Source organism: Ambystoma mexicanum, chromosome 1q, assembly GCF_040938575.1.
Source record: "Ambystoma mexicanum isolate Mex_15411 chromosome 1q, UKY_AmexF1_1, whole genome shotgun sequence".
Taxonomy (NCBI): domain Eukaryota; kingdom Metazoa; phylum Chordata; class Amphibia; order Caudata; family Ambystomatidae; genus Ambystoma; species Ambystoma mexicanum.
The window spans coordinates 774852850-774924938 of NC_090922.1; positions in this window are offsets into that span (position 1 = coordinate 774852850).

Here is a 72089-nt window from a genome sequence, read left to right on the forward strand (position 1 = left end):
AAGAAGCCCTGTACATGGCAAACTCTGTATCAAATCACCTGCCCATGCATCCATCCATCATTCCCTCATCCCGGGATCAAAATGCCTGAATAATTACTCACATAACATTAGAAACATCCATTGAGTCCGTGCGTTATGCAGCCTGCTAAATCCACAGTGCCCCAGCCCGTAATTCCAGTGTTGTGAAGTAACATGTTTTTGGGAACGGACGGCCTCATCGCCCACGTAGCTATTGCGCATCCCAAACTATTCATATCAATCATTGCTCCCTCGCCATGGGCCCTGTCTCAAGGACATAGAACAATAGAACGTTACATTTGCAGTCAGACCTGTGGGCATCTCCTCGCCGCTAGCTGGAAACCGAAAGCGCCGCCCCTCGAATTCCTCATTTGCAACATCACGTCGAAAAGGCATCTGTGGCCGTTTGAAATCACTAATTATTCCATCGAGTGCGGCTGTGTGTGAAAATGCCAACTGCCTTCACCCACGAATGGGACGCCCCGCCCGTCGTTGAACCTCGGTGCAGTGATGCATGAGGGTCCACCGTTACTCGAGTACTACGTTCCACTGACCCCTCACAAGTCAGTTCGCGACTGCACAGATAGTATGTGAAACAATGGGACCACAGCAGAATGAACATATCAACCAATCTTACACGGCCATCGGGTACAAATACATGATTGCAATAGCAAGATACAATTCCCCGAATTGCAGCGTTGTGCGCGGGACGTGCTCGGCCAAAGGGGAGAGCAGTTTGCACAGGTGGAATCAATCACCACAGGTGGAGGCCATACAGCCTGAAAACACATAAATTGCACAGCCAGTCTCCTCCCACAACCACACCGAAATGCTACCGGCAGGACTCGCGATGTTGGCCCTGGGGGACCTGATAGCACTGCAAGCGCTCCGACTCCAAGAAGAAGACGAACACCAACTACAACCAGCCGCACGGAGGAGACGCAGGAGGAGGAGGAGGCCAAGGCAGGGCCAGCAAGGGCTGCCAGCACAGCCACTACCACCACGCAGGCAGCCCGCAATCCCACGCCTCCGAGCACATCCGTTCAACCTCACTGATGAGCAGATCCACACCCTCTACCGTCTGGACCGGGACACCATAACCGCCATTGTGGACATGACACAGGCTGACCTTGTCAGCATGATAGATAGCTCAACCGCCATCCCACCCCTACTGAAGGTGGTGTCTGTACTCCACTTCCTGGCCACAGGCACCTACCAGCACACAGTCGGACAGTTGCATGGCATTTCTCAGCCACTGTTCTCACGGACACTATTGCAAGTGCTCGATGCCCTCCTGAAGCACGCAGACGACTACATCTCTCTACCACGCTCGGAGCAGGAAATAACCAACACAAAAGTGGGATTCCATGCACTTGCCGGCATACCGGGTTGCATTGGTGCCATCGACTGCACCCATGTTGAATTGGTCGTCCCACATGCCATGGAGGCCCAGTACCGCAACCGAAAACAATTTCATTCCCTGAATGTACAGATGGTGTGTGACTCCAACAGGATCATTACACATTGTTGTGCCCGATTCCCTGGATCAACCCATGATTCGATGGTCTTGAGGAACTCTACAATACCACGCTACATGGAGCGACACGCAGGGAACAGATCCTGGCTACTCGGTGAGTCTCATTACATGCATGATGATGTGGGGTATGTGAATTGGCATTGACCTGCCAGGAAGGGGGGGGGGTGTGCGTACGTATCAATGGCATTCCACATCATACGTTTCTCGTCCACATACAGGTGATGCTGGATATCCACTGAAGAGATGGCTCCTCACACCAGTCCGGAACCCACGGGACCAGCATGAGGAGGACTACAACCATGCCCACTCACGTACCCGTGTAGTCATTGAACAGGCATTCGGCCTACTGAAGACCCGTTTCCGCTGCCTCAGCAGGTCTGGCGGGGCACTCCTGTACCGCCATGAGAAGGTTGCAAAGATGGTGATGGCATGTGTCATGCTCCACAACATGTGCGTACGTAGAAATGTGCCCATGCCCCCTGACGCAGAACTGCAAGCACCTGATGATGGTCATGATGAGGGTGGGGATGTGGCAGCACCTCATGGAGTCTGCGAGGCACCGGAGGCCCGTGACATTCGTCAGCATCTCATTGATGTATGCTTCTAGCACTCACGCCTGGTGGCTGATACATGGACACGGGACTCGTGGCACTGCGTGTGTCTGGGACATGCACAATATGGACTGTACGCCTATGATGGCCTAGTACACAAAGATCAATGTCCACACTTCTCATTGGTTGATGGTGCACTTTTTATGGCATATGTGATATCATGTTGAACACCCTATCGACCCGCCACCCAAGTGAGCCCAACACTCCCCCTCCACCCTCCTACCTCCCCCCCGAACACCAGTGTCCAAAGATGCTCATTGTAAGTGGGCTGTCGCTATTGCATGCCCCCTCTGCGGGTATCAGGGGCACCCCTGCCTGTGGAGCGCAGGTTCCTCCCAGATCTACGTTGGGGGCTGCCCTGGACGGAACTTGCAACGGATGATGTGTCTGCCTGCTCACGTCCATGCATGTCCCTAAGGGTTTGCGAGAGCTCAGTGAGCACACGGCGCACTGCGGCAAGTTCGGCACATACGTCTTTGGACGTCGCATGCAGTTCCCCCCTCAGGCTCTCGGTGCTTCTCTCAATTTGTGCCCTTAGCGTCTCTGTACCTCTCTCCATTTCTGCCCTAAGTGTCTCAGTTGATGTTTCTATGTCTGCCTTAGTGCCCCCACATTCATCGGCATGGTCCTTGAGGAGTGTGGCCAGTTGCTGCTGTTGTTCGATCAACTGGTCGAGGGACTGTTGCCTCTGCTGGGCCATGGCCATTTGCGGGGGTGTCACAGAGGGGCTGTTGTCCTCATGTTGCCTTGCCACAGGGCTTGTGGGGGATGGCCAGTCGTCGTCTGGTGGGTGCCCCTGCGTGGTATCCTCATGTTGTACGGGATGGAACAGACAGGGGGATTGGGACAGGTCATGGATGGATCTGACTTCGGCATCCCCGTTTTCTGTGTCCGAGCATGCTGCCATCAATGGGGTGTCACCTATGGTGCTGCTGCCACCAGAGGCAGTGCCTTCTGTGGCATCCATTGGGGGGACCTGTGGTGGTGGTGTTGTGGGCATGCTGGCTGCTGGGGTGCCTGTTGATGTTCCCTCCTCTGTGCTGCCACCTGATTTGTGCTGCTGCCGTGTCTTGATGCGTGCAGCTGAGGTGGAGGGTCTCTGGCCGTTGGTCTTGGCCCTCTTTGCAGGTGTGCTGGTAGGGGTGTCCTGTAGCTCGTCGTTTGGATCGGACCCTGTGGTGGAGTAAAGGAGGGCGAGGGTTATTGATGGGTCTGTGGGAATTGGAATGGCATTGTATCACATGCATTGTGGTGGTACCTGAGGGTGATTTGGGTCGGGGCCTTGGAGGTGCTTTGATTTGTGTGTGGAGTGAGGGTGCAGTTGTCTGGCAGCCTGCAGTTAGGGTGTGCCTGCTGCACGTGTAGTGCGTGTATTAGGGGTTTTTAATTATTTATGTATTTATTGTGGGTTTTAACGTGCGCTTGCAGGCCGATGTGTGTGGACGTTCTCCTGGACATGTGTTTCTGTTGCACTATGTGGACGCATGGTACTTCACATGGATGGACTGTGTGGATTTGGCATTGTTTTATCTGGCCCACCTACCTGAATCTTCGGATGTCTGCACTCCTTTCTCCATCCCTCCGACTCCCTCTATGCTCTCCATTCCGATGGTGGAGGCACAGATTTCTTCCCAGGGGGTCAACTTGATGGGTGATTCAGGACCTCCCCCGGTGGCTGTGGCAATGTTGCGGTTGGCAGAGAGTATGCTGCGGACGCGTATCCGCAGGTCGTCCCATCGCTTGCGGCATTGCTGTGGGGTGCGGGGTGCGGTCCCCACCGCACTTACCCGCTGTGCCACCAGAGCCCATATGGCCTTCTTGTTTGCAAGTGCCGTTCTGGTCATTTGCGTGGAGAAGACGACGGCAGCATTCTCCTGGAGGGTCTCTGTTAGCACGGTGAGTTCCTCACGGGAGAAGTGGACCTGCCGCTTGCGGTCGCACGCTTTCTTCGCTACTTTTCCCATTTTTCTTGGTTTCGCTAGGGTGGTTGACGGGTTGGGGTGTGTTTCAGGGTAGTGATTTTAGTGGTTGTGTGGTTTTAGTGTATTTATAGGTGTACGCCGGGATGTTTCCCGTTCCGGGCCCATGTTTTAACTTCCGTTTCCATATATTTCCGGCCACCGTACTTTCCGGTAGGCGCACACTGCGGTGACCGCTAAGAGGGGTGGCGGTATTGCACCTAGGGCGCCGTACGGCGGCGGTGTGGGCCGTTTTGGGGTCATTTCCGCCATCGCGGACTTTGCACTTCCGCCATGCCGTGGTGCTCGTGCCCGATGGGTCGGAATGGGCCGCACTTTGCTCCTTCGTGCAATGGCGGAAACGCTATTTACGCTGTGGCGCTCCGGTCAGTCGCTTTCCGCCAGGGTCGTAATGAGGGCCACTGTCTATCTGTACAGCTGTGGTTTGCACAGGTGTAACGGCATCTATCTGAATACACAGCTGCAAGGTATCTGCTTGTTCATAAGGCTACAGGCTGGGTATGCAGGTGATGTGGGAAAGGAGGAAAACGGTGTCTGAGCGCAAAGGGAGTGAGAGGGCATGGGGCAGCTGGCCTGCAGGCTGCACTGAGGGCATCAGAGGATGCTGCTGACAGGACCCAGGGAAGGAAAGGCTGCATAGTGAGTTCCCAGAATGAGATGAGAATGGAGACAATGGCTTCAATATGCCACAACTCCCTACAATTTCTAACCCTCCCTAGTGCCCATGTCCCACCCCCGGTTGTCCGTGTGCCCATGTGCTTTTCCTGTTTGCCCCTGTGACTGGTGTTTGTGTTCTCCTCGTGCTGTATGTTTGTGTGTGTCTGTTTGTTCCCCGTGCTTGTATGTGCTCCCTTGCTCTTTTGTGTTTTCCTCCCTATGCTGTGAGTGCCTTGGCAAAATCAAAACCGTTGGCTTTGCTAGTTTGTGTTCTTTCGGTGGCATTCCCGGCGCCTGAAAAATAGGAAGCTGAAGTGTATTGGAAGCAACAGAGGAAGAGATGGCATTGGACGAAAAACATAACGGCGGGGATCACTTACAATGATGTTAACAATGACATAAAAGGATTTGCAGGAGTTTCAGGCAGATTGCAACTAGGTGCAATATTAGCAATTAATGCCCAGGTTATGAGCCACCTGATTGGTTGCACCACACCTCACGGATTCGAATTAAAAATGGACTGCGATGGCCATTAAACGCCCCCTCTAGGAGGTTATTAAGTATAATAGTACACCCAAAAGCAAAAATGTGAAAGATCACTTTACACCAGTGATTACCATTTAAAAATAAAAAAATAAAAACTTGAACACATATGAGCAGTATCTTAGGTACAAAGAAAAGCTGAGTTGTACAGACGCCTCTTAACTAGTGTGTATGCTTGTAAATAATATCTTATGCGTAGCCAGGTGTCGAATTGCACACCAGAAGTTCTTCAACCGGTTATAAACAAAATGTTTATGCTACTAGGGAGTACCAACTCACATGAGAAGCAAGGATACTGCATAATACCTATAAAAGACATGCTGCGCCGAGTGGACTGAGCAATGGAGCCAGTGTCTCAGGTATACCCAGATAATTGTGTGGGGTCCCCTGGGATGAGTGTCCAATACTCATATCAAATGAAATATACACTATGATATGACGCCCCGATGCAGATATGCAGAGCAACACTTTAAATGCTCATGAATAGAGTGTTGAGATCAGCAATGGGATTCGTGCATCAAGATAGCTTACCTTAGGTGAGCAATCGACCAAGTGCATAGGAGGCAAATTGCCACGCTTAAGAGCAGAGGCTCAGTGTTGCCAAACCACCAATCATGGACACAAAACGCAGGAAGTATAGCTTCCAGTGCAGGCTCCCGGTACATAAATGGCAGCTATAAAATTGCGGTTTTGAGACACAGCTAGATTTCACAATTGACTTAAGCTTATTTTAGACACCCAAGAGATGGAAAGGTCCAGAAATAGCAGATCTTTAAAAAAGGGCCCTTGATGGTGTATTTTTTAAACAGTGATATGTTTAGCTAACAAATCATGCTTTTTTAATTGTCTATTTACTAATATATTATTCTATTCATATTTAAGAAGGTAACATACAAATGCTCACACCATTGGTTGAAGCTCCCAGCCATAGATGTTTTTTTTTCCTGTCGCCACCAGTCTCCCTCAACTTGAATTATTTTTACTTCTGCAAAATCAACAAAGAAGCGCTGCAAATACGATATAAAGTATGCTGCTGCACAGAAGGCAACACATGTAATTACAATTTAACATTTCACCATCAGGAAGAAAGCAGATGTTCATTCTGTGGAAGACCGCGCAGGAAAGCAAAACTCTTTGACAACTTGTCATCTGCAGCAACTTGCACCCAGCGCCGCACTGCTATTCCCTTCCCAGGCACAGATCTGAAATTTCATCTGCCGGAGAGCGTGGATTAACAGCCTGTTCTGGGTGACTGACAGGCCCACACACCCACCCACAACAGCACACCACAGGTCAAGAAATAAATATTTGAGACACGCTGTGCACAAACCCACAGAAAAAAAACGGAGTTTTGAAAGGCCAGTCTTTAAAGCCAGCATATAATCAACATATTTAATCAGATAATTACATTTTCTTTATTGCGGCCTATCTCGGTTTCCAACGTTATGAAAGGGTAGTACCAACATTTTAATGACTCGGTTTGTTCTTCTTAGTGATGTGAAATAATCATTGGGGTGGATTCATTTTAAATCTGGTTATCTCCGACACATTATGTAAATGAGGGCCTTGTTTACAGAATGTGGCGTATGACCCGCGAATGACAAATGCTCAACGTGGAGATTTCTCCTCAGACAGATTTGCGGTTTCGTGTACCATGCATCACCAGTCATGAACACAGGAAATTGGAAATATGCTTTAGGTACACAATGGTTTATCAGCTTTTACATGTTTATGCTGTAAACAACAACATTAATGAATTAAACCCGTTGGGTCATCCATAGACCAGCGATTTTGCCAGAAGGTTCTTTTCATGCTCTTCAAATATATGTCCCTCATTTTGCTGTTTCGCATACTTGCGCTTGCTGTTTCGCATCTTCTCCCTCATCCCGTGTTTTCTGTCTCCTGGAAACCGCCACAAAGAAACGTGGGGCAAGGTTTGCCAGCTGGGTCGGACAGGGGGATATATTTACCTAGGCACCAATAATAAAGTGGGCCAGTTTTTTTTTATTATTTAGCAAACTGTTTACAAGGGAATCCTTTCCAACAGTGGCATATAAAATTGCATAGTCAAAAGACTAATCAGTTAAAAATCAACAGTAAGAAAAACTTTCCATAATTCATTTCTCAAAAGAACTTCCAGTCTCCAAAAGAAGAGTTTACGTAACTCAGTCCTCGTCAGAGTTCCTTCGATCTATTTCCAGAAAGGTTACCTTACGTAACTCAGTCCTCGTCAGAGTTCCTTCTATCTATTTCCAGAAAGGTTACCTTCACAAATTCCAAAAAGGTGAAAGTAAAGGCAATCCTCTTGCCCTGCATGAAGATGGCGAACATCTCTCACAGGGATAAATTCAGATAATCACAGAAAAAATTCCCCATCAAATTTGATCTAATATCCCTTAAACGCGGACATTGCATAATTAGATGGTACAATGTCTCTAAAGAAAGTCTCATTGCATAAGCTGCAACCGAAGCCTCGATTTTTTGGCTCTTTCCTGACTTCCAATCTCTCTTTTGTGGGCAACAAGTTCAGAAGTATTCTCAAAAACTAGTTAGGCAAAACGTCTGAAGAAAAATGTTTCAAGTAGCCCAGGATTGCTCCACGCCTTCTCAGGTCCGTAAAGTTCTTGCCATAGATATTATACTTGTTTACTGCCTCCAGTGTATCAATCCAATCCTGAGGTAACATTCTCAGAAAACTGGAGAACCATCCCAGTACAGTTAGGCCTAACTTTCAGTGGAGCCAGGAAGTTTAGTAGCTGCCTTGGGACCCCTTGGAGGAAACAGGGAATCCTTGACTGATCCCATTGGCTGTCCGAGCAGTGTCCTGATGCTACCGGACGTCCAGTCCAGACCTCTCCTGTAAGTATATATCCCCCAAGCCATAGATTGCATAAGCCCTATATATTTTTCAGCATTGCCATAGAGATTCCCCCCATGGAAAAATCCCCCCTCTTATTTGCCTGTGTATTTCAGCCATTTTCCCATTGAAAAACCCCTTATTTGCATGTGCATATTAGCAATTCCCCATTGACGACTACCCATTTGCCTGTGTATATCCTTAGTATATTTTTCTAAGTAAATCAATTCATTTCCACATTCATTTCACAGGATTTGTATGGTTGGAATTCAAAACCAACAATCTCTTCCCAGTGTCTTGCGAATTGTTATAGTTATAAAGTTTGACCCAAAATAATTAATCCCATTGCGATCTGAGAAACAAATTTGTCCCTGTGTTTAAATTGTGCCCTGCTAAACAAATTTCCATCTGCAACTGTATTTTCCCTTTGCACCCATCAGCCTAACCCAGAACAGATTTTCCTTTTGTGAGCTACCCCTTTCCCAGAGCTTGCCTGTCAGTTTGAGGATCAGTAAAAACAAATTTCTATTTGCATTTCCTCTCCATTGAAATTGTGTTTAACATCTCCACAATCGATTTTCTCATTCTGTTCCTCTTTCCCCATTGTGAGAAAAAAATGAATTTCCATTTGCTTTGCTTTCCCATTGACCATGTGTTGAATACCCTAAAACTATTTTCCCCTTGTCTGCTGATATTCTCTAAAGCCCTGCCTGTCTTTCTATGCTTTCGCAGAGCAGCTTTAATAGCTAATTAAAAACCCAATGTTTCCATTGTGTGCTAAAAATGGATTTTTCCAATTCTTTGCTTGCTCCCCATATAGTTTCTATGAACTAGATCTCAAATCCGAAGTTTACCTTGTGTTCCCACTCCTTGCCACTGCCTTCCAACTAAAACTGACAAGCCTGTTGTATGTTTGGGGAGTTAAGGGGTACTGCGACTGAAGCCTCATTTTTGTGCGCCTGCATTTTCCTGTATCTTGCATTTATTTTCTGGGTCTGTTTTGAAAGTAAAAGTACATTCTTGTACTCTATTGTTTTGAGTTATCTCCACGTAGTGCTTCATCAAAAAGAATATTGCGTTTTGTGTCTCCACAACCTTAGTGCCTCTTGTGATTTGTTTATTCTCATTTGACATTCAATAATAAATTAATAAATATCTTATTGATACACACCGGACTGGTCACTAGTCCAGTGTGACAGACAGTATTTGTGGAGGTTGGGTGCGAGACGGGTTGGAGGCCTTCTCAAGAAAGAATCTGTGTTGTAGAAATAAAAAGCATTTTTATTGTGCGCCACATTCATTGTAGGGGAAGGAGATCCCTGACTTGCTTGTGCCATGTAATAAAACCGTGACAAAATGCAGGCACATAAGCCGGAACTGAGAAAAGTGTTTTCACCCGTGGCTGTGCAACACAACAGACTAGTCAATTGGATCTAGAGCAGACAACACAGACCAAAAGTGCAAAAAGTGAGGAGATTAGTCTCCTGCAAAAGAGGAGGTCTGAGTATACCCAGATTGTACAGGCTGCAGAAAGGGAAAATGAGGCACTTTGTTAGTAGAACAAGGGACTCCATGGCCAAGTAGAGGCACAAAGCAAGGTCATAGAAGCAACTCAAGCCCTCGTAGCCGAGCACATAGCTTAGGCCTTTATATTCCACCAAGAGATAGGGGCTGAGAAAGATGAAGCAGAGAGATTGGAGAAGGGAATGTCTAGATTCCATTAGGCCGTGAGGCACCCCGAACAGTTAGGGTATGGAAGGGCAACCCCTGACCACGGTGAGATGTCCTCTTTGCAAGGGGCCTCAAGCCATCTCACCCCATTCGCAGGGCACTGCTAACTTCATGTCTACCAGTTTACAAGAACAGGGAAACATGAGGCAGCTGGACACAATCAGGCCTTGTAGAACTGAGCCGGAAGGCCAGTCTCTGTCAAATATTGATGGACATTGATCTTTATTTAGGTTTAAAAATATCTCAGCAAATACATCTGACCAGGACGATACCTATGATGAGAAGATAAGGGAAGTAGACTGGCAGACACACAGGCTACAAAGTCACCATCTGGTCCACTTTGCAGATAGAGAAAAAACAGAGTCCAGGCCTCAAAAGAGCATCTTGAAAACCTCTACCCATTCAGGGAGGTGGGAGAGTTCTCCACCACACCCAGAAGAAGGGAGGAACAAGATAAGAACTCCCCTGTGCGAAAGGGGGAGCCCAATGGAAGAGACCCAGAGAGCCCACAGCGCCACAGGGAAGAAGAGACCAGACCCTGTCATTCTGGGAGGGATTCCCAGTCTCAAAGAATCACGGAGCACCTAGAGGCCAGGGAGTGAACCACAAATAGGAGCAGCTCTGAGTCTGAGGGAGAATGGACCCAGGTGCAGCGGAAAAAGAAGGCTGCTAAACAAGATAACTTTTGTAAAAGACCCAAATTGGCAGATCAAACCCATCAGAAACTTCATGACTCCAGACCAGAAAATGCAAAATACTCTGTATCGAGCACCTAGAGCAATATGAGCAGATGATGATGTCATTTGACTTTAAAAATGATCACAATTCCATGGAGTTTGTCAAGTGGACATTCTCCCAGTAATAATCTAGCTTCTTTGCCGGGCTGGAGGATCAAGATCATTCAAGATGTCTATCTACAAGACGGCCATCTTGAAACACTTCTCTGTGCACAGGAACTGTCAGGAAGCTCACAAGGCTGCCTGCAACCTGCAGCGCAGAGTTCATCAGGCACATAGAGAGTTTGTGCAAGAACTGAAGCAGGCATTTGCACAGACCTCTAGATGGGTGCGTACCAATAGCAGGGAGTTTATTAATACATATCTCCATGCCCTTCATAAGTATATCATGACCCAATTAGTAAGGACTTCCACAAGCAAAGGACCCTGGATTGGGTAACAGAACAGGCTACCTGGATCTATGTGGTCCAAAAGCCTATTGAAAAAAACAAACAATCCCAAAAATCCCCAAAATCCCCAAAATCCCAAAACCTCCAACAGCCCCACTGCTGCCAGGGTGGCGGAGGTGAACAATACCCCCATTCTGGATATAGAAATGGAGAGCCTAAAAGAACTCCCAAATGAGAGGCAGAGGAGACCCTCTGATCAATCCCAAGTGGGTGGTATCCAGGCTTGGCATCCAACAAATGCATCACCTGACTCTTCCGCCTACACTAGCCGGAGGTACAATGGTAACAGACCCATCTCGGGGTATGTATAGACTGCCCCGGCACAAGGGGGAGGGTCCAATAAGGTAATTACGGCCCCAGGAAACTTCCCTCCAAATGTCCAAACTTCCCTCAAAACTTCCCTCAGGAGGGAAGAAATGTTCCACCCTCCAACTTAAGTTTATTCCCCAGGTACCCTCCAAACCCCAGCTTTCAGAACAATCCTCCTCTCTCTCCCTGCTTTCAGGACTCTGGACCCCCACATCAGGGAGAAGGAGACCAAGGATTGAGGGTTACCAGGCAAACCCTCCATATCCGAGCTACTCTGGGAGAAGGGACAGCTACCCTTCGCGAGAGCAGCAAAGGTATGACTCAAGTCCCCTATACCACCAGAGAGGAGGTCACAACTGGAGCGCCAGGTCCAAAGTCTGACCCGAGTTGCATGTTGAGGGCTCAGCAGGGCCCTCAAATGAACATGGCTGCCCAGAAAGAGCTGAAACACATGGTCTGGTACACCGAAGCAATGACACAGAGAAAACTCGGACAATCAACAGGTTCCAGAGGAGAAGGCCCGGGGGTAAGGGAGGTGCAAAGCCCTAGAGGAAACTTCCATTCTCACCCGTGAAAAACCCAGCGAAACCTCTGAACCTGAACCCAAATCTCCTACCCCCGAAAAGCTGCAACCTAGGGAACAGAGGGTAAGTAGGTGGAATCAAGGGACAAGTAAAACTCAGTTTGTGGCAGATGTCCTCGTCATCCAGTTTGAAGGGAAAAAATCCATGGAGGATTCAGGGAAGACAATCTTCTCTTTAAGGGATGGGGGATTTCTCCCAAGGAAAAATGGGTCCCAAAAGACACTAACTTAAACTTGGTAAGTATGGGAACTGACCAAGAACCACCAATTCCTGAACCCCAAAAATGTCACCCAGAGGACTCTGAAATCAAGGAGGGATCCTCCCACCAAACCGCTTCAAGTGACTGTCTCCAGGAAGGGAACAGCAGAGAATCAGGGGAGAAAGGGGATTCCACAATCCTACAAATATCTGGGTAACAAATTTCCTTCACAGATTCCTGGACTCCAACACAGAAAACTGCCCAAGATCACACAGTGTCGGATTTCAAAATAAACACATTGGGCCTCATTCTGACCCTGGTGTTAACCAAGGCGCTATTAGCGCCTTGGTTGACGCCGTTATCTTTCCGACTCCGCCATGGTGAATGGCGGAATTACCGCCCCATTCCAAGGTTGGCGGGGTCGGTAATTCCCCATTCACCAAGAGCCCTTCCCCATTCCCATTTTTGCTCCATAGGGCTCAATGGGAATGGGGAAGGCGCTAATTACGGCACCGTAAATTACGGTGCCGTAAATAGCTCCTAGGTCCCTTTGCGGGTTGGTTTTTTAACGCCTGCAAAAAGCGGGCATTAAGTACCAACCCGCAAAGGGAACTCGGAGTAGGGCGGTAAGGGTTTAACGGCACCGGTCTCGTTAACGGTGACGGTTAACCCTTACCGCCCGACTCGGAATGACCCCCATTAACTGCTAATCTGGCCCAAAATACACATTTCCTTTGCCCCCTTGAGGGGAGAGACGGCAAATTGTATACATCGTCAAGGTAGAGGGACAAGGTGCATTTTCAGCGCCAGTGGATACAGGATCCCAAGCCACACTTCTGTCCAAAAAGGCATTTGACCAAATTAATTCAGGAAGGGGGAGAGCCACCAAATTCCCCTCACACCGCTTCCGGGACAACTTCTAAACTTCGACGGAAATGACATTTCCGTCGAGGGGACTGCGGATCTGGAGATCAAGATTGGGGAACATAGGGTGAAATACCTGGTGATAGTCGTCACTCCAGAGGGCACACCTTGTCTCCTGGGGAATTTCCTCCTGTGGACGTTGTCACCCCTGATAGACTGTGTGAACAAAGTCCTCTGGACACAGACTAACCAGCCAATAAAACTGAAAAAAGCACAAACTACATAAGTTTAAATGGCACATGCCACATGATTGAACAACGGTCTGACCAAATTGAATTCCACTTTAGGAACAATCAAGTCCGCGACATCACTGTCATATCTGTAGGAGAACAAACTGGTGATGGGAACCCTTCTCCATTTTTGAAAATCAAACTTCCTCACAGTTTCATGTGGCATTCCACACTGGAAGGATATGCCCTGAAATTTTATACTGATCCACATTTCGAAGAAAACCTAAATCCCATGATAAAAGATGATTAAAAACCAGCTGAAAGCTTGACTGATATTCAGAAAAAGGGTGAACAGCTGTTTCTCACCATTCCGGTAATTGAGGTGGGGGAGCCTGTTTCTCGCCAGAGTATGCCTGAATGATGGAACAAGCTTCATCAGCAAAGCGTTATTCAGGAAACTCCCAAAAGATCAGACCATTCCCACATTTAAGTTGATTGATAAGTGGGAAATGGGCCTGGAAAACTCTGAATTCAGGAAGGATGAGGTGGTATTTCAAATCAACAGTGGCTATCTTCCCTCCTTGAAACCTCCTGTCCAATCATAACAAGAGATCTCTCCACTAAACTGGAGGATACAATGGAAATTGCGAATCCCAATGTCTTTCCAGGCTTCAGGCAGATGGTTGAGGAATGAATTATCCTCAGTGGTGCCTGTGAGACCGAGGAGCAAAAGCAGAAGTTGAAACAGGTGTTTTGGATTTTCAAGAGATCTTTGCCATGGACTTGTATGACTGTGGTCGCACCGAGATACATTCCACCTCCATACAAACTGACTCTGGGATGGCTCCTGTATTCATGAAGCAATACCGGTTGCCCCTTGCGTCTATGGAGTCACTCACAGAGATTATAAAGAACGTAGAATCCCATGGGATAATTAGTCCAGTCCATAGTACCTTTAATAGCCCGGTACTGAGGATACTCAAAACCAATGGCCAATGCGCAGACCTTAGGAAGTTAAACAAATGGGTCCACATGTCCTGATGGTCTCTGCCCTGCATAGATCAGGGACTGGCCCAGATCCAAGGGTCAAAGGTGTATACCGCCTTTGACCTGACCAACGGTTACTGGACAGTACCCGTGAGTAGGAAAGACCAGTACAAGCTAGCCTTTACCTTAAAGGCCTTTAACTTAAAAGACCCTATGACTCTGAGGGAACTAAGAAGCCTTCTTGGACTTAAGAATGACAGTTGAAAGTTCATAGAGGACTACGTAGAGGTCACAAGACCCTTGGTCCATTTACTAAAGGCCGGGGTCCAGAACAATCCGAGCCAGTGAAACAAACTAAAGAGAAGCCTTTCACAAGTGCCTTGTTTGGCTAAGGAGTTCTTCTTGGAGACAGCGTTTTTAAATACTTGCTTGATGGCAGTATTATACCAAAAGCATGACAAGTCTAACAACGTCATCTCGCATGTGGGTAAGACTTTGTCCTCTGTGGAGGAAAAATTCAACGACTGTGAAAAAGCACTCCTGGCAACTGTGTGGGCATTAAAGAATTACTACCCGTTCATCCAGGGGGAGCACATCATTGTCGAGACTCCTTACCAGCCCTTGTAATATCTCCAAAGTGACCGAATCCAAGCAGGGAACGTGAGTAATTCTAGAAATACTTATTGGATTCTGTCCATGCTATGCTTTCCTGTGGAGGTCAGAAATGGCCAAAACAAGAAGAGTCCCCTTGTGCAAGGTTTTGTTGACTTGCATGACTGTGAAATTGACAAGGGGGGTCCTGGGAGTCTCTCTGCCAGACATTAGTCCTGGTTATGAGAGACTTACCCAGAGTCTTTAGCTCACTATCTTTCACAGAGAAGAAATATCCCAAACATATCAGTCTTTGTCCTGCCGTGGGGCAGTCCAGCACCGAAATGCTAGGCAGTTATACTCTGAACAAGAGTACCAACAGCATCCCCAGATACGTGTTTCGGTCTGGTTGGACCTCATCAGTAGGGAGGAGCTGTGCTTCTCTAAGAGTAGTGAGCAAGGGGTCCACGTCTGGATTCCCCTAGTAACTTAGGGTGAGACCCAAAGTTACTTAAATATGCAAATTGACAAGGGAGGTCCTGGGAGTCTCTCTGCCAGACATTAGTCCTGGTTACGAGAGACTTACCCAGAGTCTTTAGCTCACTATCTTTCACAGAGAAGAAATATCCCAAACATATCAGTCTTTGTCCTGCCGTGGGGCAGTCCAGCACCGAAATGCTAGGCAGTTATACTCTGAACAAGAGTACCAACAGCATCCCCAGACACGTGTTTCGGTCTGGTTGGACCTCATCAGTAGGCAGGAGCTGTGCCTCTCTAAGAATAGTGATCAAGGGGTCCACGTCTGGATTCCCCTAGTAACTTAGGGTGAGACCCAAAGTTACTTAAATATGCAAATTGACAAGGGAGGTCCTGGGAGTCTCTCTGCCCCTGGTTACGAGAGACTTACCCAGAGTCTTTAGCTCACTATCTTTCACAGAGAAGAAATATCCCAAACATATCAGTCTTCGTCTTGCCATGGGGCAGTCCAGCACCGAAATGCTAGGCAGTTATACTCTGAACAAGAGTACCAACAGCATCCCCAGATACGTGTTTCGGTCTGGTTGGACCTCATCAGTAGGGAGGAGCTGTGCTTCTCTAAGAGTAGTGAGCAAGGGGTCCACGTCTGGATTCCCCTAGTAATTTAGGGTGAGACCCAGGCATGCTGTATGCAAACAACAAACCACTCAAGCATGGGAAATTAATACAAGCCATTGATTATCTGGTCACCTCTAATGAGATGACCATCTACTGGAAAAAGATCAAAGGTCACTCCACAATAGAGGGACCAGAGAAAATCAGAAATGATTTGGCTGACCAGTTGACCAAAACCAGAGCCTTCCACGGGGATCTCATAGAGATTGAGTCCCTGTTAGCGGAAATCCAGGTCGTTGCTGAGACCAGGTCCCACACACTTTCTCTAAACGAACATTCAGCAGACCAGTGGAGTAAGGAAACCCCAAATGCTGATTTGATTATGGCACAAAAAGAGGACCCGAATATTGGGAAATGTTATCAACACTTTGAAGGCCTCATGGATCTTCCTCTGACTGAATCCGATTACATCGGGAAACAGGATCTCTGGGTATTGATGAAGTTTTCCAAAATGTTCTGAATCCAAGACGGTTTGTTGGTATGGAGATCCATCTCTGGATGTGACCAGTGGGTGGCAACTTCCTCATTCTGAATCCTGATGTTAAGTCATGCCCATGACGCGGCCACAGCCGGTCATAGGGGGTTTCATAAAACTTCAGAAATCTTGCGAGAGGTTGCATACTGGCCACACATGGGTCAGGACCATGACCAATACTTGAAGGGGTGTCTTGTGTGTATGCAATCTCAGCCAAGTTCCCTCACACACAGAGCTCCCCTACAGAAAAGGGGATGGCACTGCCTTGGTCAGATTTGCAGGTAGATTTCATCGGGCCTGTGATTCGCTTCTATAGATGAAACAAGTACATGTTAACCGTAACATACTTGTTTACCAAGTGGGTGGAATGTGTCCTGGTCCCAAATTGCAAGGCAGAAACAACAGCTGTCCTAATGTTCAATCACATCTTCTTGCATTTCAGCCTTCCCCCAAAGGATTGAGTCAGACTGAGGAAGTCACTTTACCAGTGAGGTGATGACAAAGAAGTTGCAGATACTTGGGGTAAAGAGAAAACTCCACATTGCCTACCGGACAGCCTCAAGTGGGGGAGTGGATAGGTACAATAAAACGATTGTGAGCATCCTAAAGAAGTTTGTGGTGGACTCTGGGCCTAGTTGGGACATCCGATTACCACTTGTCCTGATGGCCATCAGGTCTACACCATCAGCTGTGACAAAAATGTCTCAGTTCAAGCTCATGACTGGATAATAAATGGTGTTACCTCAGCATCTGCTCTACAGAACTCAAGAGCAGACCCTGATCAATACGTCCATGACACATTAATATATTGAGAATTTGCGAAAACACGTTCAGCATGCTTTTGCGTACCTTCAGCGAAACCTGTGAAACTCGGCAGAGGGGATGAAAACCAACTATGATTTAAAGACCAACAACAAAGAGTATAAAGTAGGAGACAGGGTTTGCTTGTACAATTTCCAAAGGAACCAGACCAATGAGCAGAAGTTCCCTCCCTCCTGGAGCGACACCTTTGAAATTGTGGATAAAATATCACCTATCACCTATAAGATCTGCATCCCTAAAGGAGAACAAATGGAAGAGAAATGGGTTCAGATCAATCAGTTGAAGTGTTGTCATTCCAGGCAGAACTTGCGACTGATTGAAGAACCCAGTGAAGGTAGAACGCAGGAATCCTCCGAAGAGTAAAGGTAAATAATTGGAACCTAGATGAAGAGAATCATACATTTACAGAGAGTAGAACAATTATTCTTATTTTGAAGTAATTATGAAGGATTGCAATGTAATAGAAAACTGTTGGTAATGTGTCTATGGCATGTGTCTCTTGCTATTTTGATGTCAATTATCATGTCCCTACCTAGGAAAATTGTATTGTATGAAATACTCAATCTCTCCATTCTTCTTGGCAGATAAAATAACTCCTTGCCTCTAGAGGCCAGAGGTGGAACCGCCAGAATGGGAGAGATCCAGGATAAAAACATAACAGAAAATACAAATGGGAAAAGAGCGGAGGACCAACCAGTGCGCCACTCCATCAGGACAAGGAAAAGAGCAGATGCACTCTAAATGAGAGTCTTGGAACGAACCCAGTAGCAGTTGTGCTCCCAAAGATATCCCTGGGATGAAGACAGGCAATGTGACATGGACACCCCACACTCTCCTAGCTCTTCTCTCTGCATAAATCCATGAAAGATCCAGGAAGGAGGACTTGTGGGGTGAAATGGCCCCTGGATGCATTAAAAAGGCCAGAGTCAGTTATGAGGACTCCCCAAATTCCCAGGCCTGTACAGAAATAATGTGGAAATGAGGCCCTGCACTTTCAAAGCAAAAAGGAGTGAAATTGAGTCTCAAAACATTGAGATGCATACAAATGGAAATTGCCTGACATATGGGAAAGACACATTGAAAATATTGCCCAACATGATTGGAGCGCTGAAGTAACATTCTCAGAAACTACAGTCCACAGAACCCCCAATGGGATGTCAGCATTGTGAGCAGCAGTGGCAGTGAAGCAGATTGCCTTCTATCATGAACATTAAGTAAAATTAGTAATTCCATTTTTCCCTTTAAACTAAAGATATGCTCGTCAAAATGTGTGCAAGATTTTTACAATATTAATTTGGTTTCTGTCATGTGGAAGGCTGAACTGAGTTAACTGCTACATTCAATTGAAGGCCTTTTTCACAGCTGAACTAATACAATATCATTTTGATTTTGCTTCCAGGTGACAGTTTGCAAAGCCAGAATTACAGCAAAGACTTTAAAAATGTAATTATGATGCCCCATGCCCTCATTTAACCCCCGTATGCAGGGAACAATTTTGCAATGACATTTATCCATGTGTCTTTCAAGAGTCATTTTAAAGTGAAACTATGAGTTTAAAGGTTATGTTGGCTAAGTGGGTTTCTCTCTGTTTGTGACTTCCTCATATGTGAAACTAAATTCCAAAACCCATATTGTCATGGGAATTTAGGCCATCCTTTTAAAAATACAAACTGTAGAGATCAAATTTGCGGTGGGGACGAGATAAAGGCAGTTCTGTTCCCCAGCTTTTATGACCCACGTCATTGAGGCGCAATAAAACTTGCCTTAGCTGGCAATTAGCTCTTGGAATGTGCAAGCTAATCTCAACACAGGACCCGTCTTGACTTCACAGCCAGGAACAGGCACATGGCAAGGGTTGGGGCCAGAAGTCAAGGAGGGAGTTAACTGCCCATTGTTTAAAATGGGATAAATGTTTTTTATCATATACTATCAAGCATATTTATCCCACAAGAGTGGTTGTAGGATTTCTGAAAATGTGTCAAAAAGGCCTTTCTGGTCACCAAAAAGATTTTTGTGGGACCTACAAGTTATTCATTAAAACATCATGGGGCCCTCCTTGTGTAGTTGAGAGATGTGAAAATTGGATCAAATATGTAAAATATGATTCATATTCAGCCCACCAAGCGCCATATTTTTCACAGATATAGTGCTGAAGTAAATGAGGAAAAACTGTAGCTGGCATAGAAATGACATACACACTTAGTAGTGTCAATTGACTTGCAGTAAAACATTGTGTTAAAAAATGCCTTCATATATGTCAAAGTATGAAGATTAAGGGTACCTGTCATGTAGTGAGATATCTATGTCCCTGAACCAGACCAAGCCCCCTGTCAAAGAAAGGTGATGGAGGGGTCTCCTCCCCTAGGCAGTCCAAAGCACTCTCACATTTACTGAACCTATCAGCATGCAGGTGGGTGTGGAGGATTGGACATTAACCAATCCCTTCTGCCGGAACCATGACACATAAGTGATGTCATTTGCCCTATAACTAGATAACCCTGCTTCAAATCAGGAACTTTCCACTAAATCCTGAGGTGAGCGGCTGGCGAAATCTGGAGAACCATCCCAGTACAGTGAGGCCTAACTTGCAGTGGAGCCAGGAGGTTAGGTAGCTGCCTTGGGACCCCTTGGGACACCTCGGAGGAAAGAGGGAATCCTTGACTGACTGCATTGGCTGTCCCAACAGTGTCCTGACGCTAACTGACGTCCAGTCCAGACCTCTGCAGTAAGTATATATCCCCCAAGCCTTAGATTACATACGCCCTATATATTTTTCAGCATTGCTATAAAGATTCCTCCATGGAAAAAGCCCCTCTCTTATTTGCCTGTGTATTTCAGTCATGTTCTCATTGAATAACCCGTTATTTGCTTGTGTATATTAGCAATTCCCCATTGAAGAAAACCCATTTGCCTGTGTAAATCCTTAGCATATTTTTCTAAGTAAATCAATTAATTTCCCCATTTATTTCACAAGATTTGATGGTTCGAATTTGAAACCAACCATCTCTTCCCAGTGTCTTGTGAATTGTTATAGTTATAAAGTGTTGCCATAAATAATTAATCCAATTGTGATCTGAGAAACAAATATGTCCCTTTGTTTAAATTGTGCACTGCTAAACAAATTTCCATCCCTTGCATCTGTCATCCTAACCCAAAAACAATTTTCGGTTTGTGAGCTACCCCTTTCCCAGAGCTTGCCTGTCAGTTTAAGCATCAGTTAAAATGAATTCCCATTTACATTTTGTTCCCCATTGAAATTGTGTTTAACATCCCCAAAATCAATTTTCTTATTCTGCTCCTCTTTCCCCATTGGGCGAAAAAAAATAATAAAGAATTTCCATTTGCTTTGCTTTCCCGTTGCCCATGTGTTGAATATCCTAAAACCATTTTCCCCTTGTGTGCTGAATAGAATTCTCTAAAGCCCTGCCTATCTTTCTATGCTTTCCCAGAACAGCTGTGATAACTAATAAAAAACCCAATTTTTCCATTATGTGCTAAAAACAGATTTTTCCCATTATTTGCTTGCTCCCCATATAGTTTCTATGAACTAGATCCCAAATCAAATGCTTACCTTTTTTTCCCAACCCTTGCCACTGCCTTCCATCTAAAACTGACAGGCCTTATACATGTTTGGGGGGCTGAAGGGTGTTGGGACTCAAGCCTCATATTTGTGCTCCTGCATATTCCTGTTTGTTGCATTCATTTTCTGGGTGTGTTTTGAAAATAAAGTAAAATCTTGTACTGTATATTTTGAGTTATCTCAGCGTACAGCTTCATCAAAAAGGATATTTCAATTTGTGCTGTCACAACATTGGTGGCTGTTTTGATTTGTTGATTCTCATTTGACATTAAATAATAAATTAATAAATATCTTATTGATACACACCGGCCTGGTTCCTCTTCCAGTGTGACATGGGGTATTTGTGGACGTTGGGTGCAGACGGGTTGGAGGCCTTCTCAAGAAAGAATCTGTGTTGTAGAAATAAAAAGCGTTTTTATTGTGCGCCACATTCATTGTAGGGGAAGGAGATCTCTGACTTGCTTGTGCAGTGTAATAAAACTGTGACAGATAGATGATACCTTCGGTAACTTCACTCCTTCCATAAACCAACCCCTAGTTCTCGATCTTCTGGCCAACTTGCGGCCAAAGGTTAGAATTCTGGATTCTGCGGCATTTATCTGCAAGCTATTTGCTGTAACGTAGATAACCAAGGCATCCAGCTGGCATTGCAGACCGATCTGGGTCTGGTCTATAAGCACCAAGTCGTCTGCATACAAGATCCTTTTAACATGTGTTTCAGCTAAACGTGGCAGAAACATCTGACATTATTAAATGCAGTTCCTATGTCCGAAATATACAAGTTAAATATTAATGGTGCCAAGCAACATCCCTGTTTGAAACCATTTGCTGTTTTGATTTCTGCAGTTAGGTTTCCCGAGTTGTCCAATCTGACTCTAAAGCTTGTGTCAGTGTGGAGAGCCCTGATGGCTTCTCTTAAGTCCTGCGTACAACTCCATGCTTTTCATTTTGACCATAGTGTAGGTTGATCCACGAGTTGAAGGCCTGTGACAGATCTATTGAGGCGAGGTAGATGTTGGTATTTCACTTTAACTTCACCCTGTTCTTCAAGAGATTGATAAGAAAAAAGTTTAAGGTTGTGCCTTTACCCTTTACAAGTCAGCCTGCCAGTTATCGTAGTGTCTTGTTTTCATGCACCATTTATTCATGTGCTTTATAAGTAGTGATGCAAATGTCTTTCCAACAATGTCAAGAAGGGTGGTAGGTCTATAATTAATCGTAGTCAATCTGTCACCCTTCTTGAAGATGGGCACCACGATTGATCTTGTCCATGAGGCAGGAATTTATGGGGTAGTTTTGATAGCATCGAACAGGTCCTTCATGAAGGCTGCCCACTTTTCCAGGTTGCTCTATAAGATTGCATTTGTAAAGCCATTCGGCCCAGATGCTCTTGAATCGCTGGATGACTTTATCAATTCAAGAATATCCTCTTCTTCCATCTCAAATGACCATACACAAAGTTCCTCAGCCTCATCCCCCTCATCTTCTGGGCTTTCAGTTGCAAATAAGGAGCTGTAGTTGATTATCTTTTCACTAGTAGGTACTGGGTTTAACATCAATGACTGTTGAGGGGCTTCCATTGCGTTCACATGTGTTTTTGTTGCCACTATCTTTAACATGTGTTCAGCATCCTGCTGATTTAGATTAAATCTATGTGACTTTGTCCAGTTTTTGTAATATTGTTTCCCTGCGTTAAGGGCATCAAAGGTGGTTGCTGTTGCTAACTTCCTGTGTTCTCTTTTAAGACAGTTTAGCCATTTTTTTCCTATTTGATACTTCCGATTTGAGAAAGTTCTTTTTAGGCCGTTGCAACTTTTTTCATGCATTTGCTCAGGTACTTCGGATAATACAGGTAAGCTTGCATGGAAGAGTCTGCTAATGTTGCAGTAAATGCATAGATATTTTTAGGTGTTATTCTTAATGTATTTCTTCCTATATTACTGTCTAATGATTCTTTTAGAGAAATTAAGGGAATTTGAGTCCGACCCATAGTAGACAGCTTCAAAATGATGTGGTAGCTGGATATAGTTGGTATTACTTCCAAGGTCCTCAGTTCCTCTTGCACATTCTCAGAGAAATTTTTTTGGTCTACGGTCTGCTTCTCTTTGCCCCTTTGCCAAGTAGGGCTTGGTGGAATGTCCCCTTTTATAGATGCATTAGTTATTTTAATCTTTCTCAGGTCGAGTTCACTTCTCCAAAGTAGGCTTCTCAGTACTGCTTCTGTTGAATTAGGTACTGGATTTTTTATCAATTCCAAATTGTTATTGAAGCAGTGGATGTTGAGGTCCCCACAGATAATATTGTGCAGCTCTAGCCATGACACCATGGCATTTTCTATCGCGTCCATAACCATTCTGACAAAGTTCTTTGCCATCTTTGAGTTGAGATTCAAATACAGGTTGCATATAGCAGATGCCCACCCTGACCTCCTGCTTGTTGAGATTTTCAAGTAGAACAATCTGTATTAGAGGTGTGACATTTCTCACAAAGATAATCTCCAGGCCACTAGCGGCTAGAAGGAGTCCTGCCATCGGGCGTCCCAATAAACCTTTAACTGCCAGGTTTATGTATATATTGAACTCTTCAAGAATTGGGACTTTCCTTATCCAAGTCTCCTGGAGACATATCACATCAAAATGGATGGTCAAACATGATATCATCTTTTCCAAAGAGGTGCATGAACCCTCTGGTGTTCCAGCTTCCAAACACCATCCTTCGGGGCTCCTCATATTTGGGCATTATGAGCTGGACGCAAGGGCGCCTGCTAACCAGCCCCATCTTTCTTTGTCTTGTTCATTCAGCCTTTTTGCCATCCTGTCCTTCTTGCCTCAGGTTGAAAAAGTGTTTTTCACCACAATTCATAGATTTGCTGCCCTGTTTGCTCCTATGTTTTGAGGCAATTTTCTTGCTGGACCCTTCAGGTTCCTTCCATTTTCCTGGGAATTATTGGATCTACTCTTCTACTGATGTTGATTGACAGGTGTCCTTTTTATTTCCTTCTCTTTCGTAGTCAATTTTAGTGACTCCTCGTGTGGGTCCAATTCCTTTAATAAAAAACCCATTATAGAGAGTTTCGGCACAGCCCTTGACAAAAGGTGCTTCATCTCAACTAAGGAGAAATAGATCACCACTTTGTCTTGCCTCGACTCATACGGGAAATCTATGAGATGCAAATTATTGGATCAAATACTACTCAGCAGAGTTGGAAGACTATGGAGAAGTCGTAAGACATTGGTTCGGTTGAGGATGAGGTCGTCATTTATATGTAATATCCTCTCCAGACCCATTCTCGTTGCTTCTTCTTCTTTCTGGGTATTACGCTTGTTGAGTGATTCACTCCATGTTACCCCCTTAAAATCCCTGATGATTTCTCTTTCTTATGCGTAGGGTCGAGTCTCACTAAATCTTTTCATTTTTGATCGAAGGTACTAAACACAGCCCTTGATTTTTGGGAAGAAATCCCAGGTTGATCTTCAGGGTAGTGCCTCCTGAACGGGACAGGGGACGGTCTCTCACCCTTGCACCCCATCTCAGATCACTATACACTGATAGTTTGGACATGTCATTTTCTTACAACCTATTCTCTGATCCAGCCTCTTCCACCTTGACTTCAGATCCTTCGTACTGATAGTCATCCAACGTCATACCATCCTCAGTCAACTGTCCCTGCATGGTTTCACTTTGATGTGCCCTTTCCGTGTCTGGGGGGGCGTCTTCTTCTTTGTAAGAATAAGTAGAAGGTTTCATCAGGCTGTCGATTACATCGACCTCAGAGTCCTTCTGCTCGATTCTGTCAAACCCACCTGGGTCATTGGTACTAGGCCCTTGTGTTGGTAAATTATCTTCACCTATGGCTTTGTCAATGTCATTTGAGACACTCAAAGACTTTTTTGGAACCCCTAATATGATACTAATATGATACTCTGGGCAACATTTTTGGGTGAGGTCCCCTTATTGTGGGACTTCGTAGGTTTATTTGCCCTTAGGTTCCCAACCAAGAAGATAGTCCCCTGACTTCCATTACACATGATTGTTTTTTTCTTAAATTTCAGTTTGTTAGTTATGGCAGATTTTAAAGTGTTTCTTTTTCTCTGGGGATATGCCTCCCAGTTCCTTGTGTGCTTAGGCCCTTCAGGAATTTTTGAGAAAATCTCTAATGTCTTGTCCCATCTTATATGCAGAAGTCCTGCTTTCGGGTGCGTAGACTGTTCACATGAAACTCCCTTTATCCCTAAACATGATTCCTGTTGTTCTCTAGAGCCCCTGTATCGTGTTCCTTCACACTCTTCATCATTTCTAATTAAAGAGTTTGGTAGGTCATTTGACCACACAGCGGTACTTGCGATACTCTTGAAGCTCTTTCCTGCATTTGTATTAGGGATAGCTGCACAGTCTCAGAAAGGTCAATGACTTGTCCAGGGAAGCAACCATTATCTCTTATTGGCCCATTCGATGAAGTAGATACAGGTTTACACAGTAAGACGGACCTCCTTCTGGTTTCTTTTTCCTGGACTATAGAGTCCAGTATGCTCCATAAAATATTTGTAATTTTTTCCAAATTATTGTCCAGGTTTCCCTGCAGAGCCATAACAAATCGTTCAATAAAAAAGCATCTTGGAGTAGAGCATAGCTATGACTGTTGTTTGATCTTTCAGGTTGATTGACACATTTTCATATAACTTCATAAACTGCACCATCGTTACAGAACATGCTGAAATCATCCATGCATCTAATGCTGGTTTAGGCTCCGTCTGATCTGCTTATGAAGCTGCCAGATCCAGTAGCAGGTCTTTGTCTGACAAAGCTATCTCTGCTTGTGATAAACGAGTGCCCCTATTGGGAGACAATCTAGGGAATTTGTTTGGTGTTTCTGGACAGCTAGAGGTTGTTTCATTAAGGGCTGTATTTTTGGTTCAATACTGGATCTCTACCAGTGATCATTTCCTCACATATTGATCATTTGCGTGAGGCTTCAATGTCTTTGGCCCAAGACCTCAAGGCTTCTGGTACCAACGCGAGGACCCCGTCCTCCGTCGAACCCTGTCCTTGTCCAACCCTCTTCTCTTGATCTATAGCACAATTGTGGTGTGTCATTCTCCGAGGGCTGGTTGTTTGGCAGCCCGACCCAGGAAAAGCACAGCCGACTGCACAGTGCTGGGAAGAGCCACTCTTTGCCCATTTGGCAGGTTTCATCGAAGCCGGCTAGGCTAGAGGGGTGCCATTGTCTCTACCATCCTTCCTATCAAATCAGTGTTTGATATATTTTTCATAAATACAAAAAAAACACTGCTTTGCTTGCAAGGCCCCTGGGGTTCCATGCAGCCTTACTAGTAGGTTGTCTTTTTGTAGAGCTTTCTTTCAAAGCCCTCCCAAATGTGTATACTGTGGTAACTACTGGGCAGGCTGCATTAGTTCGATCTAAAGTTCCTCCGCCTGCCTTCGTTATTTCCCCTAGAGCAGATGGATCCTCCTGAATGGACAAGGACTCAAAGGGGTTTAATTCAATTTTCACTTGCTCGACTCTAGGAGATACTGGTGCCATAGCCAAAGCCTCCTGTTTGTTAAGTGGAGCAGTTTCAGATGATTTTTCTCCGGGAAGCTCCAAGATATTGCACTGGGAATTTTTTTATTGCACCGATTTGTACCATCATGTTTATTGGGCAGCTAGTCCGAGTTGGAATGGTAACCGGAATTGAAACTATTGGTGCATCCATATTGTGCAATGTTACCCTGTACCCGTTTGTGTAATTGGTGTTGTTCTGAATTGTGCAAGCAGCTAGCCCACAAGATCTCCAACACTCCTCCTTGAAGAACTAGTAACACTCCTTCCACGTGAATAAAGGGCTTGTACCCCACAGTCTACATATGCCTGAGCCGATCAAGAGCGTTATGGGGGTTACGGAGCGTTAGGGGGGGTTAACTGTCCCTAGATTCCACACTTCCTTACTGATGTACAGAAGAGTACAATGGTGGGCAGCAATGTCAAAAAGAACTTATTTTGCTATTAGCCCACAATGTTCTGTAAGTGTTATGTAAATCTAATATTAGCACATTATAATTAGTGTCGACAACAGCGCACAGAGCAAAAGTAATTGGCAGTTTATTCAATTAAATGTCTCGCCTTGCTTACCTGCAGTCTGCGGACTGCAGATTGCTTCCACTTGTCGGACCACTTCACGGCTGTTTCGTGGTCCCGCAAGATTTTGTTGTCGGACCGGGGGGTGGAGAACACGTTGCTCAACACAGCGTCCAATCTGAAATTAAAGGCACAGTGCCTTGCAGCAACACAAAATCTTTCCATGTGTTATCTTGATGAAACAGTCAGCCTTTACTCAGAAATTCTCTGGCAAGCGAATAGTGGATTGCAGACTGCTTCCACTTGTCGGACCAATTCTCTGCTTTGCGGTCCCTCGAAGTTTTGATGGTGGACCGGGGTGGAGCACATGTCGCTCAACACAGCCTCCCCTCTGAAATGACTTGCAGCAAAACACAAGCTTTCCACGTGTTATCTTGATGAAACAAAGTCAGCCTTTCTTCAGAAATTGTCCGGCAAGTGACTAGTGGACTGCAGACTGCTTCCACTTGTCGGACCACTTCACCATGGCAATACATTCTTTTTGTGACAGACTTTTTGAGTAGTACCCATGGGGGAAGTGTTTCATAAAATGCATTGGAAATTGTGAATTTTAAAGAATATTTATTCAGTAACATTGGTCAAAACTACTAACATTTTAGTGAAGTAACAAAAAAGTGGCCCACTTTGACCAAAAAAACTGTCCCACACTAGCATATGTGTTATTGGTTCGGGCATTGCCCTATTGCTCTATAAGCCAGTCCGAGCCTGCATACCAGCCTCAGCTGTGTAATTGGTTAGTATATCTAATTGTAGAGAAGGAGCCAAGTACCCCCATCTCAAGCATCTCACCCATATTGCCTATATGCTGGGAACCAGAGTATGAAACACGTGCAGTACCAGTGAAAATACTGATACTAGGAGACTCCTGTAAGCAAGATTCCCATTAAGAAAGCCATACTTGCATCTGAGCTAGTATGATGGTCATTTGAATGAAATCCCAGAAGAAGCATGAAAAAAGAGCAAAAGAGTAGATTGGTGACATCATGCAAAGTAATACTTTCACACATAGAAGAGATGCAGAGACGAAAAAGTGAAGATAGTCTATAAGGCATCAAGAAAATATCGAAGATAAGTGACATCTCGGGCTCGAGATGAAGAGGCTTATGCTACAGAAGCGGTGAAGATATCAAGCATTTTACACGTTTACAGATGCAACGAAATGCAAGAAGATAAAGTATTTTTGAGGCTAGCTACGTAGTGAATAGAGTGCGGCAAGCGCCAAAATTACACGGCACGTTAGTGGCCGTGTAGTTATGGTTAAGTTGCTGTTTCCATAGGAAGAGCACTTTTTGGTTTTGCAAAGTTTGGTGAGGTTTGGTCCAGGGGGGTAAAGTTAGGGGAGGTCCTAAACTTCTTTTTTCCATTAGACTGAATTGGGGAAAAACTTTGCGCATGGCTACAGATAAAACCGCTGGACGGATTTTCACCAAATGTGTGGCAGGAGCAGCGGTTTGGTCCCGAAAGAGTGCTTTTGTAAATTTGGTGAAAATCCATCCAGTAGGTCTTAAAAAATGTGTGATATCTATGTCTGCTCCGCGGACACACTTCCCTGTTCGCTCCGCGGTCAGGACACCGATTGGGAAATCGGGCGCACCATGTCTGCGGACATGTGACGCGTTCGCTCATTGGATGGTGAAGTGCGTCAGATTGTTCCGATGCGCCCGCCATCTTTGATCTGTGTTTTGGTGTCTGCGGACATCGCTGAAAAAACATAAAAAACCACAACATTGCACTTGTTAAACTTATCAAATACTGTCTGGGGAGGAGAGGGTTGGTGAGGATGGGACGGGATGTGGCAGCAAGAAGCAAAAAAGTGGTGTTTTTTTGTCACAAAATTCATACGGCATATTTGGAGGTAAGGTGAGCAACTGTCCCGTAATTTGCAGGATGGTCCTGCAATTGGCGCCTGTGTTGGGCAGTTTGCCGAGTGGCTCTGCAGGACGTGGGTTGTCCCGACTTGCTCTGTTTGAGCACAATTTGTGATCTAACAGAGTAAGTTAGGAGTCACAATTAGTCATGCTGGGGGTTGGGGCACAGCGAGGAGGATGTCATATACATACCTATCCCAGGAATGGGAATAACAGTGTCTGGCAAGTGGCAGCTAATCTGTAAATAAGACTCCTATTGTATTGCATTGCAACCGCAGCTACTGACGTGACAGGCTTGCAGGCCGGTCATGTCATTAGCTTCGGGTGCAATGCATTCATTCTGCCAGGTGAATGACGCTGTGACGCCATCACCACCTTTTGTCCCGCAGAGGTATGTGACAAAGTTGGCCACCCTATTTTGGAGGTATTCCTCAAAATATTGTGCGCAAAATACCGGTGAAGGAGTAATGTGTTTGTGTTACAATGTATGTAAAATAATATTGGAGTCACATTGGTGTCCCCTAGAGTTTGTCATCTGAGGCAGCCACCTGCAGTGTTTGATGGAAACAGAGGCTATGCACGTGTATGACAATATGAGTTCTCATGGGTGCGTTGAGCCGTGTTGTTGCAAAGTGAGAATGTATTTAGATTGTGAGTGAAGGTCAGTAACTTTCATTTTTTGGTTGCGAGCTAAGCCAGACCACGCATGGGACAGAAAGTAGAAGGGTCAATTGTTTTTTGACCTTGAAGGAAAGGGATTTTTTCGTGAAGAGTCAGTGAGAGGAGGTTTGTATTAAAGAACATTTCATAAGGTTATGCATTCCAAAAGTGTGTACGGAACATGTGAATTCAGTTCATGAAGATTCTTTGATGCAAGCAGACTGAGCATTACAGACTGATTTTCACAAATACAATGGAGACAGTGAATATTATGTAAGTTTGCTTTTGACGACGAGCTCGAGCTTTATCCTATTATTCTCTGAAAATAAATTTTGGCAATGTAACTCAAGTCCAATTTTTCTGTGTGGTTGTCTTTTTTATGTGGTTATGGGAAGTGCAGAATGTAGGCGTTTGTCGACTATAACAACATTCACCCAGGTTCAACGCTACTATTTCTTTAAAATGTCATGTATGCCTATATGGAATTGTGTATCAGTTTGTAGGTTCTTTTTGCATTTTTTGAGATTGTTTGATGTGTGTGCTAATCGTTAGTTTAAACTCTATGCCGAATTAAGAAAATAATACATATATTGCAATAAAGCGTAATAAAGGTCGTGTATTGATCCATATTTTCTGTTATGTTTTCCAAATAGGTACATGCTGCCTTACTGTGATTGCCATGGATTCCAGATGCCAACTGATGGGTTCTTCATTCGTCAGGTGCACGTACTCGTGAACGGGTGGATTACTGTGACTGTTTTGTGGGACGATCGGCAAGGGCCCATGTGTCCATATGCTGCACTAGCGATTAGGAGTAACATAACATCCTTTATGGTGGTCTAGGCGTAAATTGATGCACACGCCTTGGAATTCACTGTGGGACCCAATCAGTTCCTTCAGCAAAAACAAAACACTTTGTGTATGGAAAAAGAAGAACGTGTGTCTCACAATTAACATTTTCGATCACGAGCGAAGAAAAAAATTTGCAGTTTGATTGAATATGGGAACAGTCGGATGTTCTCGGAGAGTTTATTGTGAAATAAAAGTACTTTACAAATTGTATACTGTTAGTTTCCAGATGCCAACTGATGGGTTCTTCATTCGTCAGGTGCACGTACTAGTGAACGGGTGGATTACTGTGACTGTTTTGTGGGACGATTGGCCAGGGCCCATGTGTCCATATGCTGCACTAGCGATTAGGAGTAACATAACATCCTTTATGGTGGTCTAGGCGTAAATTGATGCACACGCCTTGGAATTCACTGTGGGACCCAAGCAGTTCCTTCAGCAAAAACAAAACACTTTGTGTATGGAAAAAGAAGAACGTGTGTCTCACAATTAACATTTTCGATCACGAGCGAAGAAAAAAAATTGCAGTTTGATTGAATATGGGAACAGTCGGATGTTCTCGGAGAGTTTATTGTGAAATAAAAGTACTTTACAAATTGTATACTGTTAGTTTCCAGATGCCAACTGATGGGTTCTTCATTCGTCAGGTGCACGTACTAGTGAACGGGTGGATTACTGTGACTGTTTTGTGGGACGATTGGCCAGGGCCCATGTGTCCATATGCTGCACTAGCGATTAGGAGTAACATAACATCCTTTATGGTGGTCTAGGCGTAAATTGATGCACACGCCTTGGAATTCACTGTGGGACCCAAGCAGTTCCTTCAGCAAAAACAAAACACTTTGTGTATGGAAAAAGAAGAACGTGTGTCTCACAATTAACATTTTCGATCACGAGCGAAGAAAAAAAATTGCAGTTTGATTGAATATGGGCACAGTCGGATGTTCTCAGAGAGTTTATTGTGAAATAAAAGTACTTTACAAATTTTATACTGTTATTGTTTTCTTTTAAAGAGCGGTTTAATAATTTGAATTGTGACGTGGTATGTTGTTAGTCGCAGTGTGTAGATTTTTGGGTTCTGCATCATGTCACGTAGGTGGTTATGGGCACATTTGGCTACGCTGAAGAGGAACGTCACCATGAAAGGTGTTCATTATCACTAGGGTTGGTTATGTGAGGGTCAGGGGCGGGTTATATGATTTAGTGACGTCCGGCCAGTTTACCTTAGGCCGATGCAGCAATGGTTATCAATAGCACAAGATGGATGCGCCCTGTTGCCAGATTTCATACGTTTCTCAAAGAGGACAAATGCGGTAAGCTGATGTGGAAATGTTTGGGGTAAATGAACGTATGTACAAAAATACATGGTGAAACCCTCGTGACAATAATATTTTGTGAGCATTGCACTTGTGAAACTTATGCAATAATGTTTGGGGAGGTGAGGCGTGATGATGATGGTTGGAATATTTCAGACGTAATTTTGAATGAGTTTACAAAGTTTGTTGGAATTTTGTACACAGCTTATATGACGATTTCTTTGTGTATTATTTTGACAGTTTTGAAAAAATAAAACGTAGGTGGATTTACAGCAAATTTGCATGAGGCTCATTGGCAAGGATCGAGAAGTATGTTTTTTTAGTGACTGAGGGGTAGGCTGCAGTCACGGGCAGTGGCCCGAATGTCAGGGTTATGGTATAAGGTTAAGATCCGGACAATGTGGCTACTGGACATGAACAGAAGGGACAAAACATAGTATTAAAGTAGTCATGTCCACCTGGAACTGGCTTTGTCGTAAAGTTTTTCGCAATTAGGATAGATTTGAAAGGGAAGAAAAATGTGTTTATGTTAATATGGTTAGAGGAATTGTTTTTGCCTTTTGAAGGTTGCCATGGAAAGGGAAGATGGGCCCTGTATGGAACTGGCACTTTCCCTTTCCATGGTGGCCATCTTGGAAAAGGATTTTATTCCTAAACCGGGACGGTGCGTCCCAATATAGGATGAGAAATCCTATTTTTTAGTAGCACGGGATACAGCTTTGGAAACCTAGGCTGGTAATGGCGTTCATCCCCCATTTTAGGGGCTGAAATGGGGGGTAATGGTCCAGAGACCTCGTTATCCACCCTCGCTTCGCTTGGCCTGATTACTAGGGCTACTGGGCCACTATCCACCGTTCCAGTCCCTGGAACGGCGCATGACTGCTACAATATTCACATTACTATAACAAACAATGGAAATGGAAATGTTGGAAAATCTTATTGCGTCTATGTATTTTACTGAGAAATACAAAGTAGATAGAGTCTGTGCGTTTTTTTTTACTTCTATTTTTTAACTGTGAAAGGTGGTTCCTAAAGGAATATTTATTTTGTTTTTGGATGGATTTTCTTTTGGCAGGAGAGCTAAGAACGAAAGGTGGGGACGGAAATGAGGGAAGAGGCACCAAACACAAATATGGAGGGGCAGTTGGAAAATGGGGAAATGTTTTGCGTGTGTTATTTCTAAGGTAGGGGGTAGTATGGTGGCCAAGTGTACCCGATTTCGTGGGATTGTCCCGCAATTAGGGACTCTGTTCCGCAGTTAGCAATGTGGCTGTGCGGGACGTAGGTTGTTCCGACTTGTGTCGTCGGACAACCTGCCTCCAGCACAGCCACTCTGCAAACTGAAGCAGCCATCTGCTCAGCACGACGCTGCTGCCTGCTGCTTTCTATCTCTGCAAGCCTGGCTCCTTTTGAGTCTACAGGTCGAGCTGTAATGCTCAGACACCTGCCTTAATTCAAATGCTAATGCTTTGTTCCTGGGGTTGTGATGGTTATGTTTGCAGTTGAAAAATTTGACCATCACCTTCCCAGGACAAAGCATTTGTATTTAAATTAAGCCAGGAATTAAGAGCCATTAAAAAAACAAAATAAAAAAAAGGCGGTCCAAACGTGAATGATGTGAGGTCATCACTGCCTTGTGGCCAAGTGTCCCGCGCCAGACTATAAAAAGTTGGCCAGCCTAGGGGGCAGTGTTTCTCATGCTGCTTGATTACAGCAGTGGTGGTGTCTCTTGGGGAGGAGTGATGGCGTTAGCTGATGTCATATTAACATAAATAGCCGTTTTGCCAAAATTATGTACTGCGTACTAGATTGTTAATGGATGAGTACGAATAGGTGTTGGAGCTGTGCAAGGGAAATGATGAAGTTGCAAGTTCCTACATCAGTAGAAAATGTAGTAACAAACTGTCCATGAGGAACAGATGTTACTGAGAAGTGCGTATGGGTTCTCGGACTCGTCATCAAGCTGTGCACAAGCATATGGTCATACGGCATTCTCCAGAAGGTGTGCAATGAAGTCAGATGTTCGTAGACATCATGGTTAAGTTGCGCTACTAAAAACCTATGAAATTCAGTAAAACAAACTTTGTTAAAGGAACGTTATGGTTAAGTTGCGCTATTAAAAACCTATGAAATTCAGTAAAAAAGAAAACTTTGTTAAAGGGACTTTATGCATAAGTTGTGCCACTAAAAACCTATGCATTCAGTAAAAAGAATTTGTTAAAGGGACGTTATGGTTCCAAGTAAAACCGAAAAATCCCTGAAATTCGCTAGTTATGGAAAGCTAAGCAACCATAACTCGTGCCACCTCCGTGCATTGCTAAGACCAACACCCAGGACTACCAAGATGACATCACAAATGTCATTGATGACATGACTGATGACATCACATGTGCATTTACTTTTCATGAAAACTCTGTGCAAGGGATTCTTATTATAATGTTCACAGAAAAAGTGTCAAGGATCATTGGAATAGATATCTTGAGCTATGTAGTGCATTAGGCAATGTATTGATGTAAATAGCATTCTATTATGACGTTCTTTACAGTATACTACGCTACTCATGTATAAATATAAGCATTGTGTGCAGCATACATAATAGAGGTGCAATAGTCATAATCTTACCATGTTGAAAAGTGAAATGATAAATGCTTTCTTATTAGAGTTTTGTTTGTATTTTTCCTATGTATATGTTTCATATGCTGTGAGTGGACCCTAAGTGAATTATTGTAAGAACACATTTGAAATATAAGTCTTCAAATATAGTACTTTTTGATTTCTTTGTTCCTAAGTATTACTGGCTAAGATATATCACTAAAGGAAAAAACAGAGAGCCAGACATGTGATGTCATCAGTCATGTCATCGATGACATTTGTGATGTCATCTTTGATGTCCTGGGTGTTAGTCTTAGCAATGCACGGTGGTGGTGCGAGTTATGGGTGCTTAGCTTACGATAACTGGCGAATTCTGGGGGTTTTTCAGTTTTACTTGGCACCATAACGTCGCATATATATATATAATATATATATATATATATATATAGGAGTAAATAAAGTATAGATGCTTCGACTATGCATTATAGCAGAGCTCGACCGGAGAAGAAAGAGCTTTTTTTCCAGTGTGTTGCAGTTGAAAAGCAATTGAATTACAGAAGTGAATCTCAGAAGGGCAATGCTGGATCAGCCCCAAGAAGCCAAGGTCGTATCAGACTGAGATGAGCAGACATTATTCTCAATCGTGTGAAAGAATGAAACTCCTCTTCAGAAGACATGGACGAAAACAACAAAGACGTCAGAGGTCTATTAAACAATAGTATTTTAAATGCACCAGAGCTCAAATTTGGTCTTCAGTCATGTGGAGGGATGAAAGTGGACAAACATGACAAAACATACCTACGCAGGGAGGCAGAGCATGCCTCTACTTCTGAATTCTCCAGAGCAAGGAACAGTTCCAAGGTCAAGTTGAAAGGCTTAATTGGCACGCAGAGCACTGAAGTGATGATAGATGATATGCTAATTGGTGGGAAGCTATGGTTATGACCAGCACCTGGTAGTCCAGCCTGCACGTTGCTGACGTGAGTGGAAAGGTACTGACGGATGTTAAAATGCCAACCAATTATAGAGTGACATGTAGTTAAGAGTCCTATAGCTTGTATAACCAATGGGACGTTGTGTATTTAGTGACGTTCATAGTGAACTGTTTGAAGGGTGGGCTTAGTTGTCCCAACTGACGTTAAAGAGCCTATAACTTTCTTAGACTAGTATGGAACATATACATAGATGTTCCCCTTAAGCCTATCACATTTGCCACTAGGTTTTTGTAGTTTGACGAGTATGGCGATGTTAACAAATACATAGGTTGACCTCAGTAATGACGAGTTTCTGTTATAAAAGACTTTTTTTATAATGAAATGCATTGAGAGACCATGCTATGAGATGTCCATTGATGTCTGTTGTAATCTCTGTTTTAGATAATTGATATTAAAACAGTCAACTTTGCCAACTTCCTGAGTCATTTTGATTATTGTTGCCTGAGTATCTTTTGCATCCCCGTTCATCTCAAAGTATTTCTACCTTGTCTTAAAGGGCTGGGTCAGCTGTCCCGGTTCACGTGGTAGCAGAGATGATGCTTAAAGAACCGTCAACATAGTAAGCATTGGGGTCCCGGCAATACCAGATGTCCTATCCCATTTGGCTGAAAGGACATGAAGCTCCCTGTAGATCACGGAAATTAGTTTCAAATAAGGCTTGCAAGCAGAGGTGAGACGGGTACCATGTTTTCAGGCAGATTTCTCTACCGATTTCTACAGGTAGGTGAGCGGACGGAAAGTTGAAGAGACTGGTTGAAGAGGCGACGATCCAGAGAGTCGAAAGTTGAAAAAGCGAATGGCGAGTAAACCTGAGTGAGGTGGATGACTGTGAATGGGCACTGAATGAAGAAAGTGATAAGGGGAAATGAGTAAAGGAGGGTGGCCGGGGTAAAACAACTTGAGATGATGAGCATCGAGTTATTAAATAATTGACTTGAGGAAAGGAGCCAAGCACTTGAGAAACTGTGAGACGAAGAACGTCACAGTAGTGTGAACCCAGTGTCCTGCGTCATAGCACGTATCAGAAGGAGTCATATCTAGAGTCTCAATAGCAGATGACGTAGGTCACAGACACATTTAAAGACTGTCTAAAGAGAATGACTCAAGCTCCATAGGAGTATTTCTTAGGGGTATATATATAGTCTTGAGGCTCAATATATATATATATATAGGTCGGCCGAATCTGTCAGTTTGTTAGTTTGTTCTATGTGATGTATAAATATACATGTGGTGAAGAAATAATTGACAAATTAAGAGATGTGCAAAAAGAAAAACACAAGATTTGAGAGTTAATTATGTATTTATTTAGTTGAATTGATGGTGTTTTTTGAACAAAATAGATTGGAATAAAATGTGATATAGAAGGTTTGGAGCTGCGACAATTGGTGCATGTTCATATTGTATGATTTTTCTGAAATATATTTTTTGTACAATGCAAAGTGTTAAGGTGAGTATTGACAATCAAGTGTGATGAGTCAAAATGGAGGATATGACTCAGCTTATACATTTATGCAAGCACTTACCAAAACATGCACCCAGGCTCAAGCAGTACAATGCAGAATGGGTTAAGGGCATGGCAGAGAAGGTGTTCATGCCATGGCCACAAGGGGGATAACTATCAAAGGCAGTTTTGCAACAAATGACGATATACTTGCATGCAGCATACACGGGAAAAAAGTTAGAAAAACATCTGGCCAGATTAGAGCTCTGGAAAATGTACCAGGCGGAAAGAGAAGAGACGCCTCCTGAGGACTTGATACTTAACATATGCAAAGAGGGGGTGGGGAGCCCTCTGCCCCCCCGCCGTGCCTGAAGTAAAAGGCGATAGTACAAAGGATGATGGAGTGTACCCATTGAGAGAACTTATGGCAGTGGCAGGGTACAGCAATATGGCATTTGAGTTGCCTGCGCATAGCAGCTACGAGGGTCAAGAGATGATTCCCGAGAAAGATGTGATCTCTAAAGTCCTGAAGGACAAAGAGAGAATGGACAAGGAAAGAAGTGATCGACCAAGTACATCCTTGGATATAGGAAGAGAAATAAAGAGATGGAAAGGAGAGAAAGATAAAGCTGATGAGGTAGAGCTCACACAGAACTAATGGATGGGCGGTCAGATTTTGCTCAAACTTGTTGGGAAGAGCATTGAGGAAGTAAGGCAAAAGGAAGATTGAGATGAACAAGATAAAAAAGATAGCGACAGAGACGAAGATTGAAAGACGATGGGGAAGAAGGAAGGATAGACAAAGACGGGAACAGTAGTATCAATATGAACAATTGAAAAAGCAGGAGAGGGCATAGGAGCAAAGCAAATATGACAACAGAAAGAGGGTAACTGAAGAATGAGAAAGCCTAGAAAGAAAAAGAGAGCAAGAGGAAGAACCCAAATTAAGAGATAAAAAAATACAAAGACGAAGAGATGAAGAAATACGTAGGGCAAATGAAAGAAAAGAAATGAAAAGACAGGAAGAGGAAAGGGTGAGAGAAGAAGCAAGAAAAGGAAGAGAGCTTGATGATGAAACAGAACGTAAGATAAGACAGAGAGCACACAACATTGATCGTGTTGAAAAAGGATTAATGGATCCTAATCCAGTAGTAGCATGGGAGGACATAGAAGAATTCTTCCCTGCACATGAACCAATGCCAGGTCCGTCTAGAGCAAATCTAGAGGATGAGTTTGACTCTAGAGGCATTGGGGACGCAATCAATAAAGTCTATCATGAAATGAGGACTAAGAAAGAACTGAAGGGGAAGGGTAGAAATGATAGACTCGAGAGTACACAGTTATACGACAGAGAGGGAGGCTTGTGCAGTTTTGAGCCTAAAGAGTTCTCTTTAGATAGAATAACTCTTAATAGAGTTGAAAAAGAGGGAAGCCATACAGGTTGGGGACGGGATATGTCAGACGAGGATAGAGAAACCTTCCGTGAGGGGCGGGGGGACGCATGTGGTCCCGAAGGATGGTCTCCGATGGACAGAGAAGTGAGATGGTCAGATCTAGGCCTACCCAAATCTCGGGCATCAGAATCTCTAGCGCACCTAGATTGACCCAGGGGCCGATCAGATAGTGAGAAGGGGGACTTCTCACCTTATGTGAGTAGGCTAAGGTAGCTACCAGGAAGAAGGTGGTGTGGAACAATTGTCCCTGCTATGGACAGACAGACAATGGGGGACGAACGTGAGTTTGGGATATTGCAGTTTCCTTTGTTAGAAAAAGGAGGAGCCAGACCACAATATATGCCATGGCCACAGATGGATAAGGATAACTCAAGACTCCCAAGTTTAACTTCCAGTGCTGGGAAATGGATAGATGTGTCAGAGAAAATGACAGGAGGAAACACGTAAGCTATCGGGGACATTAAAAGTCTTCTAGCTGCTATCCTTCAGGAGAGAGCAGACGATGTTTGGTCAAAAGCAGGATAGTCAAGTGTCACTGCAAAGAACACGGCTCACAATGAAGCACCATTTAATAACTGTAGAGTGGCAGTCTGGAAAGCGCTTAGAGTGCTATATCTGGAAATGTCCGATATTGGAGCTATAATGGCAAGAAAAATGCAGAAAGGGGAGGATCTGCTTCTTTAGATTCAAAATTTCCAACTGAAACACGCGAATCGTGTGGGAAATCTATACCTGTATTTTATCATATACTATGCCAAGTGCTGCTGGACCTAGTACAAAAGCAGCTAAAGAAGCTAGTGGGTATGGAAGCAAAACCATGGTTGGAAATACAGCTGACCGTTACGCATTAATGCAGATTACTAGAGGAGAAGAATCGAAAGAAAGATGACAATAAGAAAGGTGAGGAAGCAAAATTAGTGCAGACATTTTTTTCAAAATACGCTATGTTGACTAGTGGAGAAGGATCAGGTTCAGCGCAAGCAGCAGGCATGGTGCAGGTGAATAACCAAAGGCAGTTCGATCAAGGTAATAATGGATTTGTACCACAGGGAAGGGGAGGCTTTTGAGGCAGAGGCTTCCAGAATAATCTGGGACATTTCCAGAATAATCAGAGTGGGTTTCAAAACATACAGGATGAAAGTCAAATTAGGAGACCTTCTACATGTTGTATACACATTTGTAGAAGCCAAATATTTGTGCAAAATGGGCAATTCTCAAGAGGGGGGAGCACATACCTGCCTGCATACACTCAGCAAGGTGGAGAAGGCTTTGCCCAAAATCAAGCAGTGCAGCAAACACAGGCGCTCAGAATGCAACCAGGTTTGCAAATGCAGCAGACAGTAATGAATCCGCAGCAAGCACAGTCACAGCCTTCACCCATGCAAATACAGCAGGGCACAAGCACAGGGCAATTAATGACTCCTAGAATAGGGGGTGTCACTGTCGAGGGAGGAAATCCTTTTACAGGCACAGGAATAAACATGTACCCACAATAGGACAGCTCACTGGGAGACTGGATGTGTTCATTACTATCTGTGACTCTGAATCCTCAAGAGGAAACAAGGGTTGATATCACTATAAGGAGCAAATCTTTTTTTTTTTTAGTACACAGGGGCAACACGCTCATGTATACGAGAGGGAAAATGTACACTGTCTAGAAATGCCATGAATGCTTAATGCTTCAGAGGAGCTACAAGTAGAGTTCCTTTTACTGACAAATTGCCGGTTTCCATAGGAGAATGTGACATGTTTGTGCCATTGTTATATTCAAGACAGACAGCTGTTAATATATTAAGTTGGATTTTAATGACAAAACTGAACATGAAAATTTCGCTCACTGATGAAGGCATGGCGTGTTTGATGCCAGGAATGAATTATTTAAACGTGACTGAATTTACTATGGCATTCACAGGACAAATGGCCATATGAGGAGTACCGTTAAACCAGAAGTTTTTCACTATGGGGTACACATTTTGTTAACATGGCTATCAGGTTTAGTGGGTAAATCTGTGAGAACACCTGATGAGTTTTTATTTAGGCTAAGGATTCCTATGGATGAAGAGGGAGGACACATCTTTCCCTTTGAATTACAAGCAGCTATAGTGCGAGGAGAATTAACTGTGCTTGATGGTGTTGATTATGAAGGCACACAATGGTACACAGTGATTGACATTGGGGAATGATACAGGTTGACTGTCGTCACTGATGAGGATATGTTTAGAGACCATCCATCAGATGACAAAGTAATATATGAATAAGTATTACTTATTGGGTGAGAGCAATAAGACACAAGCTTACTCAAAAGATGATGTTAGCACTGAAGCGTCCCAAGTTTTTTGATGAAGACCTGGCGGAAATGCCAGCTTCATTATGGACAACAGGCCCCTATGATGTAGGCCTATTGAAAGGGGCTGGAGAAGTTAAGATTAAACTGAAACCAGTAGCAATTTTGCCTCAAGCATGACAGTATCCCATGTCTTGAGAGGCAGATGCAGGTATTTTCAAGACAATATATAGCATGCTGAAACAAGGTATCTTGGTGACGTCAGAGTCCTTCCTCTCCGACATCTTTTTTCCGTGATAACCTGGGTATCACTGGTCAGGCTCTGGCGTGGCTGACCTCTTTCCTCTCCAATCGACCCTCGAAGGTCCAACTGGGGTCCTTCCTCTCTGACATGTTTTTCTCTACCTGTGGTGTCCCCCAGGGATCTAACCTCTCTCCCTGGCTGTTCAACCAGTATCTGGCATGCCTTGCCCACCGCATTGCCGCTCTCTGCCCCAACTTTCAGTGCTATGCGGATAATACCCAGCTCATTTTCAGGCTACCCTCGGCCTCCTCCTCTCCTTCCCTCATCTCTGACTGTCTGTCTGCTATTCAGGAATGGTGTGCCGCCAATGACCTCTGCCTTAATGCCAGTAAGACTGAGATTCTACTCATTGGCACACCCACTCCCTCCTTCCATGCAGCTCTCTGGCCGGCCTCTTTTGGCCCTCTTCCTGCTCCTACCTGCTAGGCAAAAAACCTTGGGGTCATCTTCGACTCCACCCGCTCCTTCTCTCCTCACATATCTGACGTCTCTAAGAAGTCACACTACCAGCTGCACCTCCTCAGAGGTATTCTTCCTTTCCTCTCCTTCCCCCAGAAGCTCACTGTCTCCAGAGCCCTGGTTCTCTCGAAGCTGGACTACTGCAACAGCCTCTATGTAAATCTGCCTGCCTCTACTCTCCGCCCTCTGCAACTCATCCAGAACAGGACTGCGGAACTTGTCTTTGGCCTCAAGCCCAGGGACCGTATCTCTCCAGGACTGAAATCTCTACACTGGCTCCCAGTGGCTGCAAGGTTTAAGTTCAAAACCCTCTGCATTGTCCACAAGGCCTACAGGGGCCTGGGGCCTAAATACCTTCAACTCTCTCTTCCTAAATATCTTCCTTCTCAAGCTCTACACTCATCTGCCTCCAACTCCCTCAGGGTCAGCCGCTTCTCCAAGCAACGAGTTGGGGGTAGATCTCTCTCCGCGACAGGGGCCTCCCTCTGGAACAGCCTTCCTGCCTCCCAGAAACTTGAGGAGAACCATCTCGGGTTCCGGAAGCACCTCAAAACCTTCCTCTTTGCTTCTGCTTTCTCTCCCCTCTCCCCTGCTAAATTCCTGACTGAAACTGCACTGAATCTGCAAATGGGCCACTCTCACCGATCTCGGTCCTTGGCCCAGCCACTCTCCCGTTGCACTGCCTCCCTGGCAACCCCTGCACTGCGGGACTCCCTGTATCCATACAGCCCCCCTTCCCACCACTTGTCTGCACTTACCTTGCACTTGCCACCAGCTGGCCCTTATTAGTTATCTTGTTATTCTACTAACCCTGTACTGCACTTTCCCCTCTCCCTTTCCCCTTGCACTTTTCCCGTCCCCTCCACCCATGCACTTGCACGATCTGAATGACACCTGGCCTAGTAGGATCGTTGTCTGTCTTCCCTTTGATCCCCCCTCCCTGCCTCGTCACGCCTTGAAACACTTGTGTATATGCGTGTTAAAAATGCCATATCGTATCATATCATATCATACCCTATCAAGAAATTTAAGGGGGCTATGACATTTAATTCAGGATTTAAACCAGATTAACCAGATTGTAGATGCCGGGTTCCCTCTAGTTCCTAATCCGGTGCCAATTTTATGTAGTATCCCCATTGACGCACGATATTTCATGGTGATTGACTTGAAAAATGTGTTTTTCTCAATCCCATTGCATAAGGATTCTCAAGATCTGACGTCATTTACATTTCAACACACTAATTTAAAAAGCACAAGATTAACTCAGGAGTACTGTGAGTCACCATCGATTTTCAATAGAGTCTTGCAGATGGACTTAAGCAATATTGATTTGAAAAGTGTTGTTCTGCAATACGTAGATGAGATTTTAACTGTAGCACCTCAGAGGACGTGTGCTGACAGGACTCAGTTCAGCTAATGATCATTCTCGCAGAGAAAGGATATAAAGCAAACAAGGAGAAATTACAGTATTGCCAAGAGGAAGTGTTATACTTAGGTCAGTTAATGTCGCATGAAGGAAAGAAAGTTACTCCTGAGAGAGGTGAGGCTATTTTAAAAACAGCAAAGCCACACACGATTAAGCACATGCAAAGATTTTTGGGATTATGCAATTATGTGAGAGCAAGGGTCTTTGATTATAGTTCATATATAAGGCCCAAGTTGCAAGCTCTGAAAAAGGCACAGGGAACGCAGGAAAAATGTGTCTGGACTGAGGACATGGAGGAGGGGTTTGATGAATTAAAAAAGGCAATTTGCATAGCTCCAGTTTTAGGGATTTCCAATTATGCTGAGGAATTCTTTTTATTTTCGCACATGAATGGCACAGTCATGACAGCATTACTCACACAGAGAACCACATTGGGGTACAAGCATCTAGCATATTACAGTGGGATTTTAGACCCTGTAATGAGGGGTCATTTTCCCTGCGACTGATCTTTGGCAGCTGCTGCGTTCCCCATTGAGATGGCTGCCAGCATAGTCATGGGATGTTCTATGGCGTTATTTGTTGAACATGCTTTGTTTGCCATTTTGGAGAAGAATAAAGGTACGTTGACTTCTTAAAGGGTTTCTGTCTCCAAGATGGTTATGTCGAATACAGCGATCAAAATAGTTAGGTGCAGAATAGTGAATCCTGCCATGTTTATAGCAGAACTACTGGCAGAAGACTAGCATGCACATGATTGCTTGAACTATGAGGAATTGTATGATGAGATCCCGAGAGTTTGGAAAATACTTTGGCTACTGGATAGATTCTCTTTATTGACAGTTCTTCTGGAATTGATCAAAATGACAGACAGAGATATACATGTGCCGCTGTGGTGAAGCACAGGGCCAATGGGGAGTTTAAAGTAATGATAAGTGCACGATTAGTATCTCACTTTTCAGCACAGCCTGCAGAGCTAGTGGCACGGATTGTTGCACTCGAGATTAACCCAGACCAGGAAGTAACCGTGTACAGTGAAGCTGCCTATGTGACATTGACGGTACACGCAGGGCTAGCATGTTGGAAAAGGAAGGGCTACCTCCGAGCGGACGGCACTGCAGTGCAACATGCCGCCTTATTGGACAGACTTATTAGAGCACTACAATTCCCAGTAGCCATCGCAGTAGTTAAATGTGCAGCTCACATTAAGGAGCAGATTTTATCTCACGTGGTAATGAAGCTGCAGACGAAAATGTTTTACATGTTCAGAAATCATTATGAAATTTGATACGCCTGATGTGAATGAAAGCATAGTGGTAATTATGAGTGTGCATGAAAGCTATAATAACATGTCTGAGACTCAGTTCATGGAAATTCAAGGGGAAGCGCCACAGGATGAGAAAGACCTCTGGACGCGGAGGGTGTGTTCTTTAACTCCTTCCGAATCATTGTGGCGACAGAAAAGCACTGGCAAACCGATGATGCCTGTAGCCTTTTAAGGGGGGTGTTGGAACAGCAACAGCTGCACTACCCTGCACATGTCACTAGAGAAAGCCTTGCAGCAACCATTGCAGAGGAAGGGTTTTTCCTGAATTTGTTAGAACATGTGGCATCTTATGTAGTAAACTGCATTGTATTTAAAAGTATACTGCTGGGCGCACGCTGTGTACACTTAGAGGAGTCATCGCAAGACCTAATGGCCCTTTTCAGCATTTACACATAGTCTATGTGGACATGCTGCAAGTCTCTAATGGATAGAGATATATGATAGTGGTAATATGTCCCTTTTCAAGGTAGATTGAAGCTGCTCCATGTACACATCCAGACTCCACCTGCGCAGTGACCTTTTTAGTACGAGAAGTGTTTCCTAAATGGGTAATATGTGAAGTATTAAGATCAGATAATAGCACTCATTTTGTTAACGAAGTCTTTGAACAGATAAGCTTGTTGCTCAGTATAAAGCACTAGTTTTCATCGGCTTATCACCTGCAAGCGAACAGGGTCTGTGAGAGACTCACCAGCTTGCTTAAGGAAAGAATAGCCAAATTAAAGCTTACCTTGAAGAAAGGATGGTTGCATTGCCTACAACTGGCATTGTGTGCATTGAGAAATCAACCAGGATCTGACCACCATCTTACGCCCCATGAAATAGTGACAGGGAGGCAGATGAGGACACCCCTCACACCTCCATCTAGAACTAGAAGTGATGCCCAGACGATAGCAGAATTGTTAAGAAAGGATTTATATGCCTACTTAACATGTATGACTATAAGTATCTCCGTCATTTCAGATCGACTCAAGCAGAAGGGGTGTGGGGCTCAGAACACAGATGGAAACCATACAACAACTGGATTTGAAAAACTAAGTCTTCACAAACCTTCCCCCGGTGATGAGATCCTAATTAGGATTTATTTTTGCGTAAATGGAATGAGTCGCATTTTAACTGCCCATTTGTCATATAGGGTGTAATGAAATCAGCAGTGAGGGTACTAGGCAGACGTGAGTGGATATTTCTTAGAGATATACAGATCTACGTTGGAGATGCCCCTTCACCCCCACCTCAATCAGAAGCAAGCATCGGGAAGAACATCAGCATTTGCAAGCGAGATCCATGACGATGAAGAAGGACGCAGAGACTGTCAAAATACACAGATAAAGACTACTTTGGACTGTGGCTTGTTTCGGGACACTCTTTTAAACTGCTAAAAAAGGAGTGAAAGAAGTTTCTTTGTTCTTGAGCCACAGGAATTTACTAACATTGGACTGAGACACATTTAAGGCTTGATCGAGAAGGAAAGATGCCAGGTCTGGAGTTCCTTTTCGATGACTGGAAAAGGGAACAGTTCCCCGATTCCTTTCTCACTGAGTTTCTTTTTGGAGGCACCCATGGTAGTGTCTAATGGCCACATTTGTCGGATCGTTCTTACAGTTTTTCTTTCCATTCTTCCTACATACCCTGCACTTGTAGGGAGAACTACTAGTGTTCATCTTTTCCTGCAAGATCCTAAGAATGGTCCAATTGTGGGGAGACTGCTCACAGCCATAATAGAGCAAGTTCTCCAAAATCCTGAGTACAGTGGGGAAAACACAAATGTCCCTATCTGATGATAATGCTCATAGACTGGTTGGAATGGTCTTCTAATATTTGATTGAGGAATTCCCATATCTTGTTGGAAGACAAACTGATGTTCGCACTTTCTTGAGAGATCCGAGGAATACAGTGGCACTTAATGAATTGCTACACAACATAATTGAACAAGTCAATCTTTATTCAGAGAAAACATTGAGAACGTCCTGAATGAGACTTTCGAGGGAAGAGATCCAAAGTCTACTATCTATAGTCTTCCATTTCTTGCTGGAAATGCATCCACATTTTGTTTGGTGAGTGCGCGCCTCACTCACCTTTTTTTACATGTAATCTGTGGAGATCTGGACTCCAGAGGCTGCAGCACCGGGATATTTTGCTCTACAGTGGAGAACCATAGTTATGGTTTCCCCCCTCCCCCTGCTAAGGGGAAGATGTGTGCTCTTGGAGGGGAGTCTTTCCTTGGTCACCTGAACTGAACAAAAACATTTTCACTACAGCTCCCATAATCCTTAGAGACTGCATTAGCAATTTAATTGGATTCACCTGAAAAGCAAGGCAACACAGCCTCCCTGAAGAGTGTTGGGACACAAAAGCGCTAGGGGGAGGAGAACAGCATCAGAAATTCAGCAGAAGGGATCCAACCCTGTGAACATTTTGGCAGCAATTGGGATCTAACCCAGTGAATTGGACACTTTTGGGATTTAACCAAGTTATATATTTTTTCTTTCTTCAGGTAGTATATTGGCCAGGAATTGGAGTGTGCGCCTCACCCACCTTTTTTTACAGTTAATTGACATGCAGACCACTGAAGTGATGTTAGATGATATGGTAATTGGTGGGAAGCTATGGTTATGACCTGCTCACCAGCACCTGGTAGTCCAGCCTGTGTGCTGCTGGTGTGAGTGGAAAGGTACTGACGGATGTTAAAATGCCAACCAATTATAGCGGGCCACGTAGTTAAGAGCCATATAGCTTGTATAACCAATGGGACGTTGTGTATTTGGTGACGTTCATAATGACCTGTTTGAAGGGTGGGCTTAGTATGGAACGTATACGTAGATATTCCCCTTAAGCCTGTCACATTTGCCACTAGATTTTTGTAGTTTGACACATAGGGTGACATTAACAAACACATAGGGTGATGTCAGTAATGATGAGTTTTTGTAATAAAAGAAATGTTTTTTATGAAATACATATAATGACCATGTTATGAGACGTCCGTTGTTGTCCGTTGTACTCCCTGTTTTAGATAATTGATATTAAAACAGTCAACTTTCCTGAGTCGTTTTGATTATTGATGTTTGAGTATCTTCTGCATCCCCATTCATCTCAAAGTATTGCTACCTCATCTTAAAGGGCTGGGTCGGCTGTCCCGGTTCATAATCCACAGGTTGCGCTGTTACAGACGGTTTATATTTTTCCCATCTCTCCCCACTCCCACCTTCTCCGCCTGTGGTAGGACTTTGCTGTTTCAGGCTGTTATCAGGCATTTGGGAGTTGGATAGGGGCAAACATTTTGCCTCCCGGCTTAGCTGTTGCAGATTAACATGGACGTCTTATCTCTCCATTCCTTGCAGAACATTTTGCTGCAAGCAGTCACATAGATGAGGAGTGAAACAGGACACATTGAGGGCACGCAATGAAGGGGACAGATACAGGGGCGAAGCTAGCTTCAACATTTTTGGGGGGCTGGATGACAGTTTTGAAAGCAGTAGTCTGTGTGGCTGTTTAACCCAATGCACGTTCAACCCCTGGTCCCTTTCTCTGAGCTCAGGACACTGAATAGCTATCACGCTTCCTTTGGCTCATTAGATGCATCGTGCACCCCAATTAAGAGGTTGTTTCATTTTTCAAACCGATAGTAATAATTGAAAGGTTTGAGCCATCTAAAAGCTGAGCCCAGCAGTTAATCCCTTTCGGTTCATCACAGGGGCTCTATTGATAAGGCCCGGGCCTCTGCCTCTGTTTGCTGATGCAACCACAGTAATTGTTTAAACGTAAGTAAAAACACAGGTCTCGAGGTGAGAAATTTGACAGGCAGTTGCCATCTCACCATTTGGTAAAGTGCTGCCTGCTGCCTCAAAGTGGGAGGGCTCAAGCCCCCCCCCCCAAGCCAAGTGCTGGCACCACCCATGGCCAGATTTCTAGGGGCCAAGCAAGATCATGAGCGCACTGCATAAGGCTGTTCCATGCTGGTTAGGAGTTAGTCAGCATGTGCTACGCAGCAGCGGGCTCCTGCTGCTTTTGTTTTGAGGCTCACTCGGAGGTCAAGCATACTTTTGAATACTTTTAAGTTCTGCCTTTATGATTAATGGTTGCCTAAAAAATGGACAGGCTTGACTCTTTACCTCCCAAGGGCATCTTTCATTATGGTCATGTTCAGTGTAATAAAATGCTCATGACACACTGAGCCTGATTTACAAAACTGTTTTCAATGGGCATTTCACATATTAAAACAGTTTTGTAAATCAAAACATGGAAGACATTTTGAGACTAAAGAGCAAATACCCAAAAAGGTTGCTTGATTTGCCCAGTAGCTTGCTGCTGAAATGTTTAAGATCAGAGTTGGGGCTGAGACTAATGAGATCTAGAGTGCTGCAGCAAATCCATCTATTGTAGGTTATAGAAACAACATAAAGGAATGATTCACCCCTTTCTATAGCAAAATGCTTTCTCCTACTTTTGCCCCCATACTGCTCTGCAAACAGTACATTATTATCGTCCCATGAGATGAATATGTACGAAGACTTCATTAATTAACCTCGATTATGAACAAAAACGGATTGGTTTTAGCACTCGACCTCTTGTTTGGAACTGCTTACCATTTGGCCTGAACTGGGGAGGATCACCAACTGTGTGAAGAAATGTCCTCGCCTGTCGATATGGCATGATTATCTATCGTTAAAATTGAAGCTTTGCCCACAGTTCGTACGGAGGCTTTGTTGAAGGTGACGTGTCAAGAGCGATCTTCAGGATAGTTGTGATTATGGGATTGGTGGAAACAAGCCCTTATTATTAGATTCTAGATGCCTGGTTTACCTGAGCCGTCTTTAGATGAGCAATTATGATTTCATGAATCTTGATGTATTAAGTAATGGATAGTATTTATTGATAAAGAGGGAAGATCAGTCGGTTATTATGACATTAAAAATCTGGTATGAAATAAGGAAAATGTTGGAAGTGTGAAAGGGATTTAAATATCAAATTTGTTTTTTTTTTAAATATTGTTGTATGTTTTGTAGATCGAATGTACACATAATAAAATGTTGTTCAAAGAATGTTTCTTTATCTCCCATGTGTCAGCTTTCTCTAAAAAATTATTAAAACACAGAAATATTCTGTAACGAGCCTCTAAAGTAACAGTTGAAACAGATGAGAATCATACGACAGAGAATTTATAAGGAACTCTGGAAAATAACATTCACACACAGTGTGCGCTTCGATAGGTGAGAAATGGGTGCATCCGATGTGTAAAGACCAGATTGTCAATTTTAGCCACTACGTAGTCAGCATACTTGTGTTCAGTAAACAGTGTGCTAAATTATACTGATGATTATTTTTCATCATTTTAACTTAGGTTTATTCTGTTCCCCTAACTTTGCATGACTCCACATTAAAGGGAATGTCATATTAAAATAAAAATACAGTGCTTTAAAGCATTTGGCTGCATGCGGCACTGTGTAACATGATGTTGACAGGGCGCACAGGGTAAGCAGTGTGTTCATTGGGTGGTTCCAGTAGGACTAATAGTCCAACTTGTCTTCAGAAAAAGACTGGAGTCTTCTAGTGCCAGAACAGCGCTTGGGAGTCTGAACAAATCTAGAATGATTTGCTCAGAGCAGATGGGTTGGTGCTTGCTGCGCCTTGAGTCCCAAGCAATGCTTCAATGACTGGGCATGGGTTCCATGTGGTGTGCTTTCTGCAAGTGGTGTGGATTGTTCCCTAGTAAGCTACCTAGTTAGTGAAATATCATCTTCAAACAATCTTTCTGTGATGTTGTAATAACCTCTAAATGTAGCTCACTAAGGTGCTCCTGCTGGGATCCAGGATTCTCCAAAATAGGATTTTTGTTCTGACATTTCTAGCAATGGACCTTCTCTGCCATCTGCTGAAGACTATCTCAGGGATTCTGTGCTTTGTGAGTGTGTTATATGGTGCCAGTAATCACAGCTATTACTCAGATAGGTGTAATGGGATGAGATCATCCTTGCTGGTTGTGTTCCAACTAATGACTCCAGTTCTTCATCAGATAGCCCATGGCAGTCGTAACACAGAGTTATGGGTGGGTATTGAACATCAAAGAGTAATTAGATTGGTCCATGATATCCATTACATTAAAACATGGCTTCAGAAGCTGATCAGGGCTTTAATATTGTAACTCGGGTACATATTTGTCAGTCATCCAAACATATTGCTGTCATTGGTAGGTGCCTTCTCAATAAGGTGGGTCTCACACACTTCATGTGGGTGCTTCAGGAAATACTGTATATTTGGGGGGTTTCTCAGCAGTTTTCCTGGTTCCTGTGTTGCAGCAAATCTCAGCCCAGAACCTACAGTTCCCCTGGATTTGGGAGAAGAATATTCCTCTCTCAAATTATGTCAGTCCATGTTGTTTTAAAGTCATTCCAAATCAAAGCATATGTAATGAGCATGTCTAATCAAGAAGTCTAGTTGCACCAGCAAGGCTGTCAATCTTCTGCTCTTCAGGTAAAGCTGTTTCTCTATTTCTTGTAGACTCAACCATTTTCAATGTCTGGAGATTGTGCAGCACAAATTCAAGACACCTCCGTAATACATGTGACTAAACGGGGGATCCTATTATGGTCCTACCTTAATGTCAGCGTATCCAGTCATAATGACAGTGGATACAAATTGACAAGGCGAGGACCCATCCCTAATTCGCTTGTCAGCACAAATTGATGGCACAGATAGGAGAGCGGGATTTCTCTGTCTATTGTGAGTTTCAGCAATTTTAAGCCCAGGCAAGACCCCCAAGTGACATGTGGGCTGCCCAGTTTATTGAGTATCCAAGAACACAAAATTAAAGGAAGGGGAACCTAAGGTCATCTCCTAGAACACCTTTCCAAATCAAGTGGTTAAGTATATGTCAAACATTTACAAATGACCCATGTATTCTGCTCTCAAAGCCGAGAAGGAAAGAGTAAAGGTAATGATAATTGCTATTTTTTTTTATTATTATTTATTTATTTGATTTATATTTCAGGCCAAAACCTGTAATTTTATCAAAGGTCTACACATTTAACCCTCCGGGATTCTCCGAAAAATTGGCTTTCAACAGATCACAATCCATCTTCTGCAATAAATGATAAATGATAATTGCTATTACATTTTGACACAGTAACATATGAGGGCTCAATATTGAGAGCAAGTTTAAAATGACATGTCATTTTTAGGTAGCCACACAAAGTTACCCTCAGCTGTGGATCTAAGTCTTCAGCCATACATGTCCCACCATCAGATGGCAAAATGTGGCTGGCCAAGATTAGGTAAAAGGACCAAGGGTAGCTCTGACTGCTGATATTATCTCTGACAACCTGACATCATCAGGATCAGAACTCCAAGTCTGGGGTCACCTTATTCTGCCTGGCATGTTCTAACTCGGACAGAATCACCATGCCTTCCATGGTCTTCGGTTACACAGTTTAAAATTGGGGTGAATCGTTGTTCGACAGAGCAATTCCTGTGAACTGAATTGTAAATTACTTATAATAAACATGCAGCTATGTGGAGCACGTGTCTTTGATGTCATCATGCACACATAGCAGAGCGTCTTCCACTCCTGGTTTATGGCAAACAGAAACTCCACCAAGGTCCATTATAAGATGTTGAATCCTTGACTTCATTACCCAAGGTACTGAAGGTCAGCATCACTGTTACCAGTTCCAAATCCATGGGGAACTGATAAAGATGATCTTGTCTTTATTCAGCTCCAGAAATGACCAAAATGGAATCGTGATGCAATGGAGGATAGCACAAGGGCAACGTGCTGGTCTTAGAAGCAAGACTATGCAGAGTAACAGAGGTTCGAATCTGGGATCTGCGCTTAGAAACCGAAATCAGGTACGGTATTAGGCTGTTATAAAAAAATAAATAAATAAATAGATAAATAAAACTGAGCTTCAGAATTACCCTCCGTGCAAGTATGCAACCTGTTACACTTAATTACACCTGGGCCACTGGCATTGTCATTAAGTGCCATTGTATTCCATTCACTACTAATGGTAGCCAACTCCTTTTCTCAGCACATGGGGCACAGAGTCTTAGGATGATGAGCCTTCTCTGTGTGTCCCTCAGAGTTGATAGCTTTCAATATAGGATGCACCTGTATTTTTGCCACGGGGGTAATGCTACCGGGATTGCATCCTAATATGCTTGCTCCGTGAGAACAGTTTTGACTCATTCCATTTTAGTGTTATAAACCAAGAGTGCATTACTATTCGTCACTTGAGACAGAGCAATGGGAAGGACCCACTTTCACAGCATTGGTAAAAGATGCATTGATCTTTGTTACATGTTCAACATAAACAATAGCATCCTTAGATTTTGCCCGCAAGATGTACGAGAACTATGCCAACTTTATGTCCGTAAAGTGGTCTTTCAGGAACTGTGCAATCTAGCCTCTTGGTCCTCTCCCAGACCCTTCATTGCCACAATTTTTAGCTGGATCATCCTCTATCCAGTGATTCATTTCTGAAAAAGCCGCAGGCACTGTTCATCCTCCCGCATGCCCCTGCATGCCTCCACCTATCGTGTGGTGGTCAGGAAGGGCCAGGTTTCTTTTTGTTTGCACTTCATTGACTATTTAATCAGTCACCATACTAACGGTGCCTGTCTCTCCTATGCGCAGTGCTCCGTTGCTTCCGAGCTAGGTTGGAGCTTTAACAATTCCAGACAAAAGTAACCTTTAAAGGGATGTGGTCTATGGAAATACATGTTTGACCTAAGAAATATGGACAATACATTTTTGTAAATAGAGAATTCATGTACAGATACCAAATCAGCAAAGTAATGCCCTGTTTGTTTACTTAAAAAACGTAGTTAGCATAGGTATCTTAGGCAATAATACTTTTGTCTTGGGACAAGCAGAATTGTATCAGATTTTCTCCTCATCAAGCACATAAATCAGACTATAAAGATTTAAAGACTGCATTATGATGAACTCTCCCTTCCTTAGCACCGAGGGCCTTCCCACTGATGACACAAAAGAGATGAGTGTGTAAACTGCCCAAGATCACAAGGTTGCACTGCAATAAACCCATCTACCTACATTGTAAAGCATGTTCACTGAAATGTGGGCATTATAAAACTTCAAAATAAATTCCTCCCTGGCTGGCAACAGCAAGCCCCCCGAAGCCCCTCCCTGAGGGGCAGCACTTGAGACCCCTAGATGCGTTTTTACAATACGTATGAAATCCCTGAAGGGTAAATGGACAAGTAGCCATTGTTTCCTGCAAGAAAAGTATGTTAGTCTTTGCAACCCAAGTTTGAATCCCCTTACACAGATTGTGAAAACCACAAACATCCCATGATACAATTTGGCAGTCCCCGTCCTACAGCGAGTTTTTAGTTTGTTTAATCTCTGCAAACATCTGGACTTCAGCCTCGACCTTGACCAGTCGTCCAGGCCCGCTATTGGACCAGGCAGTGATTTAGATGCAGATGAATTTGAGTGTGTAGCTATGGGGCAAGATTTAGGTACCTAGTAGTCCGCCAGGACAGTAGGGTCATGTAAGTGTCATAACCCACCACCTTCAGTAGTTCACGCTCATCCCATACAATTTGCACGAACAGATTGGATTTGTAGTGATAAATCGATCAGTTACAACCTGTTTTTGCAGAAAATTACCCACGTGATATCGTCAGTGCGTAAGGCACGTAGCAATGGTATTTCCTGTAAGGCTTGGAGCATTTGATTTCTGTTCATGGGGCGGTTTCTGTTTGGTTGTAAAATGAAATCCCACCCCATGATGACCCCCTCAAAAGCTTGATCCCTACGACACTCTGTGTGGCCTATGGAATCAGTATGGACCTCATCCGAGTCACTCTCCCGAGTTACTAAGATAGTAGGTTCTGTTGTGGCATATTCTTTGGTCAACAAGCTTGGAACAGTTAGTGACACATTGGTTGTTGGGGATAAAGTAGAGAGTATTGGATTTCCCAAGAATGTGATCATCTTCATTTGCTTAGTGTTCTTTGGTCGTTTTAGAGTATCTTCTTCCAGTGGGTCGTCATCCATGGGTGGCTGGCTAGCTTCTTCTACGACCAAATCCTTGACTGTATCTTCACCCGAGAGGGTTTTCAAGAATTTAGTGGGTTTTTTTTGTTCAAGTTTGCTGATGTCAGATTCCTTGTTTTCTTTTTCTGCTGTTCCTTTTTTTCTTGGATTTATTTGTGCGTTGATTTCTTAGCCGTAGTTGTGGGCTCTCTTATGTCTTGGAAGTTTTTCCATGTTCTGTAGCTCTGGCTCAGTGGTTGGCTCCTGCCGGCTACCGGCAGCCTGAGCTGGGGCAGCGTCCTTCGGATGAATATGCACCAGCACTGATGGAGTATCTGGAGTGGGACTATGTTCTATATTAGGTGTTGGTTGCAGAAGCAATGGAGTTGTTAATGGAAATTCCCATACATCTTCATCTCCAAGGTTGCATTCGGGAGCAGTTGAAGTTGACTTTGAAGATGTTGATATCCCAACAGTTTAGAGTTCAATAAACCCAACTTGTTTCAGTTAGAATGGGCGATGTCTTTGATATTGTCATATAGCCTAAGCCTGGATTCCAGCATCAGATGTAGTGCGGAGATCGATGCAGGCCTCAGTGTATCAGTCTGGGGGAACATCATGGAATCTCTTCTCATGCCGATGTTCCTAGGAGCAAAGAAATCACTCACGAGGGGCTGCTTTAGAATGGATTTTGGATTGTTTTTTGCTGTTGTTGGTGAAACAGATAAACTGTTGGGGAGTTGAAAATCATTGAGCTGGGCTAGAGGTAGAGCCCCCAAAGAATGTGACCAATATGTTCGATTTGCAACACTCTCTAAATTGGCACAAAGAATTTCAATTGATTCGTCCGGTGTCATTGAGTGGTTTAGCGTTGTCTTTTGGAGGGATTCCAGGTCCACTTGTAAGGAGGACCCCTGTATCACCCTCCCCTCCTTTGGGGTGTTCTTTGAAGGAGTAACAGAAGATTGAGGATCCACCACCAACATACTGCATTGAGCTGGACTTAAGGGAAAGACTTGGTCTATTGAGGGAATAAAAGAGTCCACCGGTGTCTGCATATGGGGCAATCCCGAATGCCCTGTGCTGAGGGCTGCACCAATTAGAACTTGTGAAGAGAGGAGGGGGGGGAGATGTGTTGTGTGTGGGACGCAGCAACACCTTACTGTCATTTGCCCTCTGGGGCGGCCAGTTGATTGACATCCCCACTGTAGAGGAGCTACCCACACTAGCAGGAAAATCTCCCCTCCTCTCATTCTGTTTAAGGGCTTCTAGACTCTTCTCGGTGATTAGGATCTTCCCGGTCCATCGTTTAGGTTCTGGCATAATGCTAAGTCACAGCTGAGTGGGTAATATCGCACTCAGTTAGATGCTTACTCTACCGTAGTTGTAACGTTGAAGTCCGCGTCACATGCACCACTAGCCCACAAGACCAAAAGACCACTTGCTGCCACTTGGTCTCTGCGATGAAATGGAGCTTTTAAATGATCAGCTGTGTCCGAGGGCCCAGAGGCTCCTCCCACTGTAGTGGAGCTCGTAGGCAGACCCTTCCTTGAGACAGAAACAAGTCAGCGTTACAATGTAGCAACACTGTCAGGAACTTGCAGCTGTAGAAAAATGCTTCGTGAAAGTAGGAACGTAGATAAGCCTAGTTTCCACCAAAGCTTGACATAAACGATGCAGAGCACAAGACCAAAAGACCACCTCCTGCCACTTGGTCTATTGTGAACACTGCTTACTGCGCCACTCTCCTTTTCAGGCATAGATGTGGGTGACTGCTTGATTCCTCACATGTTCCTGTTGTTGTGCACTCTGCGAAGATCCGGAATTCAAGGTAAGTGCAGTAATGTTAGAGAAAAGTCATCCGCCAAGAGCCACATTATGCATCCAGGCTCATCATGGAAACCTATGGCCATGACGAAAGCTTGTCGGCATCAAAAACATGGATGCCTGCTAATGGTGCCCATAGCCTCCTGCGCGATGTGATATCTGAGTTTCAACATTCACTCTTAAACTTGCATATTGTTCTGGCCCTCTGCTCTGGACATAACAATACTGGCTTTGGATGGAGACAAGTACACTACTACCCTGCGATTGACACAACATTCACCAACATGTTCACATCTGATGCATTTATTATTCTTGCTATGTTTGTCAAATCTCAGGATACCTTGCAGGTTACCCTCACCTACAACCATGTGCACACTTCTGAATAGCTGCCCACTTCAAAGGCAGCCGTGAGCGCTCACGGTTTCTCCGGTTATATCCATGAGCTTCCATGACTTTTTCTCAGAGCCCTCGCTGGAGAAATGCCAGCTCCTATCCATTTCCATGGTGAACAGTCAAAGCATTTACTTTCTGCGATATCATCTCCTACATTGCACGTTTAACCTGCAATGAAGTCGGATGCGCTTTTGCTCCAAACATTATTTCCTCAAGACGGGTCACTTCCAACTCCATGTCAGAAAACGTCTTTTCTCTTTTTGAAATCTGCCACACGTGCATGAATTATTTGAACGTAGCCCCACTTGCCTGCTGGAACATGTTTCACCGTCAACGCAAGAGTTATGCACTTTCATCTGCAGAAGCTGGTTTATGTGGACCTTCTGGTGCACTTTAGCACTTGACTGCCCTTCACATTCTGACACGTAAGTGGCGCGGGTCGCATATAAACATCCGTGAAATGGAGGGACCTCAAATGTGGCGATGAAGTAGCCATGTTTAGCTTCATCATTCACCTCTTAATGCACATTGTGTGTGCCCGCTGTGCAGAGGAAAGAGGCATTCATTACAATATGGCTCAGGGCCTGATTCTGAGCTCGGGATAAAAGTAGGGTAGAAGGACGATATTTTCCGCTCCAGTTTTCAGAACCACCATTCTGAGGTGGGTGGAAGGCTTGCATGGGGAATGCCATACTTTCCCGCAGCAAAAGCTGCTGAAATGTGTTGTTGTGGGAGCAGTGTGTGCAGCAGTATCATTGCAGGCATTGCTTAGAAGAGTGCCTTTTTTCCGATTTACAAAAGTGTCCTTAAGCTTTCAGTAAATGAGAAAGGTGCTGCTGCAGTCCGGATAATGACTTCACCGTAAAGGCAACACGACGGTGTGCAGTGGGTGTCTCACCTCACAGAGGCTATTTGTCTACTTTTTTAACATGCAAAAGCAGTACTGAGCAAGGAGAATGCCCACACAGTACATTCCTGGCATTCCTGATGGTCGCCCCCACCCCATTTTCACGACGTAAATCAGGCACGTGCAAAACGTTGAGTCTTTCATGTAAGGCCACCATATTCTTTCTTTTTCAAAATATGATGGTTTTAAGAAAAGCGTTGTTGCTGCTTAAAAAAAAACAGATTTCTATTTGTACATTTACCTCTGAATCGCCTCCGGTTGCCTGGCAGACACGTGGCGATAGAGTTGATCAGGTGTGTACTCTGCCTCCATCAAAATGGTCGCCTCCGTCTATGTTTCCAGGCACGTGCGTTTTTTTAAACAAAGCGAATACATCTCTGCTTCACCAGGAGGAACGTTTGTACAAAGATAAAGCCACGAAAGCAAAGGAGATTATAACAGTGAACAAGATTGACGTTTGCATTAGCCACTTAATGAGGCGTACTGCTGCCTTTTAAAATTAGAAAAGACAATTTCTCAACAGTTTCTATCTTTAAAGCAAGCAACATGCACAAGTTACACAACAGTAAAATGACAGAAAGATGTGTCGCATTTTAATAGGCTTGGGCTCTTCAAATTAGATGAACATAGCACCAGAGTCAAGCAAATATTTGCAGGAAATATCCCACCAAATAACAATTTGGCTTTGCCTGCCTCTGAGAGGGAATTGTCACAGTCAAATGTGCGGGGCGGGGGGGTGGGGGTAAACATATGTACTCATTTAATTATTTGCATTACATGGACATCAGACAGGAACAGATTTGCAGAAGACTTGTGTCTGGCTGTAGGACCTTCAGGGACGTGGAATGCAGATCATCACTGACAAAGCACAATGTTGAATTGTCAAGGATAAGGCCTTCCTCTTAGGGCTTCTGGCGGCTCACCTGGCCCCCTTCAAAGTGGCCCACTGCTCTCCTCAGCACTGCCTCTAGAACATGTGACCACATCAACCACACCAGGGATCTGGTTAAAAACTGTGCACCTCACCTACAAGGATAGTACAGCCGATATGCCTGCCTACCTGACAGGCAAAGATGTATTTACTGTAGTTTGCAGATTTGCCAAGAACTCTTTTGTAATTATGAAAATAGGTTTGAAATGTGTGAGAGGAAGCCACTCTTAGCTACTCGACACCCTGCCTGATGTCATTAAGAAAATAACGTGGAAAAATGAGAACTAGAGCACTAAGTCTCCCAGAGTTATGTAATCTTATTTAAATAGTATACATCAATCACACTGGCTTCCTGCCTCCCCACCACACAACACAAAAGCTATACTTCGCACCCTGTCTACGCACACCCCCAACATGAAAAGCTCACTCGGCATACTGCCTTGACACAAGTATGCATTATTTAAATGGTTAAAATGTACTTATGGAGTAACACTATATATTATACCCCCATATGAGTGAATATTTTCCTACAGAGAGTTAAGAAAAAAAGGCACAGTGGTGAAAAGTGATTTGCTCAGGATCACATAATGTATACATTGTGGAAGGCAGTGATTTAAGCCCTAGTTTCCTGGTTTCAAATTTAGACCACAGAGGCGACATCATCTGCTCCTATTCCACCTTCAATATTAGAACCAACAAAATGCTTTCTACAAAGTTATTTTTTAAGGGCTGACCGAGCACACTGTTCAATAAATCTGGCATTCAAAGCACAAAGTCACATGATAAAGTCACCTGACAAAATATAAGAGAAGTCTTCATTGAAACACTTCATCAGAAAGAATGGGGTTGAGCCAGTCCCACATTTAGAAGCAGTGGCATGCTTACATTTCTTAATTAGTATCTCTGACTCATGTACCCCATGTTCCTTACCCATCACCCTCCAGTGTTCTCCCTTTGCTACAAAACCTCAATGCCTCCTCAACCCTTCCATTTAGTTAACTTTCAGACTTCTGTTCCACTTTTGCACCATCCCTTAGCCCTTAACGCAATCAATTTCATTACCTCACATGTACGCCCTTCACTTACCCACAATGCTCAGTCACCAATTCCTTGTCACTGTCCACCTTGCTTTGTCCTGGCTCACATGTAAACAGTAAAACACCTTGATTTGCTAGTCAGCCTCTGCCAGAAATGACAAGAAGCTGTGGCAGGGGTCTTTCTGATAACTGTAGCTGGTAATGGTGTAGGACTAAGCACGACCTTTCATATTTATGTGTCTTTTCAAGGAAGGTGAAGCATGTATGTGTGTGTGCTTGCGTGTGTGTTTGTGTGTATGTGCATGTGTTTATGTTCATTTGTGTGACTGTGATAATATGTTTAAGTGTATTTGTTACTGGGTAAAGTATATGTGGAACGATGCACCTGTTTTCACATGATTATGTGTCTTGTCAAGGTTTATTATGCGGTCACAATCAACTCAGGGAGTTCCTTCCCTCTCAATGAATGTGGCGCACAATAAACCACTATTCTTTTTGTTAAGGTTCAGTTTGGTAAGGCCTCCAACCCATCTCACACCCAACCCCAACAAGTACCTGGTGCCACAATAGACTAGGAACCAGGCCAATTTGTAGTAAGTATAGAGATTTATTAATTTATTTAAACCAAATCTGACAAATAGACTAACATCAGCCACCAATGCTGTGGCAACACAAGAACAGAATGGATTTCCGTAATGGAACCAGCACATAGGTACTACTGAGATATGCAGTCACAATTTCCTGCATCTTTCTTTTCAAATCACCCACCAATACAAAAAAATAACAATTTTAAACACACAGTGGTTGCTGATTTGGTTATAATAATTTTCTACCAGCAACCCCCACCCTCCAAACATCAATTAGACTTGGACCCTCTGAATTGAAGGCCAGTGGCAGAGAGTGGGAACACAATTAGAAAATCATTTTGGGATTCTGATAAAATGCACACTCACGTAGAAACAGGGTTTTGGGTATAAATATTTTGGCAAATCATTATGTCTATACATGCTCAAAACACACTGGAAAGAGTTTGTTAGTTTTAAATGCCAACAAAACACATACCGTGATTTCTATAGGGGGATTAATTGATTTTTCTTTAATTAAATATGCTAAGGATTTACACAGACAAACAGGATATTTTGATATGGGGACATAACTAGAACAATACTTGAAAAATGCAGGGCCTACAACAATCTACGGCTTTGGGGATAGTTTTACTTACAGGAGAGGCCGTGTCATGGGCATCGGGGAACAACAGGGCACCTAAGGGATAGCAAGGGTGTCAGTGCAGGATAGACCCCTCTGGCTCCTCCAAGGGGTCCTAGCCTGGTTCTATGGCTCCTGGTCCCTGCTTCCCATGCAAGATTTGGGGTCTCTCTGCTTGAATGTTTCTCGCAAGAGTTCAGCAGCAGGTTACCTCCCAGAATAAATGGAAAAACACCCAGTTCTAATGGAAACTGGTTTCCTTATAGGGAATATGACATCACAAACTGGTCATAATTCCCACGAAAAGGGATTGGTCAGTTTTCTCTACCCACCTCCCACCTGTGTGCTAATAGGACAAGGAGATGAGGGGTGTGAGTTAGGAAACATTTGGGAGGAGAAAGCTTAGTCCTCCCAAACTGACATGTGGGCTTGGCAAGTTCAAAACTCTGAATATCTATAAACATGGAAAGTACCCTAATTGTTCAAATCTTTACATGTATTAATATATTTTTAAGAACTACATTTTAAGGCAAACCAGATTATGCTAATCTGAAGTAGACACGCACTTCCTATGCAGAGATACATGTTTTCCTCATTTACTGAGGAGTCGTATCAGTGAAAAATATGCGACTTCATAGTTCCCATGTTAATTTTGTCCTTCACCATCACACCAACTTTCAAATCTCTCGGAATCAAGGGAAGGCCCAAATCAAATTTTCCTTAATAACATTAGTTATGTTTATCACATAAAAATCACGTTAGCATGGTTCAAAGTGGGTTCCTGTCAACTTTAATAAACGTCTGGAATGACCGTTGTGGAATATACGCTGCCCCTTTTATGCAATAATATGTATTTTTCTATTAACTAACCTCTATTTGTTTTCTTTATTCACTTTCAGTTTCATTTTCCCTTGAGCATGTGATCAGCCAGAGGCTGGCTCATGTTTATCTTTGCCTCTCCCTTCATAGCCTGTAATGGCCCTGGCTGCAACTCTAATGGACATTTTTGGGAAATGTGACCTCAAAGTCACTTCTGCTGTGGTTTAAATCTAGGCAGTGTATTTATTTCTATAATTTTAAGCAATGGCCCTGATTGATGGTTAACAACCAGACCTCATCTCCAGGATCAGCAGAGGAACGGTCTAAGAGGTTAAGTTTCATTTTTAGGAGAAATGACCGACTGCATGTAAAATTCTGCAAACAATGGCTTTTATACTCACATACAATACCCTTTACATGACATTTCATAAGGCACCTGGGCCTTATATCCATGTTTAACATACTTTTTAAATCTCACAGTTACAAAGTTCAGAAACATCACTTCTGGATTGTCCAAATGTAGCAGTCATATGAGAAAAACCTGTTCAAACTCTGAAAGCACACTTCTCTTAGCATACTGTCATTTGGATGAGGAAAAAGGAAGTTCTTTTATTTCTTATACTTGCAATGTGCTCGGTTTCACTTGAGATGACTGGAGCACAATCTTGTATTACATTGAATATAATGCACACACTGCTAAACACAATTGTTATCCATGTGTCTTTTTTTTTCTTGCTAAAATGCATTGCGCATACCTTTGCACTTTTGAGATTCAAGCCCACTTTCTTTCCTTTGAGATTGAGGACCGTTTCTGCTTCAATAGGCCTCATGTCTGGCATCACCATTTCTGTGCAAACTTATACTTCAATGGGACTTCCCAAATTACTCTGGCATTTTTATTTCTGGCATTCAGGGGCTATATTTCCCCCCACAGAGCCCCCTCCTGGTTCTTTGATTCCAGTGAGACAGATAAAAGATCAAGCAGAGAGTGGGGTTTCTGTTTGCTTGGGGCCTAGGTTCATTCCTGGAATCTCTGTTTGAACACATCCGCTCTTTTCCCCGTCCTGAGGAAGTGGCACTCTGGTCTGCACTCTGGTATTTTTGAATTTTGAGTTTTTGGTCCTGGACCCCTCCCTTTCCGGTATCTCCACCTCTGGCCTGTAGAGACAAGAAGTTATTTAATCTGCCGAGAATAAAAGAGAGGTTAAGTATTTCATACATTACTAACTTCCCTGGTATGATCAACGTGCAAATTGACAACAAAACAACGAGTTACACATTACCTTTCACTTGATATATAGAATTTAGAAAATGACAATTACTCTTGGTACATTCCTGATAAGTATACATTGTTAAACTCCCTGTAAATGTGGGATTTTCTCCATCCGGGTTCCCATTCTTTACTTTTATTCTTAAGATGGTTCCGGGCTCTACCCTCACTGGGATCGTCAATCAGTCGCAAGTTCTGTCTGGGATGACCGCTTTTCAACTGATTGATATGAACCTAGTTCTCTTCCGTCTGTTCTCCTTTAGGGATGCAGATCTTATGTGCAACACGTGCAACTCTTTTGGTATAATACTGCCATTAAGCAAGTATTTGAGAACCCCGTCTCCAAGAATAATTCCTTGTTCTTTATGGGGTAAGCCAAACAAGGTGCTTGGGAAGGAAAAGGGTTCTCTTTAGTTGTTTTACTGTCTCGGATTTTTCTGGACCCCTCTCCCACTTGATCCTGGCCTTTAATAAATGGACCAAGGGTCTCGTGACCTCAGCGTATTCTTCAATTAACTTTCTACTATAAGTAGTGAGTCCAAGAAGGCTTCGTAGTTCGGGCAGAGTAGTAGAATTTATTAATTTCAATAATGCTTCTGCCTTTTTGAGACCTTCAGGGGTAATTTCATGCCCTAAGAAGTTCACGCGGGTCTTACAACACTGTGCCTTCTGAAAAGACAGTTTTGCACCATCTTTCTGCAACTGGGTCAGAACATAGCTTATTTCAGCTATGTGTTCCTCAACAGTTGAGCTCTTGATAAAGACATCATCTACATAGGCTAGGTTTCCCCTTTCGCCCAAGTCGGCATTGGCCTTTAAATTCGTTGCAAGGGTTTATGTATCAAAGGGGGTTCGGGTCCATGTGTATTGCTGCCCCTGAAGGTAAAGGCAAGCTTGTACTGGTCTTCCCTACTCACCGGTACGGTCCAGTAACTGTTGGTCAGTTCAATGGTGGTATACACCTTTGACCCTTGGATCTGGGTCAGTCCCTGATTGATATAGGGAAGGGGCCATCTTGACATGCGGACTCATCTATTTTACTCCGTAAGGTCTGTGCAAAGTCTCCATTGGCCATTGGGTTTGAGGATCCCCAGTATGGGGTTGTTAAAGGTACTGTGGACTGGACAAATTATCCCACAGGATTCTAAGTTTTTAATAATCTCTGTGAGTGATTCCATTGATGCGAGAGGTAACCAGTATTGCTTCACAAACACTAGAGCCATCTCGCGGCCCGTAGGTATCGAGGTTGAAGGTATCTCTGTGTGTCCACATTCATACAAATCCACGGCAAAGATCCTGAAAATCCCAAAACACCTGTTTCAGCTTCTGCTTTTGCTCCTCGTTCTCACAGGCATCAGCAAGATTGATTCTTTCTTCAACCAACTGCTTAAGGCCTGGAAATACCTCGGGTTTGGCAATTTCTGCAGTATCCTCCTGTTGGGTGGAGAGATCTCTTGTTATGGTGTTGGCCTAGGCATGAGGTTTCAAGGATGGGAGGCAGTCACTGTTGACTCAAAATACCACCTCACCCTTCCTGATGTCACAGGTCACCTCTTCCCCACCATAAGGGCAAGAGGGGTACACCAAGAAATTCCCCCCTTGCCGGGGGAAAATCTTTTCGGGCGGGATATTGTTGTCAACATTGTAACAGTAATTTGCAATTGGTCCAATGATCTTATTACCTAAGTCAATTGACTAATGTTGGGCATCAACTGCCATTCAAATAAAGGTGTCTGCACCCAAAGTTATACTTCTAGGGTCGCTGTTATCCACCAATATTCAAATGGTGTCATGTTCTAGATCAACTAGTGGTGTCGGATGTAAATACAAACCTTGTGTCACGATGCCTGCCCCCGGAAGACCAGACCAGGCCCAGCAGCCCCGGAAGCAGGCATCATGCCACTTGGAGCATGCCCAAAAGCCCCAGTTAGGGGCAGTTTGGGTACAGTCCTGGCGCCTATGGCGCCAGGCTCATAAAAATAAAGTCAGTCCTGGCGCCATGGGCGCCAGGCTCATTATTGATAACTTACCTGAAGCAGACCATGCTGCATACTCACCTGAGGCAGACCATGCTGCATGAAGACTCAAGCCAAATGAGGCTTAGGAGGGACTATTTTACTAAAGGGACTATTTTGATCTTCTTCCAAGGCTATTTAAACCACGCCCGGACAGCCACACGTGCTTCGCGTTATTCTGCTTGCTGCAGCGTAACGCTCACCGTGTTTTCAGCAGCTCCAGTCTTCAGCCACGCCCGCTTCAGTCCTGGGACTCCTGAAACAAGAAGACAAAAAGGATAAAGGTTAGAACAGGAGTTTTAACTTTAATCCTTACCTGAATCCGGAACTGAAAGACAGAAGCATTCCTACGGCGCCGCACTGAACTCACCTGCTTGGCAGTACTTCACTATTCCATCACGCTCTCTCCATCTCGCGGCCGCCCTCCAACACCTAAGGAGACAAAGACAGCAAGGTGAGCAAGGGGACTCTCTAAGGCCATACAAGCTACCCCGAAGGACTTACCTGATTTACCACGGGAGGTACTCACCTCATTTTGGGTCGGCGCAGTCAACTCTGCTTCATGGCCGTACCCCGGCCCCTAAGGGGAAAAACACAATAGACTTACCTGAATCTTACCGAGTGCCATTTGGAAATCTTCGAGTGGATTAATCGGCAACTTGCAAGGAATCGGACAGAGTGAAGAGCAGACATTTGAACTCTTATGAACAATTGGACTTTAGAGTCAATACTGGAACTCACCAATTCCTCTACGCCAGTGAAGTAACTGGTCACCAACCCGCCCCTGCGGTCGACGCAGGATGGAGAGCTCATCCTTCCAAACCATTAGGTGAGACTAAGGAGGGGAGATCAAGAGTGATCAGTGGGAAGACAACGGGAGTGGGGAAGGTGGGTTGACACTCAATTCCACGGGTGGTTAATTCCTCTTCTCCTTTGCAGAATAATATTCTTGCGAGCCAGACAAACTAGGCTGAGTGGGCCAGTCCAGTCAGTCATCTCGGCGCTACACGTCACGCTGTTGGAAATAACAGCGGCCCAGTTCCAGATGACGCCCCTGTGGGAACCAGGTGAGCGTAACAGAACGCGAAGCCTACCCACAAATACCCACCTGGGCGTCATGGAGACCTCGGAAACTGATCAGTTGGCCCAATTATTAGGGGAATTAAGGGCCTAAGTGCATTCCGCCCGCCAAGAAACCAATGCCCTCAGGAGGGAACTGATAGTGTCAAAAGAACAAACTGATGAGTTGGCCAGACAACTATTACAGAGCCAGGCTGGGCAAACACCTCTACCAGGACTTGGGGCAAGTCCAGCTCCTGTACCATCGAGTAACCCGGTGCAGATAAATTTACCTGGAGCCGTTCCTTTGGCTCCGCCTGAACGCTTTGCCGGAGACCCAAAAGGGTTTGCAACATTCATGAATCAATGCCGCTTGCACTTTTTATGTAGATCTGGAGCTTTCCCAAACGATCAGGCCAAGGTAGCCTTTGTACTGTCATATCTCAGCGGCAGTGCGGCGGATTGGTCCATTCCACTAGTTAACCAGGATGACCAGATTCTTCGAGATTTCCAGGGTTTTCGAACAAGCATGGAAAGACTATTCGCCCGACACTCCCGAGGACAGGCTTTGGACAACAAACTTTTATCCCTACGTCAAGGTAACCAGGATCTTTTATCTTACATTGCAACTTTCAATAGATTAGTAGTGGAAACCGAATGGCCTGAAGCCAAGCGAATCACATTATTCCATCGAGGACTTCGAGGAGAACTCAAAGATGTTTTGGCCCAAATCGTGCCCCGTCTCAAGACTGTGCTGAATATATAGATCTAGTGGTCCAGCTCGATCACAGACTTCAAACCAGGAAGGCTGACCGAACCAAGTTTGAGAACAGGGTGTTGGTTAAAACCCACGTAAGCCCCAAGGGAGTAGATGTCTCAGAACCAATGCAAATCGGGGGGGTTAAAGGACCCCTAACCCAAAAGGAGAGAGATAGAAGACGGCAACTGCAATTATGTTTATATTGCGGAACTGCTGGTCATTTTCTTCGGAACTGCCCTGTAAAACCACCCAAGAAAGTTATAGGAGCAGCAGACGAAAACCATGTGAAATCTGACTCGGGAAACGACCACGCCCGGCAAGCGTAGAGGTCCGCTTGTCGAGCTTAAAGAAGGACACTCTGACCTCGCATTTCACCATACCCATGGTCCTTGTAGATCCAGAGCAGCCATCACGCATGCACGCGGTAAAGGCATACGTACACAGTGGAGCCATAGGAAATTACTTGGACTGGGAATTGGCTACCAAGATGAATCTATCTCTCACCCGCAAGACCACGGCCGATGTTGTCACCACTGTAGATGGAACGGAAATCGCCTCTGGACCCGTAACTCATTCCACTGCAGAGATGACATTGCTGAGTCAAGATGGGCATCGAGAGGCTATGATGTTTGACTTAATCAAGGCCCCACAGTTTCAGCTGATACTGGGGATACCTTGGTTGGAAAAACATAATCCCTGTATTGATTGGCGAGAGAAGAGACTAACCTTCCCAGAATGTGCTCACACCTGCTACCCAAGGAAAACTCAAAACTCAGTCCTGGCCCCAGTAATTCCAGTAGCCATGCAATTACCTGTTGAATACCAAGACTTTCAGGATGTCTTCCAAAAGGAACAGGCAAACACCTTACCACCTCACAGATCGTATGATTGCCAAATAGATCTTGTACCTGGAGCACAACCACCTTGCAGCAGAATCTATGCCCTTACGGAACCCGAAAATCTTCATTTGCGCCAGTACCTAGATCAGTACCTTGCTAATGGCTTCATTCGCCCGTCCAAATCCCCTGCATCTTCAGCTTTGTTCTTCGTACCTAAAAAGGAAGGCGACCTTAGAACATGTATAGACTACCGCGCACTGAATCAGATAACCATCAAGAATCGATACCCACTGCCTTTGATCCCAGAACTACTAGACCAGGTGAAGGACGCTTGTATATACACGAAACTAGACCTTCGGGGGGCATATCATCTGGTACGTGTCAAAGAGGGTGACGAATGGAAGACTACTTTTCGCACCAAGTACGGACTATTTGAGTACCAGGTGATTCCCTTCGGACTATGCAATGCACCAGCAGCCTTCCAGTTCTTCATGAACGATGTCCTCCGAGAGCTTATCGACGTTTGTGTGGTCATTTACATCGACAACATCTTAGTATACTCTTTATCAGAATCTGGGCATGTAAAACACGTCCGAGCAGTCCTAGAGAAGTTATGCCAGCATAAATTATATGCTAAACTGGAAAAATGCATCTTCCACCACACTACGGAAGTGGAATTCCTTGGATTTATTCTGACCCCGAGAGGAATCCGGATGGATACACGAAAAGTGGATGCCATTCTTAATTGGCCTACACCAAGTTCAAAGGAGTTCAAAGCATGCTTGGCTTTGCCAATTTCTACCGCAGGTTTATCCCGGACCTCTCGCTCATTGTACATCCCATCACAACACTATTGCGAAAAAACAAACGCTTTGTGTGGACAGAGGAAGCCGAGAACGCCTTCCAAGAGTTAAAAGCTAAATTCACATCTGCTCCCATATTAAGACACCCGCGCCCCGAGCTTCCCTACATAGTAGAAACAGATGCATCCAGTTCAGCCAAGGGAGCAGTCCTTTCCCAAAAGGATCCCGAAACTAACCAGCTTCACCCAGTGGCGTTTTGGTCAAGAAAATTTTCAGCCCCCGAATTAAACTATGCCATAACCGACAAGGAGCTGCTGGCCATCACATCCGCCTTCAAGGCTTGGCGGCACTATCTACTGGGTGCCAGACATACCATCACGGTCATCACCGATCACCGCAACTTACAATACCTAAAGACAGCCAAATCCCAATCTTCGCGCCAACTCCGTTGGGCATTGTTCTTCGCCGAGTTTGATTTTGTAATAACCTATTGACCAGGTTGTAAGAATGGTAAAGCAGACGCCTTGTCCCGGATTGGAATGGGAGAAGCAGAAATAACTTTAGAACCCGTACCCATAATTCCGGAACAGAGAATCCTTCGCCTGACTTCCATACAGACACTGGAGAACATTCAAAACAAGATCCACCAACTCTTTGATTCCCTTGCCCTACAGGACTGGGCAAAGAAAGGTCCAGAGTACTCTGTCATCGATGATTTACCTTAGTACCAAGGCCGGCTATTTTTACCGCAAAAGGAACTACAGGAACTTGTCATTTCCCATTACCATGACACCTTCATAGAAGGGCATCCTGGTATTGCAAAAACCGAAGCTAAAATTAGGAAGCAATTTTGGTGGCCTACCTGACGAAAGGATGTCAAGTCATTTGTCATGTCTTGTGGCATTTGTGCACAAAATAAAGGGCAAAAGAAAAAACCTGCTGGATTATTGCAACCATTAGACATACCACCTACCCCTTGGCATACCTTGTCATTAGACTCCATCACGGATTTACCCCCATACCAAGGTTACAATACCATTCTAGTTATTGTAGATCTTTTTTCTAAAATGGCCCACTTCATTCCTTTAAAAGGGATACCTTCAGCTTCAATCCTGGCCAAGGAATTCCTTGAAAATGTTGTCCGCCTGCATGGCTTTCCTTCAGTGTTAATTTCAGATCGGGGCAGTCAATTCATTTCACATTTGTGGAGGCAATGCTGCCAACTGGCACAAATTGATGGTAGGCTTTCGACCAGTCACCACCCTCAGACCGACGGTCAAATGGAGAGGACCAACCAGACTCTTGAACAGTACCTCCGTTGTATGCTACATCAGTCTGAGGGGAATTGGAAAGACATTCTGTGGATCGCAGAGTATGCGTACAATTATTCCGTACACTCAGGAACTGGACAAAGTCCTTTTTTTACCAATTATGAGCACCATCCTCGAACCTCGGATTTGGACTCACCCCAGCATTTAGAGATGCCCGCAGTGGACCATCTCCACGCTGTTATTACACAAGCCTTTAAAGAAGCAACCATCCATTTGCAAAAGGCGAATGAAAAATACAGAAAGGATGCCGATCAGCACAGAAGTGAAGCTCCTCAATACCAAATAGGGGACCAAGTATGGTTAGCCACTAAGCACTTACCTCTCAAGGGGACTCGGAGCTTTAACCCCAGGTATTTGGGACCTTTTTCTGTCAAGGAAATTATTAACCCAGTGGCCGTCAAGTTGGACCTACCTGCTCATATGCAAATCCATCCCGTTTTCCACGTGTCTCTTTTGAAGCCAGTGCAACCAGGAACAAGGCTAACCACTCCACCTGAACCTATCCTCATAGACGGGGAGCCCGAGTTCGAAGTCAAGAATATTTTGGACTCAAAAAGAGTGAGATCAAAACTCTTTTACCTAATTGACTGGAAAGGTTATGGTCCACAAGAAAGGTCTTGGGAACCTAGTGACCACGTGCATGCCCCTCGTTTAGTGAAGAGGTTCCATGGGGAATTTCCAGACAAACCACGGCCAAGGGGGAGAACGACTTTAGGAGGGGCCTTGAGGGGGAGTGCTGTCACGATGCCTGCCCCCTGAAGACCAGACCAGGCCCAGCAGCCCCGGAAGCAGGCATCATGCCACTTAGAGCATGCCCAAAAGCCCCAGTTAGGGGCTGTTTGGGTACAGTCCTGGCGCCTATGGCGCCAGGCTCATAAAGATAAAGTCAGTCCTGGCGCCATGGGCGCCAGGCTCATTATTGATAACTTACCTGAAGCAGACCATGCTGCACACTCACCTGAGGCAGACCATGCTGCATGAAGACTCAAGCCAAATGAGGCTTAGGAGGGACTATTTTACTGAAGGGACTATTTTGTTACTTGGGTGGGGCTGTGGAAGAATACTTACCTGGATCTTCTTCCAAGGCTATTTAAACCACGCCCGGACAGCCACACGTGCTTCGCGTTATTCTGCTTGCTGCAGCGTAACGCTCACCGTGTTTTCAGCAGCTCCAGTCTTCAGCCACGCCCGCTTCAGTCCTGGGACTCCTGAAACAAGAAGACAAAAAGGATAAAGGTTAGAACAGGAGTTTTAACTTTAATCCTTACCTGAATCCTGATCCATTTCGCCACGGAACTGAAAGACAGAAGTCTTTGAAGCATCGCTTCGCATTCCTACGGCGCCGCGCTGAACTCACCTGCTTGGCGGTACTTCAGCATTCCATCACGCTCTCTCCATCTCGCGGCCGCCCTCCGACACCTAAGGAGACAAAGACAGCAAGGTGAGCAAGGGGACTCTCTAAGGCCATACATGCTACCCCCAAGGATTTACCTGATTTACCACGGGAGGTACTCACCTAATTTCGGGTCAGCGCAGTCAACTCTGCTTCATCGCCGTACCCCGGCCCCTAAGGGGAGAAAGCAAGGACAATACCAGTTACCCCCCACAAAACTTACCCGATTTACCACAGGGGTCTCACCTCATCTCGGGTCGGCACAGTCAACTCTGCTTCATCGCCGTACCCCGGCCCCTAAGGGGAAAAACACAATAGACTTACCTGAATCTTACCGAGTGCCATTTGGAATTCTTCGAGTGGATTAATCGGCAACTTGCAAGGAATCGGACAGAGTGAAGAGCAGACATTTGAACTCTTATGAACAATTGGACTTTAGAGTCAATACTGGAACTCACCAATTCCTCTACGCAAGTGAAGTAACTGGTCACCAACGTGCCCCTGCGGTCGACGCAGGATGGAGAGCTCATCCTTCCAAACCATCAGGTGAGACTAAGGAGGGGACATCAAGAGTGATCATTGGGAAGACAACTTGAGTGGGGAAGGTGGGTTGACACTCAATTCCACGGGTGGTTAATTCCTCTTCTCCTTTGCAGAAGAATATTCTTGCGAGCCAGACAAACTAGGCTGAGCGGGCCAGTCCAGTCAGTCATCTCGGCGCTACACGTCACGCTGGTGGAAATAACAGCGGCCCAGTTCCGGTCGACGCCCCCGTGGGAACCAGGTGAGCGTAACACCTTGCTGTTGGAGGTGATAATTCAAATTTATATAAGCATACTTGTTCTTGAGGTTCTGTCCTCACTTTTTTAGCGGAATTGTAAATTGTCGTACCTGTCCTGGGATGGTGGACTCTTCTCCCATTTGAACTTCAACTACATACAGCAGCAATTGAACTGACCAAACTGTTTTCTCGGTGTTGTCAAAGCCCATGGGATTACCCCCAGTGGGGACCAGGCTTTGTAATTAATTAGGTCCAAATTAATTGCGAATCGATTGAGAATATCACTGCCTAAGTAAAAGTCGGAGAGAACATCTCTCACAACCCAACAATTAAGTTCTATGCTTTTGTCACCAATGGAAATCTTTAGCATGCACCTGCTAGGCAGGAGACGTTTGAATTTGGAGTTTCCAGGACCATTTCTCACTTGTCAATCAATTTAAACATGGGAATGGTCTGATCTTTTGGGAGTTTCCTGAATAAGGCTTTGCTGATTTAGTTTCTTCAGGCATACTCTGGTGCAAACAGGCTCTCCCTTAATTTAACCAAATGGGGAAAAACAGCTGTTCACCCTTTCTCTGGATGCCAGTCAAATTTTGAGCTGGTTTTTCATCAGCTTTTGTGATGGGATATCGGTTTTCTTCAGATTGTGGATTGGTATAACAATTTAGCATATTTTCTTCCAGTGTGGAATGCTTTTTAAA